The sequence below is a fragment of the Helianthus annuus genome, chromosome 14, assembly GCF_002127325.2.
Source record: "Helianthus annuus cultivar XRQ/B chromosome 14, HanXRQr2.0-SUNRISE, whole genome shotgun sequence".
In the NCBI taxonomy this organism is placed as follows: domain Eukaryota; kingdom Viridiplantae; phylum Streptophyta; class Magnoliopsida; order Asterales; family Asteraceae; genus Helianthus; species Helianthus annuus.
Genome location: NC_035446.2, coordinates 95,401,294 through 95,473,382, shown reverse-complemented (window position 1 = coordinate 95,473,382; position 72,089 = coordinate 95,401,294). Strand labels below are relative to the sequence as shown.

The 72,089-nt window shown below is 37.2% G+C and overlaps 1 protein-coding gene and 1 long non-coding RNA gene across 10 annotated transcripts; both read left to right on the top strand.

The window, feature by feature from the left end:
• The first annotated feature begins 30,764 nt into the window (after positions 1-30,764).
• Positions 30,765-32,206, top strand: LOC110923308 (E3 ubiquitin-protein ligase PUB23). Its single transcript, XM_022167443.2, has one exon. The coding sequence runs from the start codon at positions 30,848-30,850 to the stop codon at positions 32,087-32,089; it is 1,242 nt and encodes a 413-aa protein (XP_022023135.1). The 5' UTR covers positions 30,765-30,847; the 3' UTR covers positions 32,090-32,206.
• Positions 32,207-48,296: 16,090 nt separating this feature from the next.
• LOC110923288 lies at positions 48,297-68,599 on the top strand. Of its 9 annotated transcripts, XR_004878201.1 has the most exons (8): positions 48,297-48,591; positions 49,496-49,994; positions 50,421-50,478; positions 50,727-50,768; positions 51,581-51,634; positions 51,727-51,800; positions 53,091-53,197; positions 53,286-53,644. It is a non-coding gene; the product is annotated as an uncharacterized LOC110923288 (long non-coding RNA). The 9 variants fall into 9 exon arrangements; XR_004878202.1 differs by lacking the exons at positions 53,091-53,197; positions 53,286-53,644 and adding an exon at positions 68,557-68,599; XR_004878200.1 differs by having other exon boundaries at positions 53,097-53,644.
• The last annotated feature ends 3,490 nt before the right edge of the window (positions 68,600-72,089 follow it).

Sequence of the window (72,089 nt, the reverse complement as noted above, 5' to 3'; positions counted from 1 at the left end):
ATTTTAAAAGGCCGTTACGGTCAACTTTTAGGCGAATGACGGAATTTGCGTAAAAGACTCGGATAACTCATGAACCGACCACAGAGGCGTATACCAACATGTGACCTGGTCCTAAGGGAGTCCTAAGGTATATTCATACCTCACTAAAACGGGTCAGAACTGAAGTCAAAGCAAAAGTCAAACTTTTGCGACATTCGGCTCCGAACCGGTTCTATATAGTAAATGATCGATTCAAACGAGCGCAACCAGGTTTATATACTTATTATCATGTTTTATGATTGTCAAAACAGGTTCCATAACATATACATTACAGATTATGCTTAAATCGCTAAAATAGCTTTCTGTTGACTTTTTAACCGCACGTTTGACTCGACATTTGACATAGTTAGAGTGGTGATCAGGGGGAACCATTTTAGAGGTTTAATACCCACATAAATACCAACTCATAACCACTTTTGATTCGTCATAAGACTGAACCATTACTTATTCATCGTAAAGTCAAACCGTAGTTACGACGGTTTGGTTTTTAGCTAAAAACTAAGCATAAACTGAACAATGGATGATCAAGGTAACTTACAGAAGTGTGTTCTTGCTTATAGAGCAGAAGAGAATGCTTGGGAGCACTTAGAATGATCAGAAAGGTGAGTTTTGTGTTGTGTGAATATTATGAACTTAAGGCATGCTATTTATAGCCAATGCCAAGCCTCATTGATCATTACAAGCACTACAATCAGACCAGAGGTGATGGTAGGTGTCCCCTAAGTGTTATGGGTTGAGCATAGGGTGCCCATGCCCCATTTGTTGGTTTTTGATCGTTCAAGACTCCAAAAGTCAAGAAAACATCAATATTCTGCATCTGGGCACTTTACGCGGCCCGCATGGGAGTTCCCATGCATCTTAATGCGGGTCGCCTAAAGATCAAATAACAGACGCGAAACAAAGGAGGCTCGCGGCCCGCCTCAACTAATCCTTAACCTTCACGCGGGCCGCCTAAGGTTAAGATTTCAGGATTTTTAAATCTTTTTGTAATGATTACAGAATCTGGCCATTAATAACGAAATCTTTCGTAATGATTCACCTGACCTTTCGGTTTTGAAGGGGTAACTTTGCGGTTTGGCCCTCGGTTATTTACCGATAGGGGCCTCGTGTTAATTACCCGCATTATTAAGTCCCCGGTTTATTTATTAATTATATTGGAAAGCCTTAACTTTCACTGTTGACGCTTTTAACCCTTCTTCTACGAATTCGATCGTAACTTTCTCGTTTCATATCGAAACTTCGCGAAATTCATATATATTATTTTAGTGAGGGTATAATACCGTTACAAAGTCTTTGGAACGTTAAAGGGTCACTCAGAGGTATTATTAAACATGTTGACACAGTTAACCCCTGTAGTTTGTAATCTCTCACTTTCTTCCGCGTTTTGTTTTTGTACGATCTATAATTTTATTCGTTTGAAGGTTTAAGCATTATTTAGGGATACTATACAGTATATTTACCCTTGTTGACATTTATAACCCTCGAATTTATATACTTTCAAGGTTTGTCAAAATTAGTCCTTTATTTATTATAGATGCCACGTGTAAACAAATGACACGTGTTAACACATCATTGGACACAAAATTTCGAGGTGTTACATCCTCACCCCCTTAAAATAAATCTCGACCCGAGATTTACTCAAATAAATAGGGGTATTTTTCTTTCATTGTAGCTTCGACTTCCCACGTATATTCAGGACCTCTACGAGCATCCCATTTGACTTTTACAATCGGTACGTGCTTTCTGCGAAGCTTCTTCACCTGTCGATCTTCAATCGACAAGGGTTTTTCTATAAACTTCAAGCTCTCATCTATATGCACATCTGTGTGTGGAATCACCAACGACTCGTCGGCGAAGCACTTTTTGAGATTGCAGATGTGGAACACATTGTGAATTCCATTGAGCTCTTCAGGCGAGTTTAGTTTATAGGCAACTGATCCGACTCGTTCAATGACCTCAAAAGGTCCTATGTATCTCGGACTCAGTTTGCCTTTCTTGCCGAAACGCATCACCCCCTTCCAGGGTGACACCTTAAGTAATACTTTTTCACCCACTTCGAAGTGAAAATCCTTACGCTTTGGATCAGCGTAGCTCTTCTGCCTATCGCGGGCAGCCTTGAGACGTTCCCGGATCTGGACAATCTTGTCCGTCGTCTGGAAAACAATCTCTGGTCCCGATAATTGGACCTCTCCTACTTCCGCCCAACAAACAGGCGATCTGCATTTCCTACCGTATAATGCCTCAAAAGGCGCAGCCTTTATGCTGGTGTGGTAGCTATTATTGTAGGAGAATTCGATCAGGGGTAGGTTTTTATCCCAGTTACCACCTAAATCGATCGCACATGCACGAAGCATGTCTTCTAGCGTTTGGATAGTACGCTCACTTTGACCGTCCGTCTGTGGATGGTAAGCCGTACTAAAGTTCAAACGCGTGCCCAAAGATTGCTGGAAACTCTTCCAGAAGTGAGATGTGTATCTAGTATCCCTGTCGGAGATAATAGACACAGGTATGCCGTGTAAGGCTACAATCTTATCAACATATAGTTGGGCTAACATATCGGAGCTATACGTCTCCTTGATGGGTAGAAAATGAGCTGATTTAGTCAGCCTATCAACTATGACCCATATTGTATCGTTTCCTTTCCTGGTTTTGGGTAACTTGGTTATGAAGTCCATAGTTACGCATTCCCACTTCCACTCGGGAAGTTCAGGCTGTTGTAGCAAGCCAGACGGCTTTTGGTGCTCGGCTTTGACTTGAGCACAAGTCAAGCACTTTGCTACATGGGCGGCTACAGACTTTTTCAAGCCTATCCACCAATAATTTGCCTTTAAGTCTTGGTACATCTTATCAGCACCAGGATGGACTGAGTATTTGGAACTATGGGCTTCCTGGAGAACAACATCTCGTAGTCCCCCATAAATCGGAACCCATATACGTCCATTCAGTCTAAGAATTCCATCCTTGCTAAGAGTCAACTGCTCCTCAGTTACTCCCAGCTTTTCATTAGGATAATTAGCTTCCAACACAGCCTCACGCTGCGCAGCTAATATCCTTTCCATCAAATTGTTCTTAACCTCAATGCTCTTGGCATTGATTCGAATGGGTTTTACCCTTTCCTTCCTGCTCAAGGCATCGGCGACTACATTCGCCTTGCCGGGATGGTACCTGATTTCGCAGTCATAATCATTCAGGGTTTCCATCCAACGGCGCTGTCTCATGTTCAACTCTTTCTGGTTGAACAGGTGCTGGAGGCTTTTGTGATCAGAATAAATCACAAATTTAATGCCATAAAGGTAGTGCCTCCACAACTTAAGTGCAAATACAACGGCACCCAACTCCAAATCATGGGTGGTGTAATTCTTTTCATGCACCTTTAATTGCCTTGAAGCATAGGCAATCACCTTGCCCTTTTGCATAAGCACACACCCCATGCCTGTGTGTGACGCATCGCAGTAAACCACGAATTCATCTGTACCTTCTGGTAATGTCAGCACAGGTGCGTTGCTTAGCTTCTGCTTCAGGATTTCGAAGGACTCTTGCTGCTTTGGGCCCCAGATGTACTTTTCTTTCTTCTTGGTCAAAGAAGTCAAGGGCGCAGCAATCCTCGAGAAATTTTCAATAAATCTCCGGTAGTATCCTGCTAATCCCAGGAAACTACGAATTTCGGTAGGCGTCTTTGGCTCTTGCCAGTTCATGACTGCCTCTACCTTAGCGGGATCCACTTGGATACCACGCTCACTCACAACGTGTCCTAAAAACTGGACCTCTCGTAGCCAGAATTCACATTTCGAGAATTTGGCGTAGAGTTTCTCACGCTGTAGTAATTCGAGAATGCAACGGAGGTGCTTCTCGTGGTCATCTTGGTTCTTGGAATAGATAAGGATATCGTCGATGAAGACTATGACGAATTTATCCAAGTATGGCTTGCAAACGCGATCCATGAGATCCATGAACGCAGCCGGTGCATTTGTGAGCCCAAAAGGCATCACAAGGAACTCGTAATGACCATAGCGAGTCCTAAATGCAGTCTTGTGTACATCTTCATCTCTGACCCTTAGTTGATGATAGCCCGACCTTAAGTCGATCTTGGAGAAGTAACTCGCTCCTTGCAGCTGATCGAATAGATCATCGATCCTTGGTAAAGGATATCTATTCTTTATGGTAACTTTATTTAGTTCTCTATAGTCGATGCACAACCGCATCGATCCGTCCTTCTTCTTTACAAATAGGACAGGAGCTCCCCAGGGAGATGAACTAGGTCTGATAAAACCTTTCGCCAGCAGTTCATCCAACTGGGTCCTCAGTTCTTTCATTTCCGTCGGAGCTAATCTGTAAGGTGCTCTTGCTATCGGAGCTGCTCCAGGAATGATGTCAATTCTGAACTCCACTTGTCTATCTGGTGGCAAACCAGGTAGTTCTTCAGGAAAAACCTCGGGGTATTCAGAAATGACAGGAAGATCCTCGATCTTCGGCTTTGGTTCTTCAATTATCACCTGAGCCATGTAAATTACACAGCCTCTGTTCAAACACCTTGAAGCTTTCAGCATAGATACGTCTTCGGGCAATCCGTAATGCGTATCACCTCGAATGGTAAGAGATTCACCACTCGGAGTTTTTTAAAACTATCTGCCTTTTGCCGCAAATGATTTGGGCCTGGTTATGGGATAACCAGTCCATGCCTAGCACGATGTCAAAACCCGCAAGTTTGAAAGGAAGTAGAGATAAAGGAAAAGAATGGTTCCTAATGGATATTTCACATCCTTCTAGAGCAGTAGAGACGGTTTCTATCGTGCCGTCTGCTAACTCTACTTCGTATTTCACGTCAAGGGTTTTGATTGGCATATTTAGTAGTTGGCAAAATTTCTGGTCTACAAAGGATTTATCAGCGCCAGAATCGAACAGTACTCTTGCAAATATATTATTTACGAGAAAAGTACCTGTAAGCACATTGTCGTCCTTAACCGCTTCCTTTGCATCCAAGCGAAAAACTCTCGCATTTGTCTTCTTAGTCTCTTCCGCCTTCTTGGCGTACCTTGGGCAATTACTCTTTATGTGCCCCTTTTCGTTACAATTAAAGCAGGTTGCATCCTTTATCTTTTTACACTCCACTGTCTTGTGATCCTTGGACTTGCATAGCCCACAGGGTGGAGTCCTTTGTTGCGACTGTGAACCAGACGCAAACCTACACTTCCCGGAGTGAGGTTTCTTGCAGACCTTGCAGTGAGGTCTTCCATCAGCTTGCCCCTCCTTCTTTGCCTCCGACCCTCTCTTGCCCTCACCGTTTCCACGGTGCTTTTTCCCAGACTTTGGTGAGGTATCATCCTCACGCTTTCGCTTTTCAGCCTCCTTGCTCCTTTGTGCCCTCAGACGGACAGCATCAAGTGTAAGAGACAAAGAGAGGTCAGTAACTGACCTGAAGGTCGTCGGCCTAGAGGCCTTTACGCTGGCCTTGATCGCCGGCTCTAAGCCCCCAATGAAACGGGCAATCCTTCTAGGTTCTGGTGTCACTAGATATGGCACCAGGCGTGACATAGTGTTAAAGCTTGTTAGATAAGCTTGACAATCCAGGTTTGTCATCACTAGTGAGACAAAATCTGCCTCAATCTTTTCAACCTCGTGCTGAGGGCAGTAGTTTTCTTTTATGAGGGTAATAAACTCCCCCCATGACATTTTGTACAAGGCAGACTTACCTGAAGCCTGCACCAGAGCTCTCCACCATGCCAGGGCCTCGCCCTTGAATGACTGGGACACAAACTTAACCACATCCCTCTCAGCGCACCCGCTGATGTCCACAATCGTGTCCATCTCGTCCAGCCAGGTGATACAATCAACAGCACCTTTCTCCCCTGTAAATTCACGGGGCTTACATGATACAAAGTATTTGTAGGTGCAACCCTTAGCATTTGACGCATCAGTATATTCTCTATCGCGATGAACGCTGTGCTCAGTAGACGAGAGCTTGTCGTCATCTTTCTTGGGTTCAGAGGGTGGTTTGGAGTGTGTCTTTGGTTTAGAGGGTGGTTTTGACACAGTTCTGCCTTGAGACTCAGTATTTTGACGATCAATAGCTGCCTGAACAGCATTGTTAATCAGAGCCTTTAGCTGTGCGCCTGTCAAATGTACTGACGCATTGTCATAGTCATCTTCATTCGTGTGGCTGTTCTCTCCATTGGGATCCGTCATTGTAACTTGAATCTGTTACAGAAGATAACAAAATTTTAATTTAGGAGATTATTATATGTTTGTCTTTTATGACAATTTGTCAACCATGGTACAGAGACCATATTTGGTTAACTTATTATTTCATTATATATTAGGATTTGAATATATCCTATTCTAACTATATAAATAGTATTGGCGGTATAAAGCCTAATCACGATGATGTTTTATAATGTTAGCCGAGATTTCAGAGAATCAAAGGCATAGAGAATTGAACCGTAGTTCTTTTTATCTCTTTCTGACAGAGAGTCATAGACTACCACTGCCTTTTGTCTTTATAAGACAATTATTATGGCCCATAGGCACTACACCTCTAATGGATGTCTTAATATGGTTGGCCCGTAGGCACTACATCACTAATGGATGTTTTAATAATATTGGCCCGTAGGCACTACATCACTAATGGATGTTTTAATAATTCTGGCCCGTAGGCACTGCATCACTAATGGATGTTTTAATAGTTCTGGCCCGTAGGCACTGCATCACTAATGGATGTTTTTATAATACTGGCCCGTAGGCATTGCATCACTAATGGATGTCTTTATAATACTGGCCCGTAGGCATTGCATCACTAATGGACGTCTTTATAATACTGGCCCGTAGGCATTGCATCACAATCGGATGTCGTAATAATATTGATCACCTTCATTGGTGATTTAACCCGTGATTTATAAATCATTTAGTTGGGTTTTGAAATCCTTAAAGGATTATTGTATAGGAATGACGTGCGTGATTATAACGAATCACATCTGCCATGAATGTTAACATGCGTGCAGAGGTTAACAGGGAATCAGAATCTTTTCAGTTAGGTCGTACCATCTTGACTAGATCTTAAAAGACCCCCAGCTAGGTTTCACCTTTTAAGATTCTTTATTTAGGCAGATCAATATAAAAGGAATGGTTTTGATTTATTTTTATATATATTAAAACAAAACTCATAACATACATTCCAAAATCTCAAATACAATTACATATTGCCCTAAACGGGTCTTTCAAATAATACATACCTCCATAGAGGTTTTAAAATAAGTGACAAGTCCACGCAGGGACTAGTACAAGATAGGTGCCCATGCAAGGACTAAAGGTAAGTCCACGTAGGGACTGAAATACGATAAGTTGTCCACACAGGGACTTATTTCAAAGTAGAAATTACATTCGTACTGCTATTAAGGGCTAGTGGTCACGTTTCTTCTTTTTGCCCTTTAGTAGGTTCGCCAAGCCCTTGAGAAATCCTCGGTGGCTTTTCTTCTCTTCCTCGAACTCTCTCTCCACACGATCTAGTCGATGGAGTATTTCTTCCTGTTCAGGAGGAGAAAATCGTGGTTGTGGCGCTTGATGCGGAACTGGAGGTCTGGGAGGTATTGGATACCCATGGGCTGAGTAATCCGGTGGTCCCATGTTTCCATGTGCTCCGTCAGGGTAGCGCGCATTATATCTAGCCGACACCACATATGGGTCGCGCTCATAGCCGTAGTTGTATTGTGCTTGTGACGGTTCGAACGGGTTGTAAGCCGTTGGACCTGTGTAAGCTGGTATGGGTTGGTCATACCCAAATGGTGGCGAATTTCGTGCAGTTGGTGCGGAGTTCGCCTCCTGTATAGGACTTGAAGGTCCTTCTTCTTGTAGTGGCGGATAGTGGCTACTACTAGAATGTCGAGGAGTGCTGAAGTGGATACCCCCTCCTCCTCGTGTAGACATACGAGCATTTGTCCTCCTACGCCTCGGCGGATCAGGTATAACTGGTTGTGCCGGTGGCGGAGGTGGTGGCGTAACTGCCTCAAAGCGTGAATCCTCAGATGGATCCTGTGGATGTCTCGGTTGCGATGTCTGATGAGATGGTGTGTTGTACCACTCATGTCGGTCAAACAAGGCCATAAAGCTGTCTGGGCCTTGATACTGCGGACCATGATAAGAAAATCCATCAGATACTTCTATCGGATGCGTGGGCGTACCACGAGCTGGTTCAGTTGGATCCTCATCTTCCTCCATGGGATCTTCAGAAAAATGGTCTTGTGGCCCTAGTGGAACAAAACCTGAAGGTTCCTGTATGTAGTCAGCCGGATTAAACTGAGCTACGTAGTATGGAGTAGGGTCGTCGTAATTTCGGTGCGAAACCGAACGTTGTAGAGGTATGAAGGAAGGTTGTGGGTTGTTTGGATTATTTTCTGAATCTGGTCCAAAGGAGTGCCGGTAGGATGGCGTTGAGCTGTGCGAAGTGGAATGCCTCGCGGGTTCGTAAAGATCTCTTCGTCGTTGTGGCTCTTCGCTCCTTGTCATCGAAGGATGTCTTGTACCAGATGGTCCAGCTTCTTGATCGTGATGTGTCACGATTTCTCCTCGGCCTCTACGTCCCCTTCCTCTTCCTCGGAATATAACAGGTGGCATTTTCCTGCTCCAAAACTTATTAAAAATCAAATCGAAAATAAAGACAAAAAGGAGTATTAATCCGAATTTGTCCTAAGTTCTTGTCTAGACTCAAGTATGTGCAATTGTGTCACTGAGATTAAACACATTAGGATAGTGTTTAATTCACTCAATGTTGGCTCTGATACCAACCTGTCACACCCCGATTTCCACGTGTCTCACCGGTGGGCCCGGTGGGGGATTACCGTGACGATGTTGGCAACAATATAGTCAAACCACACAATTATATAATGCACAGCGGAAGCTTAAAGATAAATAAATATATTTCGACCTCTGATTGTAATATCAAATGTATTACAGAAGTCGAATGTATCCACAGCGGATCAAAATAAATAATTATTGTTCATTCAGATACGGCATCGAGTTTGTGAGACTATTCGTGATGCTTAGGCAGCTAATACCAGCCAATTTCGTCTAGCACCTGCACTTAATCTTTTTGGGGAAAATACGTCAGTTTACACTGGTAAATACATTCAACTGACACATTTGAAAATGTTTATTAAAATTGATTTGAATGCACAAGGCACAAACTCTTTTATAACTTGGGAAAATTATAATGAAATCTTGTGAACGTTTTACATGTTCTTTTATGCGTTCAGTAGCCCGGGTCGTGCCGGGTTAAAGATTTATAGACACACCACGTTTGCGTAAAACCGTAGTATAAAAACCAACGGCTACGTCTTCTAATTTAATGTCGACACTTTATACCGGGTGTACGCCTACACCGGGATGTCGATGGTCGTGGCCATTTCGTAAAATGATGCCAAGGATATCCGGGACAACGGTCATTAAACCCCCCAAAGGCTTATAAGCAACAAAACTGTTTAAATGAGCCAATCATATTTAATCAATTAACCACCTAAGCGATGGAATTATATAATGCTCAATCAAGCGGTATTAATATACCGTAACCCAAGCCCATATAGGGGAAATAAGTTAAAGTATTTACCTTTGCAAGTATTAATCCTTAATTTAGATCAAGTCACCGATAGCTTTTACTGGGGCTCCTAATCTGGAACGAAGGTTTTAATTAACCTCTTAGAATCCTAACGGTCCTTATAGTAGCCGTAGCTTAAACCGGTTGATTCCGATATATGGATATGGTTAATTCGCACGAAAAGGCGAAAACCGAGAATGGAGTATGATTTGGACCCAACAAGTTCAGTGACTTGTTTTATATGGGTTTATAGTCCATACTCTGGATTTTGGGGTTCAAATAATATAATTTGACCCATATCGGCTATTGCACGAAAATTAGTTCCATGAGCCGTACCGTGTGCGCAAATAGGCGAAACGGTTAACCATAAGAGTCGTACGCTTATTTCCTAAGTCAATATGCCTTAAAAGTATTTTGGTATCAGTAGGATACCTTCCGTAATGTCCGTAACGAGTTTAAGTTAATATTATGCCCCGTAGGGGCTTTTCGGTCATTTTAAAGACTTTAAAAGGGCTTTTCGAGTTCTACAGGAAAACTGAGTTTTCCCGAACAGCTTATAAAGCTTAAAATACTTTATTTATTATTTAAAACCAGTAGCAACTGGAATCGGGTCAAAAGACCTTGTAGAACTCCCGTTTTGGCCAAAAAGGGCATATTCGGTATTTACCGAACCGTAGCCATAACCGCAGGTTATGAGCAAGGTAAAAATTATTAAAAATCTTTAAAATTCCCAAAATATTATTTTACCACAGTGGGTAAAAGTTTTGGTGACGAAAACTTGGGTTAGATGGGCGTTATGCTAATTGCGCCGTTAATTATAAAACTTTCTTAAAAGTGCGCCTTTTAGCATAACTCTCATTCTAGACCTCGGATTGACGTGAAACTTTGAGGACATGCTTATAATTTAACAAGCAAGGTTTTGGTCCGTTCACGTGTCCGAAATACTCGTTTTAATTTTAAAAGGCCGTTACGGTCAACTTTTAGGCGAATGACGGAATTTGCGTAAAAGACTCGGATAACTCATGAACCGACCACAGAGGCGTATACCAACATGTGACCTGGTCCTAAGGGAGTCCTAAGGTATATTCATACCTCACTAAAACGGGTCAGAACTGAAGTCAAAGCAAAAGTCAAACTTTTGCGACATTCGGCTCCGAACCGGTTCTATATAGTAAATGATCGATTCAAACGAGCGCAACCAGGTTTATATACTTATTATCATGTTTTATGATTGTCAAAACAGGTTCCATAACATATACATTACAGATTATGCTTAAATCGCTAAAATAGCTTTCTGTTGACTTTTTAACCGCACGTTTGACTCGACATTTGACATAGTTAGAGTGGTGATCAGGGGGAACCATTTTAGAGGTTTAATACCCACATAAATACCAACTCATAACCACTTTTGATTCGTCATAAGACTGAACCATTACTTATTCATCGTAAAGTCAAACCGTAGTTACGACGGTTTGGTTTTTAGCTAAAAACTAAGCATAAACTGAACAATGGATGATCAAGGTAACTTACAGAAGTGTGTTCTTGCTTATAGAGCAGAAGAGAATGCTTGGGAGCACTTAGAATGATCAGAAAGGTGAGTTTTGTGTTGTGTGAATATTATGAACTTAAGGCATGCTATTTATAGCCAATGCCAAGCCTCATTGATCATTACAAGCACTACAATCAGACCAGAGGTGATGGTAGGTGTCCCCTAAGTGTTATGGGTTGAGCATAGGGTGCCCATGCCCCATTTGTTGGTTTTTGATCGTTCAAGACTCCAAAAGTCAAGAAAACATCAATATTCTGCATCTGGGCACTTTACGCGGCCCGCATGGGAGTTCCCATGCATCTTAATGCGGGTCGCCTAAAGATCAAATAACAGACGCGAAACAAAGGAGGCTCGCGGCCCGCCTCAACTAATCCTTAACCTTCACGCGGGCCGCCTAAGGTTAAGATTTCAGGATTTTTAAATCTTTTTGTAATGATTACAGAATCTGGCCATTAATAACGAAATCTTTCGTAATGATTCACCTGACCTTTCGGTTTTGAAGGGGTAACTTTGCGGTTTGGCCCTCGGTTATTTACCGATAGGGGCCTCGTGTTAATTACCCGCATTATTAAGTCCCCGGTTTATTTATTAATTATATTGGAAAGCCTTAACTTTCACTGTTGACGCTTTTAACCCTTCTTCTACGAATTCGATCGTAACTTTCTCGTTTCATATCGAAACTTCGCGAAATTCATATATATTATTTTAGTGAGGGTATAATACCGTTACAAAGTCTTTGGAACGTTAAAGGGTCACTCAGAGGTATTATTAAACATGTTGACACAGTTAACCCCTGTAGTTTGTAATCTCTCACTTTCTTCCGCGTTTTGTTTTTGTACGATCTATAATTTTATTCGTTTGAAGGTTTAAGCATTATTTAGGGATACTATACAGTATATTTACCCTTGTTGACATTTATAACCCTCGAATTTATATACTTTCAAGGTTTGTCAAAATTAGTCCTTTATTTATTATAGATGCCACGTGTAAACAAATGACACGTGTTAACACATCATTGGACACAAAATTTCGAGGTGTTACAGTATTTGATGAAGAGAATTGTCAATGTCATCAGGGTGTTAGGCAAGTGCAATGGTCTTCTTACCCCTCATGCTACTGAAAGACTAACAGAAATTAAAGAATAAGCAGTTAATTACAGTGTTAAATAGGGTGGTGGGACCAAGTATCAGGTCAGTAGGAAGGTAACTTCTCAGTTTAGTGGTACTAGGCATTCAGATTATGTATTTGATGTTGTGGAGAGGGTCTGTAGTTATAGGGAATGGGAAGTATTAGGAATTCCTTGTAGACATGCTGTTGCTGTAAACTGGGACATGGCTTTGAATGGGCAAGCTGTTGGTCCACTAGAATCTTGGGTGCTTGATTGCTATTGGTTGGACACATGGAAAAGGGTGTACATGCACAGAATTGAACCCATCAATGGTAGAGACTTGTGGCCAAAATCACCTTCTCCAACTACCTTAACCCCACCCTTGCACCACACACCAATTGGCAGACCTAAGAAAAAGAGGAGAAAAGATCAGGTTGAGTTGCAGGATGATGCTGAGAGGGCAGGACAAAGTTCACAAAGGAAGAAGAGGAAAAATGTCCAAGCTGATGCACATGTTGAAGTGGACAAGGGTGGAAAGTTAACAAGGTGGTGGAAAACAGTTACATGCAAGAAATGTGGGCAGAAGGGTCACAACTCTAGGGGTTGTGGTAAACGGAAAAGGGGGAAACAAGCAAAAGCAGGCCAAGAAATTTGAAGTCTATGTTAGTTATTATGGTTTTTAAACTTTTGGCAGTCTTTTGGTTGTAATGGTAGCTTATATGCACTAGACTTTTGGATATTTGGCAGTCTTTTGGTTGTCTTTTGGTTGTAATGGTAGACTTGATGTTGTTGGTCATTTAAATGCACAATTGAACAATTGGTTGATGTTGTTGGTCATTTAATTGGAGTCTTAAATGTACACAAATGCACACTTGCACAGTTGAGTTACTATGGTCATTGACTATCGTCCAACTGCTGCTTCATTTATCCGTCCAACTACTAGCCCATTGTTGCACATTTAGTTGCAGTTTTGTTTTTCGTCATTTATTTGGCCCATTTGCTACATGTCAAAATATTTGCACAATTCTTCACCAATTTTGGTCATTTATTTGACCCATTTGAACCATGTCAAAACATTTGCACATTTCTGCATAATTTGGACATTTTTTTGAGCCATTACTTACATGTTAACCATTTGCACACTACGACACAGTTTGGCACTTTGTTTGACCCATTTGTTACATAGTAACCATTTGCACAACATTTTTCAACCAAAACAGTTTTCATTTCATACTAAACAGTTACATCAGTTACATTCAATTACATCAACCAAACATTATAATCAGCCCTAGAATCCCTGAAATGAACAACAACACAACAATGAGTTGTTCTTCAACCTATTCTTCCCATATAGTCGTGCAATCTCAAGTTTAAGTTGGTTTTTGTTTCTTAGTAACCCAGGTATGATACACACTGAACGACTGCACATGGGGGGGGTCTACCCACCCAATGAATCGTCTGCATCCAGGGTTCTGTAAAACAAAATTGAAGATCAGAGAGATGAGAATGATGTAAATACAGATCAATTTCAGAAACTAACCATCTTAGGGCATGAGTAGAATCGTCGACCAGGGTTTAAATCAGTCCACGAAGTCAGAATCATTGCTTCTTGTCCACAATTGCACAACACCATTTTTGTCGATCAGGGTGTTGAACTCAGAACTGATTAAGATTTTGTTTGATGTAGGTCAGGGTTGGGGAAAATGATTCATTGGGCTTTAATAAAGAGGTGGAAGGAGGGTTTAATACATTAATGGACGAAATTAACCTCACATGTCCAGCACATGACCACACTTAACGTTGGTAATTAACGTCCGTTTCACCCAGGGACTATCTGAGGTCTTTTCTTTTTGTACCTGATTAGTGTGGTGAGTGATCTAATTGATTCAACACAATATGGTCCATATGCAATCAACCCATCTTATGAATATAATGGATGCCAGTTTCGTTTACTCCCCATCCTCCCGATTGCGTCATAAAAAAATCTTGGAACCGTCATTACGTAGACTAGTAAACTTTTTGGGTTCATCGTAAGCTTTAAGGTAATCCATGGTAGACCTATGGCGCTTTTACAAAATTCCTACATGCCTTATTTTAATTAGAAATCCTTAATAACTCATCCTATTTGTAGGATAAGAATTTTATAAACTAAATGAATATTATATTTATTACAATCTAAACACAAAAATATGGGCACATGGTCAAATCTAACTATCCTTTTAGTATGTACGAAAACAACAATATAACATATTACACATGTTCACATATATTCCAAACAACACCTAACAATTGGTATCAACAAGCTCATCCTTAACATTTTATAATTAGTTACTTCTATCTAGCATGAATATTATAGTCTTTTCCTTTAAGAAAACATCAATAATTCAAAAGCTAACTATATCATATTACATTTTAATTAGTTACATCTATCTAGCATGAATATTATAGTCTTTTCCTTTAAGAAAACATTAATAATTCAAAAGCTAACTATATCATGTTTGTAATACACATAAAAACAAGAAGATAGGATTATATTATAAAACAATACATTGGTGAACTTGTCCCAGTCTTGTTGATTATGGAATTCACACAAACCTTGTGACTTGTTAGTAGCATTTAACATTTGAAATGCCACAACCAGTAATTAGTATTTATATGAAAGACGCTACTAAACAAAACACTATCACCGACGGCCCATATCACCGGACCGGCACATTTTCACTGATGGATACTTGTCGGTAATGACTTTCACTGGCAGATTTATGATGGAATTGTCTGTCGGTGATACTCATTTGTTTAGCAGTCAGACATAAATATATTTAAATCAATTCAACAACCAATGCATACAACCTTTGAAAACACACTTTTAATTCAACATTAGCATGAAATTCAGTATTTGAATATAAAAGATGGACTCCTAATTTTCTTTTTTTTTTTTTTCAAGCATTTTAGATGTATACTCTCATTTGGAAACACTTCCACTCACCTATGATTTATTAAAGGCAAATTGGAAAATAATAATCTCATCTTTCTGAAATTGGCCGATAATAATCCCAAGTCAGTTATTAGCCAATAATAATCCGACCTCGTCCAATTTTTTTGTAAAATAGTCCGCCGTTAAAATAGCTTAACAGAGTTAAGTGTTTTTCCGAATTACAAACCGATGTTTTAGGGCTTTTGATCAGAACGAGGATACGAGTCGATTGATGTAAAACTTATCTCAAAATACTGCCCCCAACCCACGAAAACGGTGCTTCAATTCGGGTGTTTAACTTCCAATTAACAAAATTCAAGCCATTTCGAACACAATTTCGAGATAAGTTTAACATCAATCGACTCGTATCCTCGCTCTGATCAAAAGACCTAAAACATCGGTTTGTAATTTGGAAAAACACTTAACTCCGTTAAGCTTATTTTAACAGCAGTCTATTTTACAAAAAAAAATTAGACGAGGTCGGATTATTATTGACTAATAACTGACTTGAGATTATTATTGGCCAATTTCTGAAAGATAGGATTATTATTTTCCAATTTGCCTTTATTAAATAAAGCCCACGTTATCTAGTCCATGAATAACTACTCCTTCCAATGATTCTATACCTTTGCACAACACACGATGATTAATTCATCATTTTGGTGTCTTTGGCACATTGTAAACCAATTCAATAAGTCCCTAAACTTATATGCATGTCTCCAATAGGTGTAAACCAATTCAATAAGTCCATGAACTTATATGCATGTCTCCAATAGGTTTTTGTATGAAAATCATACATTTGTCAAATTTCGACCCGTCACCCCGTTAACCTTCGAGATTAGTTCTATTTGTCAACATATGACACTTTTATATTATAAAACATTTTATTACATATTTAGAGACTTTGAAAAACAATTGTTGGTAAAAACGACCACCAAATCCTAGTTTGACTATTTTAATTAAACCCAGCTTGTCCATGGCTTTATAGCCTAGTGGCATCTTGGGGATGAGATAACACTTTAGGATAAAAAGGTCCTGAGTTCGATTCCCACAAGGGGAGTTTTCCTATATTTATTAGGTTTCCTCATGAACTGGTGTATAGGCAATATGCCTAGTGGAGATGGATATTATCCGGTGGTTCCGCTGGTGGCACGACGATACTCCAGTGGCCTGTCAGTGATCCAAATTTGCCGTTCAAAAAAAAAAAATTAAACCCAGCTTACCATCATCAAGTTCTATTTTTAGTGCAAATTAAGCACCATTTCACTAGGATATATATCCAAAACAGTTCATTAGTTTAGATCTTCATTAATATAAGATAAGTTGGCTTTTAAACATAACTCAGGTAAAAAAATATTTAGAAATTTCAACTTAATTATCTTGAAGCATGCACTTATACTTGTAATTAAGTTAAACCAGGTAAAAAATTGATAAATTTCAACTTAATTATCTTGGTGCATGCACTTATACTCGTAATTAAGTTAAACCAAGTAGGTCAGTACTCCTAGCATGTTAGGAATCATAAACTATCACATCTAAGACATGGGATATACAATTGGTCTTCAATTCCAACAATCTTTACTATGGTTACAAAAACCCAACAATCTAATACATGTTAGAAGCAAGGTATAGTCTAACTCCATTTCTTCTCTATGAAATTCTACATATATTGTTTCGCAAATTCCTTCAAGTTTTGCAAAACTTTTGAATGTACATTAAGAGATTTGAATCGACACATTTATAACCGAAATTGGTTTTTTACATATGGTGTCTTCCTAAGGGTTGTGTGCGTGAACATAAAAGCCGTGTTACGTGCACTTGACCGTACTTATGGTGGTGCCTAACTTAGGCATTACCACAAGTACAACATAATATTGTCATTATACCTTGGTTTAATTGTAAAGCTTATACATATGTCCTAAGTATCTTGTTATGCATATATTTAGGATTTTTGGGGGTTGTAAATGATACATAATGTGATACATTCAAAACAAGATCACAGTATTTATTTCACCTAAGATTGGGTATGTGAGTATAACGTGTTATTAATGAAATGGTATTTAATTTGAAAGCAAAGATTATGTATCCAAATACCTCAAATATCTTCTAAAACAAATTAGTTTCACATTCTCCATCTTAACTTTTTTTTTTTAACGGCAAATTTCTATCACTGACAGGCCACTGGATTATCATCGTGCCACCAGCGGAACCACCCGATCATATCCATCTCCACTAGGCATATGCTTATACACCAGTTCAGGAGGAAACACAATAAATATAAACCCCCCCCCCCCCTTTATGAGAATCAAACTCCGGACCTATTTGTCCCAAAGACTTATTACACCCCTAAGATGCCACTATAAAGCTATGGGACAACATTCTCCATCTTAATATTCTTGTATTTTAAATCATCTATAAACCATATCTAATTTTATGGGCATTAATTTATTTTTTTACATTATGTCAACATTGCTAAACGTTTTTAACGTGTGCAATGTTTGGTTTCATGTGAAAGCATCCACTTCTCATTTGATCATTAATAATTGCAAAAAAACGGTCATAAGTTTTTATTACAAACAATAATGAGAAACCAAATTTCAACTCAAATTATTGGAAGAGTAATAATGAGGAAAACCCTGCTAAAAATTAACCTCAACTTTGGTCCATCCATCATACGGCCATTGGACCACTGACTGATTCAGAGGACATTCTGAGAGTACAAAAAAATATTTACATTTGAAGGATAATAAATAATTTATGTATGATAGTGATTTACCGAGGTACAAAAGCATATGCTGAATTAAAATGGTGACTAGGAATTACACTTGAATGGATTTTATGGGTGCTGCATAGTGTATACAGGTCATTTTTTGCAGGAGGTCCCCTCACACTACAATTATTTTAAATCTTGACCAAAGGGTATGGCCTAATATTCCAAGTCCTCAACTGCATATTTATTTATTTATTGGAGATATAATTTTTTAATGCAGAAAACCTAATATTGCCAAAACAGCCATTGACTGAATCCTAAAAGTGTACAAGTTGATAGAAGTGTGTGTTGGTTCTCTCTTAGCCACTCCCTCCTATTTCATCTTCATTTATTTAAAACTTGTTTTAAAGTGTATAGGTGTTAATGGTTTGGTTTTAACGGTTTTTAGATTAAATCACGTGCCATTGGTTTCGTCTTTGAGCTTATTAACATAAAAAAAAAAAAAAAGCGATATTGTTCTTAGAGTAACAACAACAACCATACCCAGTAAATCCCACAAATAGCAAAGCTACTTATAGGGTCTGGGGAGGGTGGGATGTAGACAGACCTTACCTCTATCCATAGGGATAGAGAGACTGCTTCCAGAGAGACTGCTTCCAGAGAGACCCTCGGCTCGAAAACGAACAACAAACCAACACACCAAGTCAAAAAATATAGAAATAAGAAGTCCCCCATACCAAGAAATTGATCCGAGTGACATAATATAATGTACATCATGTATAATAGCATGCATACAACATCATTTGGGCATAAACACAAGAAGGCAATCACCGGAAAAGTCCCTTAAAGAGTAAGAAAAACCTACCTCCTTAAAATACACCTAAGACCCTACTGCAATATCTCCTAGAAGTCGTTAACCCTAATCCTACGCCTCCACGAAGCCCTATCTTGGACCATGTCCTCAGAAAGATGTAACTCTACTAAATCATGCCTAATCTGCTCATCCCATGTCAGTTTGGGTCTGCCTCTTCCTCTCCTCCCCTCGATATTGTTCTTAGAGTAAAATTTAAAATCCTAACTATTTGTCTTGTATATTTAAGTAAACCTGTCACGTTAATACTCAAACATAAAATAATTAATGGCCAAGTAGAATATAATAAGTTACATAGCCAAAAGCCAAGGGTCAGGTTTGGTTTTAAAGTATAGATCGTAAACCAAATCGTTCGACACAGCTTGAAAACTCCTAAACCAACTAACCTCATAAATTTAAAATCGGCGTTAAACCAAATCGATGATGGGTCTATATGGTTTCATGATTTCAGACCGAATCATGAACACCCCAAAAACTGCACCATTTTCTGATTAATTGATTGGTTCTTTGGTCACGCCATGTTCGATTTTCACACCCATTTTCATACTAGTGTAGTTGAGTTATACTTTCGTGTAACAGGCTAAGGAGGGCCTGGGCACCTCACGGGTTGAGGGTTGTGGGTTCGTTGCAGCGTGGCAACACCACCGCCACCCCCTAGCCATGCACAGGTAGTTTGCCTAGCTGCAAACCTTTGTCGGAACGGGTATGAGGATTTGGGTGGTTGGTGAGTGGAATAAAAGGGTAGGGTTCATGGTTCTAGGATACTTATGAGTTTATGTCACCAGTGTTTTGTGGTTCTAGGGTACTTGGGGTTAAAAATTGACATGGCATCACAAGATTGGTCGGGGCGATGGTACTAGCGTAAGTGTCCTTTCCCTCCTAAGGGGACTAGGGGTGGTTCACTAGTGATAGAATCTATCACTCTCAATGTCCAATAAAATCATGCCATGTCATCAATCAAATTTCCATCACTAGTGATAGAAATGTAGGAGGGGTGGAATCACTAGTGATGGCACTCTCAATGTCAAATGATCCAACGTTCGAAAAAATCAAAAGTTCAACGCGTGACCGGCTTAACGCGTTGTGAATTCCACGCGTGTTCAACACACCGGCGGCGGTGTAGCGTGACCATTTCACGCGTTATACATTGCCATCACGGGACCGCCCCGTGTGGCCTAATGACATGATTTTACAAAATTACCAACAAAATCCACAATGTAACCTATAATTTTGCCATATCAGAGTAAAAACGTTGTGCAGGCGTAAGTCAGGTCATCAATGCAAACCATCAATGCAATCAATGACATATAATTGAAGCCAAAAGCTTTTCGAAAGAGGAAAAGTTCACTGCAAACCAATCTTCAAAAGCAGCATTTGCAGCAAAATGAACAGCCAAAGGCACATGGAATCATTAAATCAAAAGGCATTCAACCAACTTGGACACATAATTCCTAATTTAGCTCATCATATCCATAAAAAAATTTTAAAAAAGACGAAAATCAACAACCCAAAATAAGCAATGGACCCTCATTATAAATCATAACACCTCAATAATCATGGCTCTAATAACTACAACCCCATGTTAAGTTCAGAACTCTCTCAGATATTTTAACAAACGCCTTGTATGCATTAAAATTCTCTTTCAGATATTTTAACAAACACCTTGTATGCAATAAAATTCTCATTCAGCATTTTGACAAACACCTTGTGTGTATTAAAATTCTCTTTTAGGCATTTTGACAAACACCTTGTGTGTATTAAAGTCCAAACTGGGAAATCATCTGGCACATCGTGTTTCTTGATTTTCTAAATCAAACCCACCCACAACTTTAATTAATACGTGAATTCTTGATTTTGAAGATTCTTTAAATGAACAGTAATGGGTAATCCTAGACCACATAACTCATATTGAAAATATGAAGTTAAAGTGTTGAACGGTTTAATTTGAAATTTGTATGGAATGTGAATGCGATCATGTGGCTGCTTTGTGTGGCGGCTTTGAGATAACCGACAAAGACAAGACTAAGAAACTGAGCAATTGATCATCAGCGCTTACGTACTTACGTATGTAGTCGTTATCACTTGTATTAAAACCACTTGCAATAAAAATAAAATAATGTTTTTTTTTAAATTGTATGTAGAAAATTGTATGTTTGAAGTTATAATAATTTTATTGTTGAATCTCATTAGTTAGGTAAAAGTGAACACGAATTATGATGGTTGTTACATTAATATTTATATAATATAAAAATAAATATTTTTCAAACCCATTAATTCAGTTATTACTTCTTGGCCAAGGGTATAAGGGGTATATGCTTAAGGCCACCTGGGGCGGTCACCTTTTAACCGCCACCATCGAGTTTAACGCGTCGATTTTATAACGCGTGAAAATTATCACGCGTGAAGAATGGTACGTGTTGTATGATTTGTTGGGTTGTGAGGATTTATTGTTGATGTTGTGAGCGATGGGGATTTCAACTAAAATCCATCACTAGTGATGGGATAATGGTTGATGACATATATGGTACATTTGACATATTTACAAAATTCATCCTCATTATACAACCATTAACTTTGCTAAGCCAGCCAATGATAGCACGTTGATAGGTTTAGTTTGACAAACCCCCATCTAATATTTCTAGGTAGGGATATGGATGTTTGAAACCTAACACACAATAACAACAATTTGGCGACCCCGTGTCAAGGAGTCAGACATTAGGGGGCACATTATACAATCACTAAGGGATGGTTGTAAACAACATGCATGGAATTTAATTATTTGCACGGTTTAAACAAGTTTATGATTTTGTACTAGACCATGTTACTTTATCAAACCTATGTTCTCGCCAACTTTATAGTTGACCAATTTTTAACATGTTTTTCAGGTTATAACAATTGAGATAGCTTGGACATGGAATTGCTCTAACTTGCATCCAGACTTATGTGGCTAATTTTTACGTGTAGAACATATGTTGGGACGCATTTTGAATAAACACATATTTCTCTTGTATTGATGTGTTACGATATAAGATCGTCGCATTTCCGCGTTTCCACTTTGATGGAGGTGTGACAATTATCATGAGAAAGAACATCATTTATAGTCTTCGGTAGCTTAAGTGAATAAAGCTTTACGCTTTGAGCTAAGAAGTATTCCTTTTATGTAAACTCCATGTCATAAATATATTTCCAGTGGGGTCTTTCTTGAATCTAGGTAGCAATCCACAACTTCTTTAAGTTTCTATTATCCATGTGACAACGTGTGAAAGATTCTCGTCTAACAAAGCATAATTGTGACTTAATTTGTGTAAATGTTTATATGTAGTATAACTATCATAATTTGCTTGGATCCATAATAATAACAAGAACTTGCATATATATATATATATATATATATATATATATATATATATTTTGATAATTTCTGTCTACATACAATCTAATTATAATAAATTATTTATACCGGTCACTCAGACCAATTGTCTAATTGGAGAGTTAAACCCAAAAATGATGAAAATGTTTCACTTATAAATAATTAAACAAATGGTGCGTAAGACCGTATTTAACACCATATTATTTCTTTGACAAGTGGTGGATTTATCTACAATAGATCTTTATAATAAATATTTTTACATGTTAGACATACTTTTTGAGTGTTCTATAAGCTTGGTGATAATCAAAAGTCCAATACTCAAGACCGTTGACATTTGTCGGTAGCAAAAGATTATTGAAACAAAAAACAAAGACGAGTATCAATTGGGTTAAAGGAACATGATTGACTTTTAGTATACAAAGAGTCAACATCATCTATTCCTCGTTGTTTTTCTTAATATATGAAACTAGTAAATACACGTTGCCGCGTCGAACCATAAAATAACTTCAATTTATACAGTAGCTAAAACTTATTATATTTAACTCGACTCGTTTCTGAAATTGTTTTTACGTTAAAACGTAAACCAACTGAAAAAATACATAAAAATAAGCATGGAAACGTATTTTATTTGACACAACTTATTTATGAAAGAAATTTACGTAGAAACGTAAACCAACTTGAATTTATACGGACACGTACATAAAAATAAGTGCGTAAGAAAATAATGTTTTTTAGTTAAAGAATGGTAAATTAACTCGAATTTATACTGTCTAATGAAAATGAATTACATTTGACCCGACTCGTTTTTGAACAAAATTTACTTCTAAATGTACATAAAAATAAGCAATAAAACGTATTATGTGACACAGATCATTCATAAAAGAAACACCGAAACATAATTCCACATGAATTTAAACTGACATATACATAAAAACAAACACGTAAAATTTATGTTATAAAGTCTTTAAAATGTTTGAGAGGTTATAAGTATCCATGTTGAAAACTGAAAAAGTAAAAAGAAAACCACAAAATGACAAAAAAATACATAAATAAATAAATAAAATCATCCAATAAATGAAAAGTCCTACACATCAAAATAGGGGTGTTCAGAATTCCATTTAAATTCGAAAATTTTGAAATTCAACCCGATTGTAATTCATTATCAAGGTTGGAATTCGAGTTGATTGGTATTCGAATCCAGTAATCAATAGGAATTTATAATTTTCAATTCGAATTCAATTTATATATAAAACTTTAATATACATATACACACACACATATATACACACACATATTTAACATCTAAACTTGACCAAAGTATGAATAACATCCATAAGTTAAAATTTTATTATTTATAACATTACAAAACCTAATGACAAATAACTCATACTACTTATGTCTAAATTTTTACCTAACTTAAATCGTTACAAGTAACCAACCTATCATTTTGACATATAGATAGTTAACTAATTTTGCAGATTATATTTTATGCTAAATATAACTAGTTTGTAGTAGTTTTAAATTGTTTAGGGTGAATTTGAATTAAATCGATTTTATTCGAATTCGATTCGAAATCGGGTTTCAAATAGAATCAAACACGAATTCAGATTAAAAAATAAATATTCAAAAATTAATTCGATTAACAAAAATTCGTTATTTGATTTGATGAACACCCCTATATCAAACTTCTATTTGTATGTTTATATTATTATATAATAGAACGTAAATTAATTCTTGTTTCTTCTAACTTCTTAACATAAACATTTCTTGTACTAAATACACACAAAAGAGAATATTATAAACAAATTATAAATACTACATCAACAGAGAAATACAAATATTGAAATCTGCCTTTTCAAAAAATAAAAAATAAAAAGAGAAATACAAATCAGGAATGATGTATTCATTTCTTGATCTCCCTTTTTCTATTTAAATGTGAGCCTTAAAAAACAAAGACTCACACAAAAAGAGGGTGGGTCAACAATATAGTACAATATGTCAAACACAAAGCAACACAAGGGACTTAAATAAAGACACACAAACACCCATTACAATGCAAAGATTCCCTGTATGAATGTATGATGCCTCTTGGGTTAGTGAACCACGAAGGCCCACTAAATCGCCCACACTTACGTTGATTTGAAACGCGAAGGAGCCTACACGCCTAGTGTGTTATGCCTTATGTTGATGAAACGCGAAGGAGCCTACACGCCTAGTGTGTTATGCCTTATGTTGACATAATACATTCTCGTGGTTTTGAAAGTGACCTTACTACCTTAGTGTATGTTATGCCTATTCACACACGCGATACACCAACAAAGTGATATAACCACATTTGGATCAATGTACATCTTGTTTTGTAGCTCATATACGTATGTGATGGTTATTTGTGGCTATGTATCTTCTTTATTTAAGGGGTTTGATTATATTTCACTATAGAACAAATTGTGTAGTTGTCATTTGTAAATATTCACCTGAAGCGTCGTAAGTCCTTTAGTGTCACACCCCGATATTTCCACATGTTACCGGTAGGTCCGGCGGGGAGTATCGTGACGTAGTTGATATCATTATAGTCAAATATACACAGTTTTTAGCACAACGTAAGTCTTGGTAGAAATTACTATTACAAACCAAAATATAAAGTATGAAAAAATATTATACAGACGGTTGTAAGAAAGGATCCACAGACGGATCTAAAATATAATACAAAACGTTGTTCAACAGACTTAAGGCATAAGAACTTGCAAGATTCCCTAATTAATGCCCAGGAGCTCCCAGCAAATTTCGAGTAGTACCTATCACTTAGCCTTTATGAAAATACGTCAGTTTACACTGGTAAATACAATTTACCGACTCTTTTGAAAGCATTTATGAAACTTGATTTAAATGCATCAGGCACAAATATTCTTTTATAACTTGGCACAATTATATAAAGATAATCTTGTATCAGATTTACATGTTTGTCATACATTTGGGGCCCGGGATAGAAGCAGAGACAAGATTAACCGACATATCACTAATATAAACCCACATGGAGTTATCCCCAACAAATGGGTATATCGTTTTACATACGCAACTGTCAGGTGTATGCCTACACCTTGTGCTTAAGTCGTGGCCATTTACAATTGAAATGAGCCGAGGATATCCAGGACATGGTCGTTAACCCCCAATGTTTATTGTTATCAAGCAACACTGATTAAAATGGGATTATGCAATTTAACCACTTAAAATGAATTTACACCCGACCAAGCGGTAATATTTTACCATATCCCAAGCCCGTATAAGGGAAAACAAGTTAAAAGTATTTACCTGAGCTTAAAATGCGAGATTTGATTACTCAGCCGTATAATCTATTCAAATTAATACAAGTAGCTTTTACCGAGGCTCCTAATCTTGAACGAAGGTTTTATTAACCTATTAGATTACTAACGGGTCTTATGTAAGTAGTAAACTTAGACCGGTTAGTTTAAAGAACGGTTTACGGTACGAAATGCTAGATTAAGCGATGACCGGATTGAAATGTAATTTAGACTCGACAAGTATGGAGACTTGTATTATATGGGTAAACTAAATACATTCTGGAATTTGAATTTTAAATGATAAGATTTGACTCGTTTCGGCTAATTTATGTAAACTAGTTACACAAAGCGCACCGTACGCGTATAAGCATAAACGGGTAACCGGATGAGTCATATACATGTTCCATAAGTTATTATGCTTAAAATGTATATAGGATATCAACAATTATGCCCAAAAAGATTTTAAAACCAAATTAAGTCCCGTAAGGGCATTTTGGTCATTTTAAGATTTATAAAAGAGGTTTTAAAGTAAACTGATGTTCTGGTCTAAAGCATTCTGTAAAGATATTTATTTTATGATGTTATAACAGTAGGATATCATACATATGTGTGGTTTACCATTTATGGCCAAACTATGCCCCGAAAGGGTATTTTGGTCATTTCACATATGCTTTTAGGGATAAGATTGGAAGTCTGAGTTCATGACTTATATCCACTGTAAAAATATTAAAAAATATTTAAAATTTCTGTAGGTAACAAGTCTTGGGTGCTAAATATGGTTTTAAACCATACTATGCACCTAATTAGCGTAAAAATCGATAATTGACGATATTTGCGATGTTTATGTGATTCTGAGACTTTGACCAGCCTTGAATGTTTAAAATATTTTAATTTACATATTAAATCAGTAGGAAAAGGTTTGGCATGTTAATTATATGTAAATCACATTTTATTAACAAAAAGGGCATTATCGTCAATTATGGAATTTATACAAGAACTCAAAGTTATGGTCAGTATCTAATCTGACCCGACATTCCAAAAATTCTTAAAAATGATATCATAACAGTAGGTAATGAGTTTGGTGTCAAAATTTATGTTTAAACAAGATTTGTGCATAAAAGCGTAATTTAATTTTATAAAAGTTAAATTATACGATATCTTGCATAACATTAGTTTGAGACCAGAAGATAATGTCAAAATAATTTAGTCATGTTTATATATCAGTAATTAAGTTATTTTCATGCTTACATATTCAAAAATCTTATTTTTAGACCATAAGGGCATAATGGTTAAAGTTAAGCGTAATAATGGAAACAAGTAAATAAACTCAGATTACTAAGGGACCATGTAATATAACCTCAGAGGGTTATACTACTATATAATATGGTCACAAAGGAACCTTAATGCATAAAGAAACTAAGCTAATTCGGGTCAGAACTGAAAGTCAAAGCAAAAGTCAAATTTTACGACTTTCGGTTGCGAACCGAGCCTTAACTCAGAATTGTCGGGTTGAACATGCCTAGACATGTTCTAATAATATTTACCAAGTTATTAAAGTGACAAAACATATTTAATAGCTTCTACATTATCAGATATGAATTTATTTAAAAACTGACCCGTTTGACTTTTTATGTTAATTATTTTGACCCGACAATTTACTAAGTAAACATGGTAATTAGGAGGTGCCCTTTTGAGGGACTATCACCTAACTAATTACAATTACGTATCCACTTTCATTTCGAATAATGGCCGGACCGATAAAGTTTAAACTAAAGGTCAAAGCGTATTTACGTCAACTTTGACGTTCGGTCTTTAAACATCTAAAAACCGAACTACAGAAGCTAAGTACACTTACACAAGGTGCTAGCACGAAGTTTGAACTGAGGAGGGTTTCCTTCTTGATTAGGAATCCCAGAGAATGCAAATAATTGAGAATTGAAGTGAATTTTGAAGTGTGCAAGTTCAAAAGCTCAAGAGTGAGCTCTATTTATAGTGAAACAAGTCTCACAAGATCACTCCAGGTCTCCCCTGATGTTCTAAGGGTGGTACATGTGTCCTACAGGTATTACAAAACCATTAGCATGCAGCTGGTTTCGAGAATTAGGTGTAGAAGGTGACAAACATGCAACTGTCCATTTTACTGCCCAGATACAGTCTTTATGGACCGTAAGCCTAAGCCCTTATGGTTCATAACAGCTTTTAATTTGTATCGCCCAGTTACAGTCCTTACGGTCCGTAAGCTTTAGTCAGAAGACAAAATTTTGAATCTTTTTTATATTTGTCCATACAACTTTTGTTACTTTTCAACAGTCCTTTTTGGGAACATGAAATCATTATAATAAGGTTCTGATTCGGATAAATTGTCACTCAGAGGCAAGGTTTTGCATGTTGACTCTTATATCCTTTCAAGGTAATTTTTATTATCCGACTAGGATTCACGACACGTGTCAATGCTTCATTGGGCAAAATTTTTGCAAGGTGTTACATTTAGCCACTAGAGCTACATGGTTTTAGCAATATCTATATATAGTATCCTTAGCTAATGAACTTGAATTGGTGACATCGTATGGTTGTAACTCAACGAGATATAGAATTGCCGCAAAGTTAATGGTTAAGATGTGGTTGTCTTCTAACAATAAACCCATCAACGGGAGTGGCTTAACTTTTTTTGTTGATCTAAAGGAAACTATAAGAGGTATGTTTCAAAACAATGTTATGACTTAAACTAATGTCTAATCCACCACCCAACACAATTGCTTTTAAGAATGAGCCTCTTGAGTGAATATTGATTTGGTATATGTCATTAACTTGCCAACAACCTACCTTTTAGGCTCGTTAGCTAACCCAAACCAAACCGCTCATTGGTTGTTCGTCGAAAAAAGTAGTGAACACTAATTTTGCGCGTAGTACACCTTTTCCACTACATTTGCGATGTAGTGTTAGGGGTTTGATTATTCCCATTTTATTATTGTTCCACTATATTCATTTCATTGATGAAGCGGATATCTAAATCCGCTAACCAAGAAGCAAAGAAGCATATATAGTAGCTCCATACAATAGTTATGATACAAAGATGGCTAAAAACATCTTGCTATAGTACCCAAACAATATAAGAGTCAGTATGTCAGCACTTCAGGACAAGCATTAATTTCTAAAAAGAACGGTCTAGGGAATTGAACGTCACCCTTGGAAAAGGTTAACCTGGTCTCTTTGACCAAAACTTGCATCATTGCACCTGGAGAAGGGAGGAAAGAAACTACATAAAAGAAGAAGTCGAGCTGGGCGCCAAGCTTAGCTTAGATGGGAGCCCCTGCCTATATAAGAGTGTCTTAGGCCCATTCGGTAAGAACATTTTGTTCCCACGCTTACACCCTAATCTCTCTCTACTCTCTAATTCCACGTTATCACCTCCAAACAACCAGGGTATGCTCTAAGGAGGGGCAATGTGGGCTAGGGATGCGCATGGTACCCGACTGGTACCGGAAAACGGGGAAAATGGGTACCAGTACCCGGTACCCGGTACCAAATGCTCATCCCTAATGTGGGCGCTTGGCCGGGGCACGCTTTTTCCAGGGGCATAGCAATTTAAAAATTCCCGGTTATATATAGATGTGAATGATCGTCTCGTAAAACTTGTTCAAAGTGATTTTCTTTTGTATCTAACCTGTTCAAAGTGAAAAAAAAATAATTTAAAAATATGATAGGTTGATTCTCGATTTGGTCTGGCAGATAAATGAAAAATACAAGTAATAAAAATGGCATCATGTTATTAATTGCATTTGAGTTGTAATATCTAAATACGAGGGTAAGGGGCATATATTTTCTGGCTCTGATGCATAACCTGAATCCTTAGGACCGCCTCTGCAGATAACAAATTACTTGTTCGATCTCACCTCAGAGACTGCAGGAGAACTTTTTCCTGTGATGAGACTAACGTTACTTTTGCTTCTTAACAGGCGCTTACAAGTAGGGCTGTAAACGAACCGAATGAACACGAACAAGGCCTTATTCGTGTTTGTTCGTTAAGAAAATAAATGTGTTCACGAACAATTCATGAACACTTACCGAACGAGATTTTATGTTCGTGCTCGTTCATTAAGGAAATGAGCGTGTTCGCGAACGGTTCACGAACACAAACGAACACAAATAAATTTGGCGAACGCGATGAAGGATAAAGATAGATGGCCCAGAGAGTAGCACTCGAACTTGAATGCCTTATTGTGTAACGGAGGTCGATCGTATTCGTGGATGTAAATAATGAGAAATGAAAGGGAAATGATGCATAAACAAGGTGAAAGTGGGTTTCCTAGTTTATTTTTTAGGGAAATAAAATAAATAAAAGTTTAATAATATAAAAAGCACAAATAAAATATAAGAAAATACAAAGATCTTCAATTAAAACACAAACATACGAACATAAACGAACGCAAATCAACGAATGTTCACGAACACCTTAACGAACGTTCATGAACACAATCGAATGAACGAGACCTCTGTTCATGGTCGTTCATATAACTAATCAAACGAAATTTCTTGTTTATGTTCGTTCGTTTATTAAACAAACGAACATAAACGAACTTACCGCCAAACGGTTCACGAACTGTTTGCTGAAGGTTCAGTTCGTTTACAGCCCTAGTCACAAGAAATCCAGCCTAGGAGACATCCCTCATCCACAACGGAGGTTAGGATCTTGATTACTCCTGTTTTACTATTGTTTCACTATATTGTTGATAGAGGGATAGGGTTAAAAGATGATAGTACTAGAAATCAATAACGATACATGTTTAAAAAATGAAGTCAAAGAATGTATATATTAATTATGATCAATGGAAAATAAAAACTATTAAACCTTTAATTATATATCTATAAAAAGTCTTTGAATGCAAACTTATTAACATATCATAAAAGGTTTTTTAATCAACTCTTATTATTAATTACTTTAAACGTGTGTCCAACTGTTCCTTTTTCACACTAATAATAAACTAATATGATCGACAATTGTACTTATCCATCCACACACTTTAAACACACATTGCCCACACACTTCAGTTCAAAGTTGTCCCTACGTGGGTTGTCTTTCTCGAGCCTCCAAGACACTTTTGAAAAGTCAAACATCCTCTCTCCCTTTGACCACGATTCATCTCACCTTTGTGGTGTTTTGACTTTTTATTGTATCACAAAACATGACCGACTTCCCTACCCATTAAACCTGTGTATAAATACAAAACTTCACATTTCATAATCATTATTCACAACCACTTAAACCAAAAAGTTCCAATAATTCTTCACAACTTCATTCAAGATTCACAACAACAACATCCCATATTTAGATTCTGTACTAGCTATAATGAGTGATTCTGAAAAGTGTATAGAGATTCCTTCATTTTTTGTATGTCCTATTTCTTTAGAGATTATGAAAGATCCTGTAATACTCTCTACAGGCATCACATATGATCGTGAATCCATTGAAAAATGGTTAAGCAACAAAAAGAATGACACTTGTCCCATAACCAAACAAGTCCTAACCGATATCGAGCTCACCCCGAACCACACCCTTCGTAGATTGATCCAGTCTTGGTGCACGATTAACGCCCCGTTCGGGTTCGAAAGATTTCCCACTCCACGACTTCCGGTATCGAAACCGCAAATCTTAAAGCTTCTACAAGACTTAAAGACTCCAAACTTGCAAATGAAGAGTTTAAAGAGACTGAAAACCATTGTGTTGGAGAGTGATATGAATAAACGGTCTGTGGAAGCCGTTGGAGCAGCTGAATACCTAGCTGACGTCATAACTAACCCTAATAGTACTAATATGACGTCATCATCTGCTGCCGGAGAATTTTCCGATGAAGCTGTTAGTATTCTTTATCATCTTCATATGTCCCAAACCGGTCTTAAGGCGTTGTTCGGAAGAAACGGGGAGTTCATTGAAGCGTTAACTCGCACAATGCAACGAACCGACAACGACGAGTCGCGAACATATGCAGTGTTGCTGCTCAAGTCGATGATGGAGGTGGTGGAGCCGGTTCAGGTCATGTCGCTAAAGCCTCACTTCTTCACCGAGCTTACACGTATCTTGGTGAACCAAATTTCACAAAAAACCACCAAAGCTGCAATGAAACTACTCATTGGAGTTTGTCCATGGGGGAGGAATAGGGTAAAGACAGTGGAAGCCGGAGCAGTTCCGGTATTGGTCGACATACTACTCGACAATACCGAAAAGAGGATCATAGAGATGGTGTTAATGCTTTTACACCAGCTTTGTTTGTGTGCGGATGGACGAGCGGAATTGCTCAAGCATGGTGCGGGTTTGGCTGTCGTTTCGAAGAAGATCTTTCGTGTTTCGGCTGTGGCGAGTGAGAGGGCGGTTCGGATACTTCATTCGATCGCGAAGTTTTCGGGCAATGCAAGTGTTCTACAAGAGATGTTGCAGTTGGGAGTGGTGGGGAAACTATGCTTTCTGTTGCAGGTAGATTATTGTGGGAGTAAGACTAGCGAGAAAGCTAGGGAGATTCTGAAAATGCATTCTAGGGTTTGGAAGAATTCTTCTTGTATACCTTATAATTTGGTTTCTTCTTATCCATCTTAGTATAGATGCATCAAGGATTTAAGGATGTTCAATTGTACATTATTTTACTTTATATGTGGTAAAGAACCGATTTTGCATCGTATCAAATTATGGAAAAAGAAGAAAGATTAGTTTGTTGTTCTTTTTTTTTTCTTGTGAAGGAAGATTGGTGAGTTATTGACGTTCTTGAAATTTGGCATCTGAAAGGTAAGGAGCATTTTTGTTTTAAAAAAGTTGTGATTCTATGGTTTATCCCCAAATTGGGATCGAAAATGATTCATAATCTATCCAACATAGATGCATAAGGTTCACTGATATACTAATTTATATATCACAACAAATATAACTCACTTTAATAGATATCAATTCTTTTATATTATTCATTGTCTAACAAACATGAAAATTGAGCCGACAAAAAATATCGCTAGCTAAGATGGCTAGGAATTAGTCTGGCACGAAACCTTTCGTAAACCACAGCAAGGACTAAAAGCAAACAAATAAAAAGCCAACACATCTAAAATCGGTGGCTAAGCCTTAGCCGTCGGCTATAATTTAGCTCGTATCCTATTTGTCAAGAAGAAGGATGGCCGATGCGAATATGCATCGACTAACTAGAGCTGAATAAGATAACCATTAAGAATCACTACCCTTTGCCTAGGACTGATGATCTCTTTGATTAACTGCAAGGGGCAAGCTACTTCTTCAAGATCTATGTACGATCTTGTTAACCACCAATTGAAGGTCATGAGTGAAGATACCCCAAGACTCCTTTTAGGAAAAGATATGGGCATTATAAGTTCTTGGTCATGTCGGTTGGGCTCACTAATGCACCTGCAACATTCATGGAACTCGTGAATAGAGTCTACAAACCATATCTAGATAATTTTGTCATTGTTTTCATCGATGACATACTTATCTATTCTCGCAGTAAGAAAGAATGTGAAGAGCACCTTAGGTGTAACAACCCTCAAAAAAATCCCACAATAATCCGTAATTAAAACCCTAAACGTGTACGACGAGACCCGACATGAAAAATGGAAAAATTAAGAATTTTATGTTTGTCGCAGGCCGCGACACACTCATAATGATCCCTCGCGGGCCGCAAGGATCTTGTAAACCGCCTGAGACACGTGTAGGACACGTGTCGTCCACATGTCAAGTCTACCCTTTGAGTCATGCCACCTATGCCCTAGTTACATAGTCTCGCGGGCTGGGATAGAATAGCCTTAGGCTATCGCGGGGCGCGATATTTTAGCTATATATTGAGCGAGCATCAGACATTCAACTTCGCTCAAAATTTTCTTTCTTTCTCTCTGAAATTCTGGTATTATACCCAAATACCTGAAGTGCCAAAACTCTGCCCGCAATCAGAGTGCTAACCGAATCACTGGTACGGTACCCTGTCCGATCGATTGAAACCAAATCAACGGATGTTTAAGTGTTGCCTGAATAAGGCTATACTTTTTCATTCATTGTGGGTTTTGATCTCGTAATCATCGTTAAAGTTGAACTGAGTTAATACACTAATACGAGTTACATTGTACCTAAAAATTAGAACTCATAACCAGGGGGCTACTAAACCAGATAACTTAACGATTAAGAAAACTTAGTAGTTTAGACAACTTAACGGTTAAGAAAACTTAGTAGTTAAGAAAACCTAACGGTTAAGAAAACTTAGTGGTTAAAATAACTTAACGGTTAAGAAAACTTAGCAGTTAAGAAAACTTAATAGGTAAGAAAACTTAACAGCTAAGGAAACTTAACAGGAAATGAAACTTAACAGCTAAATAAGTTAACCAGTTAAGAAAGTTAATTAATTAATCAGCTAAGTAAGTTACTTAATTAAATGATTAAAGTAAATTTTAATTAGTTAAACAACTAAGTATAGCAACAAAACGGTTAAGTAAGTTTAATAACTTAACATTAAAAAAGATATGCATGAGTTAGATAACATCTAAATAGTTACTAGTTTATACTAAATCGTAACCTATAAATTTCATGTTAAACTCAAATCGTGTTAAATATTATATTATAACTAGAAGATTGACCCGCGCGCGTTGTGCCGCCGCCAACGAAATTGACATGTTGTTGATCAGATTCACATTTGCAATGTGTCAAAGATGTTTTTGTCGGTTAAATCTGTATTACTATCTTTTACAAATAAGTAATTAACCAAATAATCTCAATATAATTAATGGTATCAATTTAGGGGTGTTCAAAACTGGACATCCGAAATTTTCGGATACCAAATTTCAGTATCCGAATCCGTATCCGAAATTTCGGATACAGATTCGGATAGTGAAACGGATATCCGAAATCCAACTTTTTTATTTAATTTTTATTATTTTTTCATATTCGGAACCAGATATTTCGGATAGTTTCGAATATCCGAATATAAGTTTTCGGATATTTCAGATATTTTCGGATATTTTTCACATATTTCGGATATTTTCGGATACTTCGGATATTTTCGGATATTCGGATATCTGAAAAAAATAAAAATTAAATTTTCGGATATCCGAAATATCCGAAAAAATTTAAAATCACTATTCGAATCCGAAACCGAAAAATTCGAATATCCGAATTTTCGGGTATTTCGGATTCGGATATTTCGGATCAGATTTTCGGATACGGATAGTTTTGAACACCCCTAGGTATCATAATTACTATGTTACATGACTTGTATCCATATAAATAATCTATTATATTAAGTTCCCCGCGTTGCGGCGGGGATGTAAAACCGTGACAAATAGCACTAATGCCACACTATAGCCAACGACCACCAACATTGAAGTTGCAGCGTCTTAACGTGGAATAATTAGACCGACATATAAACATAGAAAATAATAACTAACTCGATTTAGGACTCGAACGTTGTGACGAACTTATCAAACGGGAAAAATAGACGACGTAAACACACTGAACCACACACGTACGTTGCCCCATGTTAACTCGCAAAATTTAGAACAAAGCGTATAACAAAACATAAAATCGTTGAACCAGACACACACATTGTGCCGTGTTAAGTCGCAAAATTTATATCTAAACGTAAAACGAAAAATTTTGCAAAATAAGAAAAACATAGGGGATCAAAGCTGAAAGTAAAAAGGTTGTGAGGTTAAATTGAAAAAACTAAAAACTTTTGGGTTAAAACTACAAAATCAAGTAGTTTTGGGTTTAAAGGGAAACATCAATTTTTTTTTTGAAAAACCCCCAAAACATGGGGTACAACACCACCAAGGGCGCAACTTAAGTAGAGCAGGAGGGGGTGGCCGACCCCCCAAACTTTTCGCTCAGTAGTGGAGCGTATGTAGTTTTCGTATAGAAATTTTTGGTTAAACAGGTTTTTGACCCCCGGTTCTATAGAAACTTTTGGGTATATATGTTTTCGACCCCTCTGTCGGAAATCTCAAGCTTCGCCACTGAACACCACTAAGCATCATGTATAACACAACTATGCACAAAAAAACTCATTAAGCATCATGTACAAACTCATTATGCACAAACATTTTTCAAATTAATAGTATATAAATATGTGGGGTAGATAATATATAAGAAAGGTATATATAAGGAAGTAATATATAAGGAAATGTTTATCTAAGGAAGGTTTATCTACGGAAGGTGTATATGATTAGATAACACCTGAAGAAGATCTATATAGGGTAAGACATATTCCTTACCTATAAATAGAAAGATTATGATTCATTTTTTCTAGAATTTTCATTTTAAATTCAAACCCATACCCCCTACTTCAAATAGTCAACAACTAATCACTGAATGAAGGCTTTGACACGGTGGAAATCCCATTTTGAAAGGAAAAAAATAGGGAAAATTACAAAAATGTCAGTTGACCAACCATGTTTTCGAATTTGTGACGTTCCTGCGTCCGTGGACAGACCTCTGAGCATAGGATGAGTCGACGTATCATGTTGAAGAGTCCATGTATCACGCTCCTTCGGAAGAGTCCACCGACGCTTCGGAAGAGTCCAACGACGCTTCGGAAGAGTCCACCGACATTTCGGAAGAGTCCACTAACGCTTCAGATGGACATGGACTCTTCAACATGATACGCCGACTCATCCCATGCTCAGAGGTCCGTCCATGGACGTAGAAACATGTCAAATTTGAAAACACGGTTGGTCAACTGACATTTTGGTAAATTTCCCAAAAAATAAGTCATGAGCTTTAGGTTCACACATGTGTGATGATTCAAAGAATATGAAGAGTTAAATGCTTGGTTAGTCCCTGCGGTTTGCGAAAATTGCAGACTTGGTGCTAATGGTTTACTAATTACACACTTGGTCCCAGTGGTTGTAATTTTTAAACTCGAGTGGTTCTTAACACTAACCTTTGTTAAATTTTCCAGTTAAGTCTTTATGAAATGACTAAATTATCCCTGAGCAATTAAAACATAAAAAAATCCAAAAAAAAGGCTCACCCCTCACTATTCTAATCCCTCTATCTCTCTCTCTCATACACTCACACACACAGAGCTAATCCTTTCACGAGAACACATGATTTGATCGGAAACCTAAAAACCGGCTATTGATTCATCGGAATGAGCTGCAGAGCTTGTTCGGGTTGAATAATCATACATCTCGAGCTTGTTTTCACGCTTCAAGGATCGAAGATGCTAGATCTTAACGTCGATGCAGATAATAACTGTAATCGCAGTGGTTTCGAGACTAATAATAACAACAATGCTCTAGAAGACCGTCAATCGGAGATTCATTCCGGTGCGTCAGTTTCCTCTAGCGTGTTCTACTCCAGCGAGGATGATATTCCTCTACTCGCCGGTGACGGTGATATCGTTGTTGATGACGATGACTCTGTATCATACAACACTACTGATATTTTTGATCTGTGACGTCATTGCCGGAATAATGGTTGAAGATGTCTTTGATTATCAGATTTAGGTGAAGAAGAAATAGGCTGAACCCATAAATAAAGATTTAAATATTGTTTTAGTTACAAACTATTTTTATTTTTGTGTTTTTAATAATTAAGGGTACTTTGGTCATTTCTTATATACTTAACTGAAAAATTTAACAAAGGTTAGTGTTAAGGACCACCCGAGTTTAAAAATTGCAACCACTAGGACCAAGTGTGTAATTAGTAAACCATTAGTACCAAGTCTACAATTTTCGCAAACCACAAGAACCAACCAAGCATTTAACTCGAATATGAAATAAAAGTTGATTAACTGATTAGTTATAACAATAAATTGTTTGGTATTGAATCCACAAAACTGGCCACATTCAATCGAGTAATTTATTTGTAATATGTTTGATGTCTAGCTCTTGATATTTGAAGTACTATAGTACCTAATTAATTGATTGAGCAAAAATATTATTATATATGCTATACATGACCTTCCATTTAAAGAATACATTAAAGAGCAAGATAAATAACTAAAATATGAGATTAAATAAATTATAAATATGTACAAGGGATATTGTTGCCACGTGATTTATGATACTTTACAATGAAAACAAATCTAAAAATCAAAATAAATAAAGGATTATGGTCGCAAGCTTCTACTTACCAGTCACCTAATGCTATTGTTTGTGTTTATTATTCTATTTGTAAAAGTAGCCACCATGCAACTCAAATAATATATTGATCGCCTTTTTTATTATTCCACTTTATTTCCTAAATGTTCATATAGATACGTATAAAACTTCTCTACAGCAGCCTTACAGGCCATGCAAAATACTGAAAGCGGAACCATTAACTAGAAGTAGCAACATTTTATAATGAAAAGGCTTGGTGACTGTATTTCTCCATCAGAAATAGTCATTTTAAAGCAAACGAGACAGAGGGTAATATCACATAAACCAAATTAACGAGCCATCGAGACCGAACAACTACTCTTTGTTTCACTTAAGACTTACATTGGGTACACACCACCATATATTTCTTACTTTCACACTTAAGGTGGGACATGAACGAATAAATCAGTAAACGATGACCCTACAATTATTGGAATATATTGTATATTTTAAATTATGTAGATATATATATTTTAAATTTTGTAGATATATAGTACACACATATATATATGTTAGGTATCCTACGAAAAGTCCACTCTGTTAGAAAACTTGAGAAACATTCTGAACCATACATTTCCCTAAGTTTTTTGTAATATACACATTATAGTTTAAAATTGACTATACATATATGTATATTGTCAAAAATTGAATTATACACATATGTATTTAGTCAAGTTTAAACTATACATATATGTATATTACGGAAAGCTTAGGAAAAATGTGTGGTACAGAATGCTTTTTAAGTTTCTCAATTAGACCCGTGCTTCTCATACGATCCTAACTATATATAAGTGTAAGAATCAGGGCCGGCTTAAGCCCAATCCAAATAAAACCATTGCTTTAGGCCACCAAAATTTTGAGGCCTCAAATTTTATAGGGCATCATTTAACAAAAATATATATAGGTTAGATGTGGATATTATAATTGCTTTAATCAATGAAAGAGATAACATAATTATAATCTAGTGGTTAAATTGTTTGGTTTTCCCACTTAGGCTTCGGTTCGAGTCCCAACATCCACAACTTTCTTCCATAGCATTCATTTTTTTTTTGTCATCAATTCAAAATTTAATTAATCATATTTTAGTTAAAAGTTTTCTTGTTATCATCTGTTTAGTTTCATTAACAAATTCTTATATATTTAGCTAGTGTATTATTTTTACAAATATAAAAATGTAAATTAAAAGTATTAAAGAATATTTATGTACATTTGGTTAAAACTATAATCCTTATAAGTTAAAACATATTTAGGTGAATTGATTTTAATAAAGTAAATTAAATGTCTCTAAATACTTCTAAGCTTATAAATTCACTAGATATTATATAAGATTCATATATAAGTTTATTCTTAGTAATTTCGATATCAAAAGAAAATAAAAACAAAAAGGGCCTCGAATTTTTGTATTGCTTTGGGCCTCCAAAATATTTGAGCCGCCCTGGTAAGAATCAATTAAAATGTTACATGAGTAAATTACAAGTTTTGTCCTTTATGTTTGTCCCAAATTTCAGGCGCTGTCTTTTACCTTTAAAATTGATGACTTTTGTTCTTAATGTTTGAAAATGTTGCACGTTACGTCCTTTATGGCAAACCCAGTTATAATTTTCAGTTAAATTAAGTCATGTGCAGTGCACATGAGGGTAAAAATGGCATTTCACTTCCCACTTGTCTTTCCCCTTATTTAAAAAAGGTTTCAATTGAACGTTTATAAGATACTCATTCAAATTTGATTACTTTACATCAATAGCGCAGGTAAGCGAGCAACAAGCTGCGCCGCTACCCCTTTCTGAATAGCAAACCCTAGCCTATTAAAGACAAACCCCTGCCCCCCTGTTGATGAGCAACTGTTATGGACAACCTTGTGGACCCTAGTCAACAAACGGATAGCTTCTGGAGCTAGGGAGCCAAAGGTGTCGAAGGCGAAGGGGACAAATACATGTTGGTTATCAGCACATGCTTTAGCGTGTTTATCCACCTTTTTTGATTCTGCTTTCCTTATAGCTTGTCCTGCTACAAACCCGCTTTCCCTTAAACCAGCTAAGGGGGAGACTCCTGTGAGATCCACACAAGCATGTTTCCCTCCTGCCCAGCCAAAGACGAGCAGATCCGCTGGTCTCAGTGTAGATCTCCCTTCCATGGGGTCTGTAAGGAAATTCACAGGGGCCTCCTTCTTCGCAGAAATCCCCGCCCTCCTCAAGATGTCCCCCAAAACATCTCTCACCCAGTCATGCCGATATTTGAAACCAGGGAGCTCCTTACAATGAACAGCATGCTCCCCGTATTTATCCATGCAGGCTTTACGGCAGATTGGGCAGGTTTCATCTTCTGGATACATAGGGATCATCAGCCGGTATTTGAGGATAGCCCTATACTCAACAGCCGACATGCATTGCCCTAGCCCCTCGATCGGGATAACAGTTAAAAAGTCTTGCGCATGGGGGCCTTTCAAGCACTCAATCACCGCCTTCTGGCGTTGAGACAGATCAAATGTTTCTCCTAGACTCTGAGCGATTTTGTCAAATAGAGCATTCGCCAAAGTTTTTTGTGGCTTTGGGGGGGGGCGGTGTCCATATTAGAGAAACCGCCAATATCAAAGTCTGGAAGAGAGACACTTAAGTACTCAAGGGCCTGTTGGTAGTCTACATCAAGCTTAACAACTCCACTGTTCCGAAGGATATGGTCTTGCAATACATACGACTGAGCTCTAGACGCCACAAAAGCATAAACTCCAACCTCCCGAGCTGAGAGGAGGCCCAAACCACCCAAACGCATCGGCAAAGATGCCAAACGCCACTGAAGGTCACCAAAGTAGGACCCCCCGCAAACAACAATGTCTTCAATAGCCTCTCGGAGACCATCGTCAAAACAGGATACTGCATTTGCCATCAAGTGGGGTTGGCAGGTCCGCAACCCAAATAGTAACTTAGCTACCCCCATGCAAGATCTTAAAAGAAGAAGCTCGCACTGGGGGTCCTGGAGGCAGGGCAGGAGTTTCATAAGGTCAACCGCTGCCGATGCCCGCCGCCCAGCTAAATCCCCGATAAAAGCAGAATCTCGGCTAACCGCCCCCCCCAAGGAGCTTAACCCCCCTCTCAGGTCTACCTATCCCTCTCGGGAAAAGGCCGTCCTGATCCTTGAGACCGTCACATGATGGCCAGTACACTTCCGTTTTCTTAATATTGAGATGGAGCCCTAGGGATGGTCCCTCCGTGTTGATGATGTCCAAGGCTTTAGCAACTTCTATTGCATTACCTATAATCGTGCCATCATCCAAATACCAAGCATTAAAGGGGAGGTTACAGTGCTCCTGGACACGGAGAATAAGGGGGTGTAAGGCTAGGGCAAAGAGAAGGGGCCCCAATGGATCTCCCTGTTGCACTCCAGTGGTGGCCCCAATACACTCACTGCCAACATACAACCTAGCAGGTTGGGCGTACAAGAACTTGACCCACCGATAGATAGATGGACAACGTTGGTGGACCTGCTGGAGGAACGCTGAGCGGTCAACCATGTTGAAAGCATTGGTAAAGTCTACCGTAAGCAAGGCCATGGACCCATCTTCATGAAAAGAGTTCAGGAACCTGTTCGCACTATGAAGCACCGCCTCCGCCCCATTTGGTGTACCAACCCCGAATTGAAAATCCCCCAAATACTGGGCCATGTCCTTCCCAACCTTCTTCATAGCCACCTTAGAGACCAACCTACGCCAGATGCCCCCCACGGCGATAGGCCTAATACCATTATCAGGTTTCAATAAGGGGGTGAGGGGGGCTGAGGCCACAAACTCTGCCAACACTTTAGGGCAAAGCCCCTCAAGCCATAGGTTGACGACTCCAGTAATAGCTGTGAGTAGACCCGAGAAACTAACCGAACCCTCACAACCAATAGCGTCCAACAAGTGTTGAGCCCGCATCCCATCTCTGCCACAAGATGTCCCTCTAGGGAAGGATTGGATACATTTAAGCACGCAATCCTCTGCTGCAATAATAGTGGGTTGGGCAATAGGGTTGGAAGGCAATGATGGGGGTGGCACCACCGGATGTTTATCAATAAGAGCTTTCATGGTCGATTCTCCAAAAGGGGCAACCCCACCGGAACATAAAACTTTGACCGCCGCCGTAAAATGCCCATCCCTGACCTTCCGCAGGCATTGCTTGATATTGGGATCCTTTTTATTGTCTTCGCCCCTTCCGGAAAACCCCCTAGGCACCCCAACGTCCCCCCACTATTCAAGAGAGAAGAGACCAGATCTGTGAAACCAGACCCATCTTTCCACAATGCAAGCGCCTGCAAGATGCTGCTGCACTGCAGGGATTTTCTATTTCCTGATCTCCGCTCTTGCCTGGAAGAAGGCCTGACAACCCTCAGTGTACAACACGGCAACAAAAGCAACTGAACCCAATTTTCAACTGAGCCTGGAGACGCCACCACTTTACGTAGGGCACCCGTTAAAACCTGAGCGAACGCAAGTCGACAACTGGGGGGGATGCATTTAACGGTTTGAAAACGGAGGGAAAAAACACGCTCGAGAAGGGCAACATCGGTTACCACCCCTTCCGGAGAGAGTGTAAAAGTGTCGGCTACCACTTGGCATGGCTTCCTAATCCCAACAATGAAATCATCCACGTCCCCCGAGGTTGGAGCAAAAGACACCATCTCATCACCATGCTTGCACCCCCTACTAAGAGCATGCATAACCATGCACTCCCCACATAACCATTTGCCTCCTTCCCTTAGGACTTCCCCCACATCCAGAAAAAGATCCAAATCCTTAGTAATAGCCTCCTTCACATGAATCTTCCTGTTTTCAGTCTTAAGATGGGTGCTTTGCATGTGTTCAAGAAGGCGAAAAAACCCACTAGACCCCGGTTTACCATCCTTGCATTCGTGGAAATGCTTAAGGGGGCAAGCCCTTAACCCACTATCACACGCTGACGCCAACCCAACAGTCTTGACATTTCTACCTCTACGCGCGGGGGCCATGCGCAAAGCCAAACGCAAACAAAAAAAAACAACACAATAAACCGCTAACTCAAGGGGAGTTAGGGGTAAAAGAGAACAAACTCAGGGAGCAAAAGAAAAGACCCTTTATAAAACGGGGGAGGGTAGCAACCCTAAGTTGCCCACCCTAAAAAAAATGCCCCCTGCACAAGCGTGTCACCCCATAACAATAACAAAAACAAAAAGAAATAACAACTATTTATTAGTATTATCTCGGCTACCTTTTCCCTTTTTTTTTTTAAATCAAATCTTTCCTCCCCAAATCAAACTTTTTTTTCCCCAAATCACCAGATCCTAACAATCTTGAACAAAACGAATCATCCACTTTTGACCAGATGAAGATTGAAGAATTAGGGTTTTGTGAAAGTATTTAAGGTTGGTGAATCGAGATGAAAACCCAGCCAACTTGATACAAACCACCGGAATAACGAGGCCGGAAAACGTGACCCACCGGCGTATTTACCAAATACGCCGGAGAACTTGAACTCGCGTTCAAGATTTAAATTCGCCTGAAATTAATTTCGCCGGAAAAGTCACCGGAATGATAAAAACACAGAATCTTCAACAGAAAACGCCGGATTTCGAAAAAAAAATGCCCAAAACTTTCAGATCTCATTTTAAAAATGAAATGAGAAACCCAAAACTTACTTGAAAATGGAGATTAGAGGCAGTGATTTAACGAGAAATGGGGGCGAAGTGGGTGTGAAGAAGAGGGCAAAATGGAACAAACGTACGGATAAAAAAGAAAATAAAATTAGGGCACAGAAAGAAAGAATAGATTTCTTAAATTTTGAAACTGTTTGAAATTGGTTAAACTGGAAGATCTGGAGAAGAAGAAAGCGAAATATCTTTAAAGAAGAAAAGTGTGAACGGAAAAATGGGATCTAAGATAAATGAAAGTAAACAGAGGTGATTGAGTTTAGGGGTTACGGTGGAGATTTACGGAAAAAAGGTTTTAGAAAATAAAAAATTTATATATAAAACTCTCTCTCTCTACTCTCTCTCTAAAACACCCACCCTCACCAGTCACCTCCACCTCCCCCCACCATCTGCCATCACCCACTCCCACCCCGACACCACCACCGCACAACCACTGTCGGACCACCACTGTCACACCAGGAGGAGCCGCCAGATCCAAATTTAAGATCAAGATCCGGAAGATGCAAACTCAAGATCTAGAAAAGTGTGATGACGCTGCTGTGAATCAAGTGGCGACGTATGGCTGAGCTGCGGCAGAGTCGCGGCGTGGTAATATTGTAACTTCATTTCTGATTCTGTGGATGGATATAAAATACTACATAGAAGAAGATATTTTGAAATAATCTTCATTGCTAATTCAATATTTTGCTTTAGAGTTGACAATTTGAATCTAAGTTATTTACAATTTAAAGTGTTGGCCACTCAAGAAGCACTACCTGTGCATTTCCACGACGGTGCTTAATTAACTAGGGGCTTGTGGTCGGTGTTAGGCAGAGGGTAACCGTGTTGATTTTGAGAGAAAAACACATATAATACATATCATTATTGACTATTTCTGTGGGTTGGCCGTGTGGGGGTGGTGCAGTGGTGGTGTGGTAGTGGGTGGCGGCAGGTGGTCGGGAGGGTGGGAGAGAGGAAGAGTGTTTCAGATGAGAGAGAGAGAAGAGAGAGGGGGGAAAAATCAGATGAGGGTGAGAGAAAGAGAAGATACCTTTTATTTTTTGATTTTGTACAAAACAGCCCTTTATTAAAAGTTCTTTACACAATACCCCTAAGAAGGTGAAATTACCAAAATACCCTCATGTGTCTTGCACATGATCAGTTTTAACAAAAAAAATAATAATAATAAACTGGGTTTGCCCTAAAGGACATAACGTGCAGAATTTTGAAACATTAAGGACAAAACTCATCAATTTTAAAGGTAAAGGACAACGCCTGAAATTTGGGACAAACATAAAGGACAAAACTTGTAATTTACTCATGTTACATTTATCTTGAAGCGAAGGGTATATGTGTCAACAAAATTTCTAGCAATGGTTACTTACAGCAATAAACAATTACATACAACATAACACAAGATTCTATAGTGCATATTAAATGATAAGGAACCATATTACGCAACATATGAAAGCACCATGGTGGTCGCAATACAAGTCTTCCAACCGCATTCGGGCCAGTCTCAACGTAGTGCAACAGTGGGTGCTACTCGTGTCGCGTTTACTGGTGGCATGTTCTTCGGTTTCTTGTCCATTGTGAAGACCATACTGTCCGACCGAAAAGGATTTGAGGAAGTGAGGAGAACAAGGGCTGACATAACGGGTTAACCCGATCTGTTAAGACACGAACACGATAAGAAACGAACCTGAAACACGAAAACCTGAACACGACACGAAATCTTATCGTGTCAGATTTTCGAAACATAAACAAGAACCTGTTAATAAACAGGTTACACGAAACGACCTGTTAAGACACGAAAAAATTACCAACGTATCACAGACCTGTTTAAGACACGAACTTGACCTGTTATGACACGGTTTAAGACACGAACACAACCTGTTAAGACATGAACATGACCTGTTTAAGACACGAACACGACCGAGTTGGGGAAGCTGTGAACCGAATTGTGAATGGTGGTGTTTGTGAGAGAGATTTGAAAATTAGGATTTGGATTATGGAAAAAGAACCGCGTGTGTTTGTGTATAATTCATCCAAGGTCCCACGACTAATGACCCCATGTCTACACCCACATATAATATTTTTTTTTTTAATTTTTAGTTATTAACATGTACTTAACAGGTCTTAACAGGTTAACATGTTTAACCTATGCATGTCTACACCCACATATAATATTTTTTTTTAATTTTTAATTATTAACATGTACTTAACGGGTCTTAACAGATTAACGGGTTTTAACCTGTTTAGACACGAAACCTGTAAAGGTCTTATCGTGTTGACCTATTTTAGACACGAAACCTGTTAAGGTCAAACACAAAACATGATAACTTCATGTAGGTTCGTGTCGTGTTATCGTGTGCGTGTCAGAATTGCCAGCCCTAACTAGAGAAATGATGTCATTTTCGGCTTGAGGCGGCGGTGGTAATATTATTATTAATAGGAAATATGTGCTTTTTCCCCATGTCTATTTGAAAAATGTGTCAAAAACACTTCCCAAGCGAATTGAGTGTGACAACTGTCAAAAATCCAGGTATCCGTACAATTAATTAATATTCATTAGTGTTTAATGACTGTGCTTAATTACAACTGATGACTTAAACTGTTTTCTGATTTCTGTATCATACATACATGTGCATCACATATTACATAACGTCATCTCATTATCATATGCAAACTTTATTGACATACATGATGCACAAAGCACGGTTAGCACAGTTAGCGGATAACTCAGAAAAATGCTGACAATGTTCAGTACATAGACAGACAGTGTTTTGAGACCCTGTATGGGCCAGAGACTAAGTTTCACACTAGTATAGTGTGTAGGAAAGTAAGGATCATAAAACTGCTTCACTAGGTGATAGTTTAGGTGCCGGAAAGTGCCTAAAACCCACATAAAGTGCAGAATTCTGCATATTTCAGCAAAATTCAACATTTAAACAAGCTAGGAATGTGCAAAAATATGGCAAAATGGTCCTGTAAGCTTTCCTAAGTGTCGGGAATTAAAAGTGTCACAAAAGGGTACTTAAAGGACACTAAACGGAATAACTTGACACTTTAACGAACCGGTATCTAACCGAACAACCGGACACGACCCGAAACATCAAAATTATACTAGAAGCATTATTTTAGTAATTCTGAGCTAGCCATGATCCCCGAACACCCTAACACACTATATAACATCAAACACACATAAACACTAACTAATACACTTAAGATCTTAACTAAACATCTAACTAACCATTTAAACCCAACTAGATACCCCCCCCCCCTTGGGACGGTTATAAGGTGGTCCCACCACCTTGATCTTCTCAATCTTGTTAAGATCTTGCATAATCCCTAATGATTTAGTGGAAGGTATGGAAGTGTACTTAGGGAACATAAAACCCAATGGAAAATACTTAAAATTGAGATTATAAGTAAACATGATGGATCATTCTCACAACACACCCAACACCACAACTCTCTCCTTCTTCCTCCTCCATTCTCGGCCGAAACATAGCACCACCACCACCACCATTTTCATCCATTATCCAACCGTTCCAAGATCATTCTAAGGTATTAGAAGGTGTTTAATGAAGCTTGGTGCTTGTGAATCTTGAAGGACCTTCATCATTTGCTATTATCCTCCAATTTTGTTATCACCATCATCTTGTGTTCTCCCCTAGCCTTGTGCTAGTTGTAAGACTCTCATGATCCTTATTTACTTCATATGTAGTTGGTTAAAAGATGTAGTATGTTGTTAATCAGAAGAACACTAAAGAACATAAACATAAATCATAAACACAAGCTTACATATGATGGAATATTGATGAAACTATGTTGTTTAGTGTATGAACACTACTAGAAAATTGGCCTAATGCAACTTTTTATTAGCAACCTTTTTTCAAATGTGTTGCATTTGACTCTAACGCAACTTTGTTGAACATAAAGGTTGCATTAGAAGATCTAATGCAACCTTTTTTAAAAAAAAGGTTGCAAAATTATATTGAATTTGCAACCTTTTTGTTAAAAGGTTGCAAATTTTAAAAATTGCAACCTTTTTCTTGAAATGTTGCAAATTTAGTTGAAATTTGCAACTTTTGTTAAAAAAGTTGCATTAGGAAATTTTAAATGCAACTCTCACATAAAAGTCATGTTAATAGATAAATTAATATATGTTCTAAAAAAAGAAAAAAAGAATTATTAAAAAAATGGTATAGGAAATATATGGTTTTAAAAAATGGAAAAAAATAAAAATATGTTATTAAAAGTAAATATAATATTGCAAAGCGAGTTCGATTTATCATCTACTTAAATACTTGACCCGCGTTTGTTTTTACATATTGCAAAGTGAGTTCGAAAGAGTTTGATTATTCTGTCAAAGGTAAATTTCAACAGCTTATAAAAAATCAAAATAAACGTTTTTATCCCAGCCAAGTTTAATCAAACTCTTTCGAAAGGCTTGAGCTCGAATTCAATAATAACTCAAAATAAACGAAGTTGAGCTCTAGCTGAGTTTGAGTAGCTTAATAAAAGCTCAGTTCGTTTGTAGTCCTATATGGAAATTAGTTGAGTTGGGCCACATGCTATCGTCTCCGTATTAAAATTATTGTTTTGCTAAGTGGCCTTTGGCCCAATGATAGCAAATTAGCAATAGCTCCTCGCAATACTTTTGGGTAGTCTTATTTTTCAGCTCAACTACTGAATATTTCTCTATATGTAATGGCCGTAATGTTTTGTACCGCTTTACCAAATTCCGCACATGCGCGACATAAAGTAATGGGTCTACTGCTGCAATACACGGTGAACAACATAACTTAGCGAATGCTTTGCCCCGCTGGCGTAACGCGCGACGGGTAAAAATCTAGTTTTAATTATTTATAAATAATATTTTTTTAGTATAGCAAAATACACAATATTTATTAACATGTTTTATATTTATAAGCATTACATCTAAATCTTCATTTAAAAACTATATTTCTCATTTTTTACCATGGATTATATGTTTATAAATCAGTTTATACAATTACTTTTATTTTAGTTTCCCCTCTTCCCCCAAATAATTTAGATTTCCCTCTCATTCTCAATTTTACAATTCCATCTCCCGCATCACCCACCAAAATCGGTGTTCTCTCCCTCAACCTCAACCTGGATCGATCATCTCATCCACTTGATTATGATCCCTATTCCAGACGGTTGTCTCCTCCGATCGGTTCCCACCACTACACCGCCGATGAGGCGCGGTTGAGTGACTGATGAACCGCCACTGCAGCACAAACGACCCACAAGCAACCCGTCATCACTGCTCGACTCCATGTTGTTTCAATCCTCACTACAGCGGTACAGCCTTTAGCAGTACTTTTTTGCGCTTTCATCAAACTTGCTTTAATTACATTTAGGGTTTGATTAAATTATTATATTTGGTTGTAAATGTAAGTTTTGGGGCAGCTTTGTGTTAGAGTCAAACATTCTAAGAACTTTTCTTGTAGTTCATGTTTGGTACAAAATGGAGCAAGTGTTTTGCGTTTTTTATTAGAATGATGCTTTGTTTGACAAGGGTTTTTTCTTCTTGAGTGACAAATTGGAGTTAAATTGTAAATTTGAGCAATTGAACATATATGCTTGTTCTGTATCATCCCTACATGCTTTTGTAAACCATATTCGCTTGTCTTTAACCACATATTGCCGGCTTCATTGTATTTTGGTAACAGTATAAAGCGCAGAGCTATATGCTAATAATTGAATATTGATGCAGTTTTAGATTGATTTATTAAGGTTCTTGTCTTATGATTCTGAACTTAATTTATAGTTCATGTTTCATACAGAATAGAACAAATGTTTAGGCATTTATTATTAGTGATGATTTTGTTAAACAGATTCTAGTAACTTTATACTGACTGTTTAGGTTTAACAAACTCAGAACAATAAGTTTTTTTTTTAACTTTTATGTTGAAGAAAATAAGTAACAAGCATCACATATATAGATTATTATCGCCTAAGTTGATTCACATATCATCAGCCTTTAACCTTTTGATTGAGTAACCTGGCCATTTGATTGCTTTCTTTTCCGCATTAGTATATATAGATTATTATCACCTAAGTTGATTAACTTTGAGCGGAATGAGCATACAACACAAATTTGCCTCATAGTGTAGCTGATAATGAAGAAAATGCTGGTTTAGAAGCTTTGGTTTATTATATGTCTTAGTTCTAGCAAATTGCCTGATTAATGGTCTTATCACAGGAAGTGTACCTCCAGTCCACTGCAACCGTCCACCTCTTTCCTACCTCTGTCCAACTCCAATCCACCGTAATTGTCCCACCCTTTTTTATCGGAGACCCCAATTGCAACCACCACCACCGTTCACAGTGTTATGAATTATCTAGTTGAAGGCAATTTGACTGTTGTATTAGATTGATTAAAAGAACTGGAGATGGGGAAATAACAGAGGAGAAGGGGATGGGAATAAAGATCAATGAGAACTAACATTCATACCTATCTCATGACCATGACATAATTACTTTAAATAGCCACTACTAACAGAATTCTGTTACGTCATAATGTGATCTTGGAACTTCTTGGGCTGAGTTTTCACGCTTTCACTCTTTCTTATTTGGGCTGGATCCATACTAGTTGTATTGTTGCCTGAACTTTGGCCCACTGGATTCATGACACGCAGCCACCACGACCGCTTGCAACTACCACGACCGCTCGCAACAACCACCACTGTTTATCCCAAAAGGTAATTTTTTGTATATGTATATGGCATCTTCTCCAAACCAGAACTCATCACCTCGTTTATGAATGGATTGCTGGCGGCCATTGTTACCGGCTAATGACTCCGTTACCGCTAATTTGCTGACAATTTGTTGGATTCCGGGAGATGTGTCTAATAGTGCATTAACTTTATCAATTTATGATGTCATGGTAGAAACCCTAATTTCATATATCTGTTTTCATAGGAAATTAATCCCCTATTCATTCAGTTTTGGTATAAATTAGATTCAAAAAGTTGTTCTTGGTAGCATACTTCATCTTTGATAAATAAAATTAAGACAGATTTGTATCTTCATGATTTATTTACTTGTAGAAAGCCAAACTGTTGATAGATCAGATTATCTTATTTTTGAATTTATGTTTGTGTAATCTTGTATTAGTCATTTTGTAGGTAATTCCTCCTTTACAAGGTCAAGGAATGGGGAGAATGATTTTTAAAGGATCATAAGGTTGTAAGTTTACTGAATTCTAATGTTCGTTAAGTTTTAGATACAATGTGACCCAAAAAAAGTCAAAATGTGCTTCTGATTTGCTAATGGAAGTTTCACTTGGTTGTAGATTGCTTACATATAAAGGTATATATGAAATAGCAGCTCTATGTTATGATCAAGAAATATAAGTTACTGTATTGGTTTTGCAAATAAGATGGTAAAACATGTATACTAACTGAAGTGTGGATTGTCTAAATTTTTCTCAGGTAATTCTTCAGTGACATGTCATCCTCAAGATTTAGCTAAAGGTATTTTGTTGCATTTCCATAGCTTGCCAATGATCTAAATTTTATCTATCATAATCATGCCTGGCAAACCCAACCCGGGAACCTAACTTTGGGTCCATATGGGTCATTTTGATGACCTACCGGGTCCTTCTGGGTATGGAGATATTTGAGAACGGGTTAGAATGGGTTTAATTAAATGACGCAGGTTTGAGAACGGGCCAGAACGGGTTATATTCTTAAACTGAGAAAGGGTTGAATGGGTTGAAATAAAGGAACAAAGTTTAAGAACAGGCCAGAAAGTTCAGAACGGGTGATTTCTTATCGCCATGATACCACGTCAAAAGTCACCACCACGAGCTTCCGGTCACCGCTAACACTTCCGACGGCCGCCGGCGCCACCACTTACCTTGGTCTACCGCCCACCCCGTTGATTTTACAGTGTGTATGTGTATCCGTTTTCATCTACCGTTCTGGTGGCGTTGGTTGCAGGTGTGGCGTTATGAAGATATGATGAGGGTGGTGGAATGAAATAGCCCTTTTCACTTTTATAGCCTAAATCGACCTGTTCCGACCCTAACCCGTTTTGATCCGAACCCGTTTTAACCCGCCACCCGGCCTGACCCGACCCGCCCATTTTGCCATGTTTAATCATAATGGACCTCGTAAATGATGCAAAATATATCAGTAATTTTATGTATGTGAATGTGGATTGTGGAATGAAATAGTCCTTTTTCACTTTTATAGCCTAAATCTTTATACCAAATCAAGATACCGATCTAGTTTAACTACATATATATTAAAGTATGTTAACAACAATTTTGTACTCATGGTAGGCGAATGTAGAAAAGCTAATGAAGTTGGCTGGTGTTGTTCGAACCGATGGGAAGGTTAGTGTTAGAAGGTTAATTTTGTGTATATATTTCTTCTCCTCAAATTATGTGAGCGTCAAATATTTTTTTTGTTGGTTTTCACTCTGCAGAATGGGTGAAACTATGTAGCAAAGGAAAGGAAAATAATTGAAATGAAAACAGAGAAACGACAAAGCATTATGAGGTTAATACAAAACCTTTGTTCATAGTATTTGACTAGTAGCAAAAGGGTGCTAGTTATTATTTTATTTTATGCTATTCTTATTAACTTATATTTTTTAAACAAAACCTATAGAAACGACAAATATTTTTTTATTATTTTTTAAACAAAACCTATAGAGACGACCTTGTCTCTGTAGGTGAAAATATATATTTTTATCTTTTTAAATTAAAAACTATAGAGACGACATGTCGTCTTTATAGGGCTTAAAATATTTAAATAAATGTTTTTTTATTTAGTAACTATTAATTTATTTTTTTATCGTAGACTTGTAGAGAGGACACGTCATCTCTACAAATGCTTCTATAGTGACGACACCTATAGGGACGACTTTTGTGACTTATAGGGACAGGGCAATAGAGACAAATCTTATAGAGATGACATGTCGTCTCTATAAGCAAAAGAGACGTGTAGAGACGACATGTCCTCCCTACAGACCTTAAAAATTTCGTCTCTATAAGGTTAATTGCTTGTAGTGTCGTGAGATATTATCGTTTCATTTTCTTTTGGTCATAAATGTATAACTGGAGCTAATAAAAGAAATCTTTACACAGGGACACTTTCTATCTTCTCTTAACACAATCTCCAGCACTAAAGATAGTCTCAAGAACGTGAACTTGACCTCAAATGAAATTGTGTTTTGCTCATTCTCTAGTTAATATATCTTTGTTTTTCTGTTATTTTTTAGCAGATGATGATGCTGTTGGATATTTAGACATGAGGATAGATCTTCTGTGGCTAGGCTCAATGTTGTTACATCTGCTAGTGTGGGCTATTAGGTCATGTTTTTGTTTCTTCATGCAAATTACAATACATATATATTGATGTCTTGGAGTAATAAGAGACCATGACCAGTTATTTTGTGTGGCATCCTTCTAAAAAGTTACCCTAGTAGTCTTTTTGAGGTTTAGAAACGAGGGTTGTACGTTAAGAAAATGTGTAGACTGTAACTTCAGGCATTCAATCTTTTCATTGTTATTTTTGGTAGAACACTTGTTTATTTGGTCAGAGGTATTGGAAATTTTGAATAATGTGAATGGACATTAATTTAGTGATAATTAATGGACTCTTCATGGTGAGTAACTCTTTGGTGACTAACTCTTGAGTAGAGTTTTTATGTCACTTGATTAGCTTTTATTAGAGTTTTTATGTCTCTAATTAATCACTAATTGAGTGAAACTTTATTAAAGTTTTATATGTCTAATCAATCACCAACTAATTGTAACTCTTCACTACCTACATCTATTGTAAAAGTGGTAGGCTATGTGCATTATTGGGGATGATGAGAAAACTACAAGAAAAAAAATATGCGATGAAGAACTCTTAGATGAGTGGTGAAGACTTGAAGACCAATGTGTTGGGTACTTAGAGAGATATGTTTTCTCTATTCATTTTCATCACCTTCATATTATTATTTTCCACAAGTTCTAACACTATAATTTTATCCAGTGTAACCTCGGGCGCGTGGCCATTTCCGGCAATACATACTGCTTCGGCTGTTGTACCCTGGGAAACAGACGCGTCATCTTTAGTAGAGGCGCGAAATCTGTTTTAAGGGAAGCGTGTTGAACACGTGCCTCAGCCACAACCATCAACATCAGTTTGTTCATTTTTGCAGCCAAGAAGGATCGCAAAAGGAGACGCGGTTCAAGTTCTCGTAGCAGAAATTGTACAAGAAGACGCTTCTCAAGCTCTTGTCAAAGACAACGATTTGAATCGATTTATTTAAATATGTTGTATTTCATATTTAATTTTGTATGGATTTGTACTCGGTACGGCTACTACAATTTCCCAAAAATTATGTAAAGAGAGTATCTTTACAATTTTATATTTATTTATGTAATTTTTATTATAAAATTGTGACCCATGTCCTACAAACTTAAAACAGAATTTTGTGAGATTATTGCTACAATCTTAAAACCTTATTTATATGGATTTTGGGTTCACAAAAGAATTTATAATAAAAAAAGAATATTTTTAAAGATTGAGATCTTTTAAATACTTTTTTGGGAAATATGTATATAGTACAACTTGTTGTGTTTAGATTTATTGAGATTGTGGTAGAATCTTAAATCCTACACCGTGATACAAAAACAAATGAAATATGGTTCAAACGTTTGGTTTTAAAACGATTTAGGGAATCGTTAATTTTTCTAACTTTTGTGTTAGATCGGGTTTATTAGTGTAAACCATACGTTTTTTGTAAATGTAAATTTCTCTAACGTGTGCGTTAGACTGGCTTTATTTTTATAAACAATACGTTTTTTTGTAAATGTTTCATGTTCTAACATGCTTGTTAGAAATGATCATATTATTTATATAATATGGTTTAAAGAATGAGTGTTAAAAATAAGTTTATTTTATATAAACTAATAAGCCTTATAATGATTTTTTTAATCATTTATTTCTACACGAGCGTGTTAGAATTGGGTTATTTATACAAACTGATAAGTTTTTAAGCTTTATAACAATTTTTGTAATTGTTTACTTCTAACAAAAGTGTTAGAAACGGTTTATAAAACCATTAAATTTGAAAATGATTTTTGTAATCATTTGTATTCTAACATGTGTGTTAGAAACGTTCATAGAAAGTGTTAATTTGGAAGCAATTTTTAATTGTTTATTTTCTAACGTGTATATTGGAAATCACTTATTTATTTGAGCCATATATGTGTTTTTAGCAAGCCGAATTAACATTTTGTGGAAATGTTAATATTTCTAACGTGCGCGTTAGAATTTCTTTCATTTTAACAGGATTGTTAAAAATGGTTAAAATACAAATGCTTTGAAATGTTTTATGTAAACATTTTATATAAGTAATTTGTTTTAGCATTGATTTTAATGCTTTGTATTATTTAGAAATAAAAGGCCATACATTGAATTTGATGTTTGATTGGCTTCAATGAATTAAATCACCATAAAGTGATGGTGTGGTATTTATATGAATTTAATGAAATTAAAATCATTTACTAGACTCTTCATATGGAAGATAAACCCAAATACGACATTTAATGAAATAATTATTAACCTCACCGTAAAAAAAGCCGGAGTGGCAATGAACCGGAAATCGCCTATTCCGGCCAATATCCTTTGCAGAATCACCAAGATTTTCATCACGAATCTTCCGGAGAAGTGTAGCGGCAATGATCTTTCAGAGTTCATCCGAGGTTTTGGAGTTATTTATGATCTATACATAGCTCGCAAAAGGGATAAAGCAGGGCATCATTTTGGTTTCGTCTCCTACCTTGACGTTAAAGATCAGAGGGATTTGATTCGTAAGATCCGTAATACACGCATTGGGGATTGTTGGTTGAAGGCCAATATAGCAAGGTTCACCCTTGAAGAAGGTGAAATTCGTCCAGAACTGGTGAAAATCCAGAAAAAGACGGCTGCTGAAGATGAGGTTAGGAAAGAAGCTAGACCTCCTACGACCTTTTTCAATGGGTCCCGGTCGTTCACGGATACATTACTGGGGAGACAAAGTTCATTGTTAGAGGGTAAGACGGTGGTTATTGACGATCGTGTGGAAGCTTTTTCTAAGTTACACGGGAAGGCTTTAGTGATGAAAATGATAGACTTAGAAGCACTCAAGAATATCCATATCATCCTCAACGACATTTGTCCAGGTTTTGGAAAGGTACAATACCTTGGCGGTTTATCGGTTCTTATTTCGTTTGAGGATAGTGCAATGGTTGGTGCTGTTCGTGACGCAGCCAGGGAGATCTTGGGAAGGTTTACGTCGATAGATGTATGGGAGGGTCAAAGTTTTGGTTTTGATCGATTAGCTTGGATTAAACTGGTTGGTTTACCATTGCATCTTGTGGATGGTGTAGTCATTGACATGGTTGGACGGACGTTTGGGAAGGTGGTCCACAGAGCGACGAGGTCCGACGATGATGAGAATCTATCCTGCGATCATATCGGAGTCCTTGTCGGAGACGGGAATAGGATTGATGAAGAGGTTACGTTGTCTTGGAAGGATAAGAAATATCGTATTTGGGTTTCGGAAGAAGTCGAGGTTTGGGTTCCCGAGTTTTACAAGGTTCCTGAGAAATCGCCGGTACCGGAGGACGGTGACATGGAAGACGCCGAGAATAATCATGAGGATTTAGATGATGATGCCAATCTAATGAAGACGCCGGAAATCAACTCGGAATCCGGCAAGGATGATTCGGTAACAGGCAAGGAGGTGCCAACTTTGGAAACTTCTAAGGCCCTTCGGGGCGTCTTCGGTAAACCGAATCGGGGAGGAGAGATGGAAGGCGGTAAGACACCGCCAACACTTCGGTAAAGGAAATCGGGGAGGAGAGAAGGAGGGAAGCCGGTGGCGGCTCACCGAAGAGAGAGGGAGGAGAGAGAGAGAGGGAGTGACCAATCACAGCTTTTCTTTTCTTTTTTTTTTTTTAAAAAAAAAAACCCAATTCACCTAAGAGGGGAGTGGCGCCATCAAATTGGGGTGTTAGGGGAGTTTAAGAGGGGAGTTGACGTGGCACACGGGGATTGGTTTGGCGTAAGAGAGGGGACTCACCTATTAGGTGAGCACCCCCTTGACCCTAATGACATTAATGTTGACAATAACTCTCCAATAAATGTGGAGGAGTTTCCAGAAAATGAGGAATTTATCCCTGGCAACCTTTTCGATTTTGAATCTGGTTTAAATGCGGAGGCTGACTTGGAGCTGGAAACACACGTATTAAACAAAAGAAAAAAAAAGGTTTGGAATTAATGGGCCGAGGTAATCCAGCCTATTCTAGTAGTTTGGAAAAAACTAGAGTGGGGAAAAAGCCCAAAGGTGATGAAGACTTATTTGGTTTGGACCCACTACTGGGCCTGGATAAAAGTAATAATCTGGAAGAGATTTTGGGCCAGGATGGTAATTTTGCTGCTGTTCACGAAGATTCTATTGGCCAAGACGATGCTCAAGAAGCTGAGAGTGTGGATACTGTTATTTCTCGTGAGATTGACTTGAACTCCAACCCTTATGAAGTTAATCGTAAGGATCACATGACAGGTAACACTTTCTTAAGCGTATTGGAAGAGAATGTTATACCTCCTTTTGCCTGTGAAGTAGAAGCTACCATCGAATTGGGGAAAAAGTTGGGTGCCAATTTTTCAGAGTCATTTGTTTTAGTTCAGAATTCGATCGTCCAAGAAGGGTTACAAGGGGTGAAAAAATGAATTGTCTCTCGATTAATATTCGAGGGATAGGGGGTTGTGGTAAACCGGGTTGGATTAGGAAAATTAAAAACGACTTTGGTGTTTCCTTTATTGGCTTGCAAGAGTCTATGGCTTGTAATGTACATTCGGCTGTGGTCTCTAATTATTGGGGAGGCTCAGGTTTTGAGTTCGAGGTAGTGAACGCGAATGGTAATTCAGGAGGTTTAGTGAGTATATGGGATCCTAAATTGTTCGTTAAAGATAAGGTTTCTAAGGACTGTAATTTTCTTCATGTTGCGGGTACGTTTTTGGGAGGAGCGGTTCGTGTTAATGTATTGAATGTTTATGCTCCCCAACAGAATATTGAGAAAAGGCAATTATGGTCTAGAATTGATAATCTTATCCGATCGAATCAAGGCTGGTGGATTATTTTTGGTGATTTTAACGCGGTGCGTGATCGGGTTGAGAGAAAAAATTCAAATTTTGATCCAGTTTGCACCCGGGATTTCAACGATTTTATAGACAATTCGGGTCTGCATGAATATAACCAGAAAGGGATGAGGTATACTTATATGTCTCATAGAAGAGGGGTTTGTACATGGAGTAGAATCGATAGATTTTTTGTTTGCGAAAACGTCTTTAATAAGTGGCCTAATGCGTGTGTCCGGGCTTTGGATAGGAATTTTTCGGATCATTCTCCTATCCTTTTCACTGTTGAAGACTTAAACTTCGGCCCTAAGCCTTTCAGGTTATTTGATTCGTGGCTTGATCGACCCGGTTGTATAGAAGTGGTTAATTCGGTTTGTGAAAATTGGTTTAACCATGGCCCAGCCGATTTGAACCTGTTGAGAAAACTTGGATGTTTGCGTGGTAGATTGAAAGATTGGTACCATGCCTATAGCATTTCGGAACATTCTGAGGAGGCTCGGCTCAGATTAGAGAAAGAAGAGATTGAGAGGCAGATGGAGAATCAAGATTTGGATGAAACTGATTTGTGGATATGGTCAGAATGTAAGGTCGCGCTGGAAAATATAGAGGGCCATAAGGCGCGTGATCTTAGACAAAAGTCGCGTGTCAAATGGGCCTCCTTGGGAGACGAAAATTCTAGTTTTTTCCATTTCGTGGTCAACGGTAGAAAGGCGCGTAACTCTATCCCGGGTTTAATGATTAACGGCGAGTGGGTTACAAAACCAACGCTTGTAAAGAAAGAGGTTTTCCGCTTTTTTAGAAGCCATTTTAAAGAGACGATTTCAGTTCGGCCGGCCTTGTGTTGTTCGGGTATAAAGACTATCGATGAGCAGGGGCGTATTTTCTTGGTTGATTCTTTTTCAAAACAAGAGATTAAAGATGCGGTTTTTGAGTGTGGTTCTAATAAGGCGCCAGGACCCGACGGTTTCAACTTTCGGTTTCTCAAGCGCTTTTGGTGCTTGTTCGAGGAGGATTTTCACAAGATTATGACAGAATTTCACGGTTCAGGTATTATTAATTCTGGTTGCGGGTCCTCCTTTATTACCTTGATTCCAAAGGTTAAATCTCCTATGGGGCTTAAAGACTATAGGCCTATTACTCTTATTGGTATGATTAGTAAAGTTATTTCCAAAATTCTAGCTAATCGTATCAAAAGGATAATGGGTCAGGTGATTTCTGAGGCTCAATCGGCTTTTTTGCCTGACCGCTTTATTCTTGATGGGCCCCTTGTGGTGAATGAGATTCTGGCTTGGTTGAAGAAAAACAAAAAGAAATCTTTCTTGTTAAAAATTGATTTTGAAAAAGCCTACGATAATGTCAACTGGAATTTTTTGCTCTCTGTTATGTCTCAAATGGGTTTTCCCAAGAGATGGTGCGACTGGATTAAAGGTATTTGTCTCTCCTCAAGAGCCGCGGTACTGGTTAATGGTTCTCCTACTTTTGACTTCCGGTGCGAGAAGGGTCTTCGGCAAGGCGATCCACTGTCGCCTTTTTTATTTTTGATAGTTATGGAAGCTCTTTCTTGGATCCTTAACAAAGCCAAGGATATTGGCGTTTTTAAAGGTATTAATTTTTCTGAAGACGGAACGGATTTGACGCATCTTTTGTATGCGGACGATGCTCTCATTTTGGGGGAATGGACGTGCGAGAATATTAAGAGCATTGCCCGGGTCCTTCGCATTTTCTATTTATGCTCGGGTCTCCGGATAAATCTCCATAAATCAAATATTTATGGTGTTTGTACGGATGACTTGGAGGTGGACAATATGATGGAAGTCTTAGGTTGTAAGCGTGGAGATTTTCCCTTCACTTACCTTGGAATCAAAGTCGGGGCTAAGATGACGCGTATTATTAATTGGGAGCCGGTTGTTGATGTCATCAAAGGACGTTTAGCTTCCTGGAAAGCTAAACATTTATCGATAGGGGGTCGTTTAACTCTTATCAAATCGGTTCTTGAAAGCCTTCCCGTGTATTATTTTTCCTTGTATAAGGCCCCTAAAGCCGTGATTGACTCTATTGAGATGTGTATGAGGCGATTCCTTTGGGCCGGTTCTTATGTTGAGAAGAAAATATCTTGGGTTGCTTGGGAGATTGTCACGTTACCAAAAAATCAAGGAGGTTTGGGTATTTCTAAGTTACAAGAGGTGAACGATGCTTTATTGTTAAAATGGACTTGGAGATTCAAAACCGAAGATAGTTGCTTGTGGAAGAAGGTTATTATGGGGTGCCATGGTTCGAGTAGACCTTGGGCTATGTTACCTTGTAATGCGTCGTCGAGTGGTTGGTGGAAATATATAGTTAAAGTGGGCGATATCAAAGTTGCTAATGGTATGCCCCTTCACTCTTTTTTTGTTGGAAACCTTGGAGATGGTCGATCGATTTATTTTTGGGGAGATGTTTGGTTGCGGGATGCTCCGCTTCGTATTATTTACCCTAACCTTTTTAGACTTGAAAAGGATAAATGGATTAAGGTTGCGGATCGGGTGCATTGTGTGGACGGCTTCAAGACTATGACTTGGGACTGGAAATCAACGCCTTCCTCTCATGAGGAGGTTTCGGAATTGTTTCAACTTCTTAATGATGTTCATAATCTAGAGTGGCAGGGTGGAGTTGACAATTGGAAATGGAAGGATACGAAGGATGGGCTGTTCAAGGTTTCTTCGGCTAAAAGATTGATGTCAAATGACACTACGGGTACTTGCAGGTCGATGGTTAAATGGAAGGATTGGACGCCACTCAAGTGCAAAATTTTGGTTTGGAGAGTTTTGTTTAATCGGATTCCTACCGTTGTAGAGCTTATCAAACGTGGAGTCAGTATTCTCGACACCGCTTGTTCGTTGTGTCATAGTGATTTGGAGACGACCTTACACCTTTTCACAGGGTGTATTTTCTCCCACGAGGTGTGGTTTCGAATCGAACTGTGGTGCCGCTTGAATCATACCTTTATTTTTGATGTTACGGATCTTATTCGTGTGCCGGAATCGACGTCTATGTCCAAAGATAATAAGCACATCTTAAGGGGTATAGTCTACACTTTTATGTGGGTTTTGTGGATTGAGCGTAATGACCGGATTTTCAACGACAAGAAGCGGAGTCCTATTCAGATTGTGGATAATATTAAATCTACGGCTTATTTTTGGTTACGAAATAGGACTAGATGGAAAGATATAGATTGGAAAACTTGGTGTATTTGCCCTTTGGGTTGATGTATTCTCGTTTGTTCTCTCGTAAGTCCTTGCTTTGAGGACTTTGCGAGTTTGTGTTTTAATGAAGTTTTCCTTTAAAAAAAAAAGTAGAGTTTTATGTCAATTTATTAGAGTTTATGTCTCTAATAAAAACTCTAATTAAATGAAAGGGAGACTTTTCTCCAACCCATGTCTCATATATTTAAAGTAGGCTATGTGCCTAACTTGATGAGTTTGAAAAAGTACAAGAGTAAGAATACAAGAATTAAATCACCATAAAGTGATGGTGTAGTTGTGTGGGATTTATCACCAACTTTAATTTATGATTTCTAAATCAATTTGAGTGAAATTTAAATTAATAATTAAACTCTTCATATGGTGAAACTCTTGAGTAGAGTTTTAATGATGACATTTGATGAGTTTTAATGATGACATGTAATGCCTTAATTTGGTCATGTTTTGACACGTGTGTTAGAAAATGTGTATCACGAATACGAGGTTAAAGATTGTTAATAATGAACAGATATGTTTTATGTAAACATTTAATTGCCTATGCGTGCATTAAAAATGAGGAGAAAATGTTTATTTTATAAACAATATATTTGGAAAACGTTTTATGTAAACGTTCGATTCTATAATGTGCTTGTTATAACATTTTTTTTTCTAACATGCGTGTTAGAAAATGGTATTTGGTGAAAAACAACTTGGTGTTATTGTGAACAAATTTAATTGTTCAAGTTTACTACTTAAATGTAGTATTTGTAACAACTTGGTGTTGTTTTGAGCATAATTGTCCAAGTTTAAAGTTTCAAGATGAAATGGGGAACTTGTACTTAAAAGTGCATGGAGTCTTATTGAGGGAGTACCTCAAGACATGCCAAGGGACGATATTGTTGAGAAGATTTTAGTCAGATTATTAAGTGTTGAAGATAAAAACACTTTGCTATTTGATGTCTACATATTGTCTATGCTTCCGTTTAAATTTCAAAAGTGATGGACACTTATGATTTAGTTTCCAATGTATTTTATTGTTTTGTGTTCAATATCTTCGGATAACACATGCAATTTTTTACAAAGAAATAAATCACTAATGGTTGTGACGTATAAATTATTTTGTGGAAAATAATTATAACGTTGGTTATACATTGTTTAAAAGAATATGGTTTTAAACGGATAGTACATGAAAATACTTGGACATAAACAACTTGAGAGTTGTTACATTGACTAAAAGTCAAAGACGAAATATCAAATGTATAACCACATCATGAGTGAGTAATGAAAGAACATAGTGAGTGTATTTAGATGAAATACACTAACAACATTCATGTCGACATACTTCATTATAAGTCATTGGCAAATCCACAAGTGTGAATTCTAACATATGAAAGTAAAAGTACTAGATGTTATTGTATCCCTTTAATAAATCTTGCGAGATTTATAAGTGGATGCGTCTACCACTTGATTATTGTTAGATCTATATGGAGATTTTACCTTCATTTGGGAGAGCATCCTAAACATACATATCTCCTAATGAATAACAATAGATGTGTGCAAATCACTTATGGCAAAATTATGAATGCCAGGTTGTTGAGTGTCGCTCTAGTTGACTCTATCTCACACATAATAGTGATTGTAGACGAGAAACATTCATCTTGTGGATGATGAATGTGTTCACCAAGTGACTTGCATTAAGACTTATGTTTAAGTACTTATGAGTCAATGGTAGATTGTTGGATATCAAAGGTAAACAAGTTATGTTCCTTAAATGAATAATGAAATTTAGCTATGTGCTATATACAATACTTTGTGTGGCCTTCCAAAATATTGATGTTTTAGGATTATGAATAAGTCTCATTATTTTGTCTTAACAAGGGATGAATGTTGTAAAGTGATATTATGATATCCTTAGGACTGTGAAGAATCAGAATGATGCATCTTCTGTTCACATGCTAAAGTATTGTAGTCTAAAGCATGCTAGACTAGTACTTGGTTAATTATGGGTCTTGACGGAGACTAATTAACTCTAAACATTCAAATGTGTATGAACACAAAAAGAATTTGTATAGACAAAACCGAGGGAGAATTTTCATTCATTATAAGGAAAAGACATGTAACTTTTTAAGGGTTTTTTTCGAAAAGCTAATGAGGAGAACTCATTGTCTAAGCTTATTCTAGATGTTAAATTAGAATTATTCTAAGTTGGTGACAAACTTATGACAATGGCATGTGTTGCTTTGGTCAGCTCGGAAGCTTATGTAAGCTAATGCAATATGAGTTGAATTCACTAATACAATGAGGTTGATCTTGTTCAATCATATGTGTATAAATGTCGCCATAAGTGGTGTTACGGAAATGTTGATCAAATGGCAAGAAATGTGGGGGAGGATCCATTTAAGAAACAACCCTATAAAGGTATGTAGAAATGGTTCTCATTAACCCATCTAGATGTTATTCAATAACACTTAAATGTGGGGGTGTCTTGCATTTATACCATAAAATTTTGGCAATAAGGATTTTGTAATCCAGTATAGCATTGCAAACAGACGACTAAGTGGACACAAATGTCGTACTGCATAATGGAGACGTGTTTGCCTTAAATGATAGATGTATCATTCTAAGACAAATATTATAACCAGATTCAGATGGCCACTGAGTTTATAGTCTTAGAAGTTGACAATAGGCAATGTTAACTTTCGAGTTACAAACACGTCATGACAATTGATCTCAACTGCAAAGTTATCTTCAGTGACATGTCAAAGACAAAGATAATGTTATGGATCCAATAACCTGAGGGTTTATTAGAGATCAAGTTGTGGAATGAGACTAAAGCCCATGGAAAAAGGGTGTGTGAAGGAAACCTACCTTAGTTGACTAGAAATCCCAAGATCTAAGTTCAATAGGACAACGAATTCATATGCCTAAGGGTGGTCACTGTGGGGGCATAGCTGATATGCATAAGCTAGTATAGATGGTCATATATACCCCCTAAACGATAAAAGGGTGCTTTAATACGTCCTAGTTCATTCCTATAAAAATTCAGTGACAAATTGTGAGGCTAAGCATATTATGTGGTAAATGATTTTGTGTAATCATAGTAACCACGATGCTTTTAATGATTTAATAGAATCACCTATATTAGAGAGAAGTGGGGTCGCTTCGAATGGAATTGGGGGCACAATTCCTAGAGCTCTCGCAGAACCAGGAAAGTGTTCCACGACCATAATTGGACACGACTATGAGGGGATGACCCGGCTAAGGAGAGTATTGTGTGAAGTGTATTGTCGTCTACACAAATAGGGGTTTGTTCAAGGACATCGCGTCTACACACCGCTAGGAGACTAAGTATGCTTCACAAAGGAAGGTTCAAAGCTAATACCTACCTATCCTGCAATACTCAACTGTCGATGTTGCATTCGGATTTTTGTGTGTTTTGACCAATCTCCATTCATGTGGGGGATTGTTGGAAATTTTGAATAATGTGAATGGAAATTAATTTAGTGATAATTAATGGACTCTTCATGGTGAGTAACTCTTTGGTGACTAACTCTTGAGTAGAGTTTTTATGTCACTTGATTAGCTTTTATTAGAGTTTTTATGTCTCTAATTAATCACTAATTAAGTGAAACTTTATTAGAGTTTTATATGTCTAATAAATCACCAACTAATTGTAACTCTTCACTACCTACATCTATTGTAAAAGTGGTAGGCTATGTGCATTATTGGGGATGATGAGAAAACTACAAGAAAAAAAAATATGCATGAAGAACTCTTAGAGAAGTGGTGAAGACTTGAAGACCCATGTGTTGGGTACTTAGAGAGATATGTTTTCTCTATTCATTTTCATCACCTTCATATTATTATTTTCCACAAGTTCTAACACTATAATTTTATCCGGTGTAACCTCGGGCGCGTGGCCATTTCCGGCAGTACATACTACTTCGGCTGTTGTACCCTGGGAAACAGACGCGTCATCTTTAGTAGAGGCGCGAAATCTGTTTTAAGGGAAGCGTGTTGAACACGTGCCTCGGTGTCACACCCCTAATTTCCACGTGTCACCGGTGGGCCCGGTGGGGAGTATAGTGACGTAGTTGGCATCATCATAGACAAACAACACAATATATAAATGCACAGCGGAAGCAAAGATAGATTCATTTCAACTTTAATAAAGTGTAATATCAAGTATCACTAATAGTTGAAACGGATCCACAGGCGGATCAAAATAAAAATAAGATATTGTTCAACAGATTTATCGTCATCCAAGCTTGCGAGACTTATTCTGGACGCTCTAGAAGACAGCCAGCCTATTTCGTGTAGTACCTGCACTTAACCTTTTGGGAAAAATACGTCAGTTTACACTGGTAAATACAATTTAACTGACTCATTTTGAAAAAGGTTGAAAATTGATTTAAATGCACATGGCATAAAAATATTTTATAACTTGGAATAATTATGCAATATAATCTTGTAAGGGATTTACATGTTACTTATGCGTTCAGTAGCCCGATCCGTAGACCGGGTTAAAGATTAATAGACACACCACAATATAGAGTTATACACTGACGGGTGTACGCCTACACCCCGTGCTCAGGTCGTGGCCATCTCGTAAGATGATGCCAAGGATATCCGGGACATGGTCATTAACCCCCCAAAGGCTTTAAGCAATAAAACACATTCAAAACAAGGCATCTCAATAAATTTAACCTCTATTCGATTAAAGAATTCGATGCCGGACCAAGCGGTATTTTATATACCGTATCCCAAGCCCGTATAGGGAAAATAAGTTAAAAGTATTTACCTTGGTAAGTATAAATCACAACTAGCAAGTGAAGGTAGCTTTTACTGGTTCTTCTATTCTGGAACAAAGGTTTATAATAACCTATTAGATTCCTAACGGATCTTTATTTAAGCCTAAGCTTAGACCGGTTAGTTTTAAGGACGATACGGTTCAAACGCACGATTAAGCGAAGACCGGATAGAACGTGATTTAGACCCGACAAGTTTGAATACTTGTATAATATGGGTATGCTAAATACATTCTGGATTTTGAGACAAAAATAATAATGTTTGACCCGTTTCGGTCAATTTATGCAAACTAGTTACATAAACCGAACCGAATGCTAAAAGAGCGTTACGGGTAACCGTAAGAGTCATATGCAAGTTCCCTGAGATAATATGCTCTAAATATGTCATAATATCAGTAAGTTATGTTCTATTATGCCCCGAATGAATTTAAACTCAACTTATGCCTTATAAGGGCATTTTGGTCATTTAAAAGATTATAAAAGAGTTAAATTCGTAATCTGAGTTGTAGGTCTGATTCATACAGTAAAAATACTTAATTTAACATATTATAACAGTAGGGTATGTCCCATATATGAAACTTATCATTTAAAACCAAACTATGCACCTTAGGGGTATTTTGGTAATTTCACAATGGCTAAAAGTGTCAAAACTGGAAACCTGAGTTCAAAAACTTATACTTACTGTTATTTTATAAAAATATACTAAGAATATCAGTAGGTATCAACCTTATATGTTTAATATGGTTATAGTGCATACTAAGCGTTAAAAATGCTTAAATAGGCGATTTAGAGCCGTTTCCGGATTTTCAAAAGAAAGCTGATATTTTTATATTTTCAGAATGCTCAAAATAATTTATTTAACAAATAAAATCAGTAGAAAAAGGTTTGGGGTCAAAAAGATTTATAAAACTCATTTTATGGCTTAAAAGGGTAAATTCGGTATTTACCGAATTAAACCTAGAGACCTATGATACGATCAACCAAAAATTAAATAAAAATCTCCAAAAATCCCAAAATATTATATAACATTAGTGGGTAAAAAGTTTGATATTAAAAAGTGGGTTTAAATAGGCTATCCGTTAATTACGCCGTTTACTTAACATAAAGCTTTCAAATTACGATATTGAGCATAACTCTAAATCTGGACCTCAAACTGATATCAAATTTTTGGTGCAAGTTTATAAATCAGTAACAAACGTTTCTACTCTTTCACTTTTTCAAAAATCGCGTTTTATAGCAAAAAGGGCAAAATAGTCATATTTAAGCATAAACCGGTAACATGCATATGAATCGAATAAGTGTAGAACCAAGTTTGTAAAATCTCAGAGAGTTGTACATATATAAAAATGGTCCAAAATAAGCTCCAAGGCAGATCTCAACATGCATGCACGGATCCTAATCGAGAGTCAAAGAAAAAGTCATTTTATGAGACTTTCGGTTCCGATCCGGGTTTGACTGAAAATTGTCGAGTTGATCATGAAGAAACATGTTCTTACATTAATTATAAAGTTATTTTGATGATCAAACAGGTTGCATGTGACCTACATTGCTATTTATGCTAGATTTTGCAAAAACACATTCTGTTGACTTTTTAAGAAAAGCTTTGACTCGACAATCATCATGCTTAGAGTGGGAATCAGAAAATACCCTTTTGGGGGTTTGTTTCCCACATAAATACCAACTTGTTGGTACTTTCAATTTAAGAAATGACTGAGCCATTTTCGTTTAATCGTAAAGTCAAACTAAATTTACGACGGATTGACTTTCGGTTGAATAACTAAGCTAGAACGAATTAGAGAAGGGTATGAACACTTACAAGAGTCCTAATAAAGCTTAGAGATCACTAGGAAGGTGCCTTGTCGTCCAGAAAGCTCCAGGAGTTGATCTTGTGAATTTTGAAAATGCAAGTGTTCTTGGTTACAACTTCAAGTCCCCTTTTATGAAGATTTTGATCTGATTTTAAGTTGATACAGGTGTTGTGAGACCTTTACAAGTGTCCTCAATTGCATGTAAGTCAATTGGTGAGTTTAGGAGGTGACTATAGCTGGTTTCCACTCGCAAAACAGACCTGGAACTGGCGGTTGGCTGTTTTCTGTCGCTGGGCAGGTCACGCGGCCCGCTTAAGGGTTCCCAGGCGGGCCGCCTGGGCCTTCTGATCCACCAAAACCTTTTTAAATGTTGCGTTTTGGTCCTTGGTCCTTTGTTACGTGGTTTTGGCTATTTATCTTGCACATTAGACCTTCAAATATGATTTTTAAGGACCTTGGGACATTTACAAACATGGTAAAGTCCTTGGTTAACTTTGCGCTCACTCGAAAAGTCACGAAATTCAACGTTGACGCATTTAACCCTTCGCGTACGGTTTTGATCATAACTTTCTCATACGATAACGAAACCTCATGAAATTTTTACCACATATTCTAGTGAGTATATTTTATCATTACAAAGCTTCGGGTTTGCCAAAGGATCATTCAGAGGTATAAATTCAACATGTTGACACGTTTAGTCCCTGTAGTTTGTAATTCCTCACTTTCTTGCATTTTCCGCTTCGTATGATCTATGATTTATCCGTTTAAGATTATAAACATCATGTAGGGTTATTTTAGAGCCTATTATCCATTGTTGACACTTTGGACCCTTATATTTCCATAGTTTCGCTGTTTGTCAACTTTAGTCCCTCTAAAGTATGTTTTCACATATCCAAAGCCTATGCCACGGGTCAATGCATTATTGGACGTAAATTTCCGAGGTGTTACACTCGGCCACAACCATCAACATCAGTTTGTTCATTTTTGCAGCCAAGAAGGATCGCAAAAGGAGACGCGGTGCAAGTTCTCGTAGCAGAAATTGTACAAGAAGACGCTTCTCAAGCTCTTGTCAAAGACATCGATTTGAATCGATTTATTTAAATATGTTGTATTTCATATTTAATTTTGTATGGATTTGTACACGGTACGGGTACTACAATTTCCCAAAAATTATGTAAAGAGAGTATCTTTAAAATTTTATATTTATTTATGTAATTTTTATTATAAAATTGTGACCCATGTCCTACAAGAGGCTATGGTTGGAAGTAAGAACGTTTACCAAAATTCTTGTATTATGTAGGAAGTCACACTTGTAGAGCTTGATGGAAACGGAGATTATCACGTGCCTGTTGAACTTGGAGGAAGTGGTGGAATGGTATGCTTAAAATATATTTCTGTGTCTCCGTGTTTTGCATTATGTTTCGCTAGGCAATTATTTTATTTATCAAGTTATTAATTTTATAAGGCTTATTTCAACTAATTTACATGTTGAAGTTGAGAAAAACTAGTTGTTGGAAATGCGTAAAAGGATTGAAGATGATCATTAAAGAAAAAAAGCCGAGCTTGAAACTATGCGAAAAGAGTTTGCCAGCTAGCGACACAACTTGAAAGCTATGATGCGGAAGGTTATGAAACAAGTAGTTGGAGATCGAGATGAGCAGAATGTTTTCACTTTTTTATTATTATAACTGACTGTAAAGTTCTTTAAGTTTCAACAAACATGTTGAAGTATACACTTTGATTATCAATGATATCTTTGTTATTATTGTTTTCGTGTAATTACTGTTGAATTTATATCAATTAATAACAATTGAACTTATGTTGTAAGGTTGCATTTGTGTGAAAAAAAAATGTTGCTTTTGCTATAAAAAAAGTTTCGTTTTTTTCTATTAAAAATAATAACGGTTGCATTAGGCCTAGAAAAATGTTGCATTTGAGTGTAGAAAATGTTGTATTTTTGTAACTAAAATACAAAAAAAAAAGTTGCATTAGATGTAAAAAAGGTTGCATACTAAAAAGGTTGCATTTAATTCGTAAATGCAAACCTTTAAAAAAAGGTTGCATTTGGTCTTAAAAAGGTTGCATTAGATCTAATGCAACTGCTTCTAATGCAGCCCCCGATAAAAGGTTGCATTAGGCCTAATGCAACCTTTACAAGGCCTAATGCAACTTTTTATCGGGGTTGCATTAGGTTCATTTTCTTGTAGTGAATGAGACTTGCTTGTTATTTACTTGAGATTATGATGTTAATCATCATAAGGAGCTTGCTAAATTGTGATTAAACACATGATCTAGCAAGTAAGAGGATGATTATGTGATAACACAAGATGATCATCCTCATATATAAGCATGAACTTGAAGAATAAAGTGATTTCTTGAGAAATAATAATCAAAGTGTACTAATAATCTTATGGATCTAAGATTCAGGAGTGATTTTCCAAAAGAACCAAGTTCAAAGTATGATTTTTAGAAGATCTTGGGTCTTACTTAAACAAACACTATTTTTAGTAGTAAAACAAGTGTATAAACACTTATGAAACAAGAGTATCTCACAAGGAAACGTTTTTGTAAAATATGTTTACAAGTTGTAAACACCTAAATTCTTTAAGAATGAGATTTTTAAAGGAATAAACACACTTTAAAAGGGTAACTAAGTCTACTAAACATATTACCAAGTTACTAAAAGTTTTTATGAAAACTCAAGTTCAAGATCATTATGTAGATAGCTTTGTTTTAGCACTTGGTAAGTGTAGATTGATTTTTGATTGTTGTGATGATTTTTGAAAAGAAAATGATATGCTTAAATAACATGGACACCTCCATTTTTAGGGGAAACTATGGCAGAAATTTTCTAAAAATACAAACACTTAGAAAAAATATTTTTTAAACAAATATTTACAAATATGTTTAAACTATAGTTTTCAGTATAAACCTTGCCATAGATTTTGTTACAAAAATACAAATATTGGAGGTTGGATTTTTATAAACAAAAATGGATAAATATGTATTTAGAATATATATTTACATTAATAACACATTGTGTGTGATTATTTGTATACTTGGTGTAATAGTTATGTTATTTTAGGATTTAAAGTAATATAACCTAACAAAATACCAAGAATTTACAATCCAAAACAATACCAAGAATCACAAGGAATAAATATATAAGTTACACACTCAATATTGTGAAATCGAACGCAAAAACGTAACTTACAAATATTCCGGAAAATACCGTTACAAATATATATTTTTGGCAAATATTATTTTGGATGCAAGAAACGAAAATATGATTTTTATCATTATTACAAAGTTATATCATACTTTGACAAGGTGAAAAATATATTATTTTTGGGAAATAAAAATATATTTTTCTACAATATTTAGAAGATATATGACTTTTGAGAAAAATATATATTTTCTTGAAATACATTATTTTTAGACAAAATGGGTTTACATATATATATTTTCTAAAGTGAGACTTGAAAATATATTGTTTTGGAAATATATTATTTTGAACTACAAATACAAGACTACGAGAATACATGTGTGAAATACTCCCATCCTTGGGAAGGAAATACGAAAATAAATACTTGAGAAGTATTAATACAGAAAATATTGTTTAAACAATTATTCCAAAATTAAAATATAATTTAAAGTTAAAATAATTATTATTTTAACAAACAATTATAACTTGGAATAATATTGGGAACATAAGGAATGTAACTCAAAAACATAAATACTAAGGCAAGGCACGACCCGTTAGTCTAATAGACATTAGTACATTGTAGGGAGTCGTGTTCGCTGAGGAGGTTTGGGTTACGATTCTGAAGACGCAATACTGTAAGTTCATGTCCCCCTTTTCTTTTAACTGTTTTCAGTTTTATAACTTCGGGGGTGATATACATGTTACAATTGTTTACAAACTTTTTATACGTGGTATGATTAGCTAAGGAGGGTTACTTACTGCTTGATCATGTGAAAGGTGGGTATATCACTTAAGGCCATTAATCCTCATCGTAGGACCGAGGGACATGAGTGATAGATCTATTTGGGTGTAGCGAGCCCACACCCATGCGGACCAGGGTGGCCCATGTGGTGACTATGTCTTCATCCTGGAGACAAATTTGCTAGGTTTGCGCTTTCCTGCACCATTTCACACATGTCATTGTGTAACAACCCGCACGTTCGTGCGTTGTTACTACTCATTATACTCGTTACGCCTAGCACCAGAGATTCGGATCATAATGTAGCTATATCGCATACATCGCTATTTCACAGTATTTTCGCATATTACGCATACTTTATCGCTATCACATCACATTATACTTGCTGACAACCACGAAGATGTCAAGTGAGGACCAATTCTACCCTCCTTGATAGCCGTGATGTGTCGAAGTGCAACTCAATACTCAAAAACGCACTCGCAGGCACGCGTGACTCGATTATCGCAGGATATGAAATATGGATATGTATATATGACCCAATGTGACTAATTATACTAAATATACAAAAATATGGATGAATATGCGTACCCAAACTATCGCAACGCTTAACGATCGAAACGGAACGCCAAAACTCAGCTCACCGGAGGCGTTTGATCGAATGGCACTTCGATCGAATGGCTATCCGATCCGATGCACTTCTTCACCTTCACTCCACTTCACCTATAAATAGCACTTGTCACATCACTTGAACAGTGATGTGACAGCCCTCGTTCGACCAGCGCCATTGTGGACCTTTTCCTCTCGATTTCTCGTGATTCTTGTAAGTTTCTACCTAAAATCTTGTACCCCTATGATCTACACGCACTTATTCACCATTTTCTCTTCTAAA

Bases quoted from the DNA above. Each gene is read 5' to 3' on its own strand.
- LOC110923308 (XM_022167443.2), top strand. From the start codon at position 30,848: ATGAGTGATTCTGAAAAGTGTATAGAGATTCCTTCATTTTTTGTATGT.